We start from the raw sequence: 71,853 nt of genomic DNA, 5'->3' as shown, positions 1-71,853 counted from the left end.
GAAAATGAAGCCCTGGGAGGACACCTCTCTGGGAGCTCACAGAAACTTTTAACTCATGGGCCGGAGGGGTCCCATATCCCAGGACCCCAGCGAGAAAGCATTTCCGATTTCTCTGCCTCAGGCATGATGGATAGAGAAAAGATATCCAATTCTTCTCTCATGCTGACAGTTCAGTATTGTTTGGATTAGTACATTCCTCCATATCTGATGAGGCAAGACTTAGGATATGGTCCTAAGACAATTAAAAAGGGCCTAGATTCAGCTGTATTCTTGAATTCCAAAGGCCTATAGGCCTATGATTTTTTTTCCTCTTTGTGCCAAATCAGTTCTGCTTATCGACTGCTATTTTAATGAAACCTCCTGGTACCAGCTCTGGAAGGATATTTTTATTAGATACGACTGGGCGGATTCTCATGTTGAAAGCATTTGGTGTAAAACGTGGTCCTCAGATATCTTTCCAAATATTTCCTTTGAAATCGGAAAATTACCAAAGAACTTGAGATAAGAAGATGAAAAGAGGAATTAAAAAGCAAGAATGACGTGTTTGTCTTTCCCCCACAATCCTGCATGGGTGGGGCTTTGGGCATTTGCAAATCAAGGCGAGCAGATCAAAGCCTGAACTGTTCTGTGCTGACTTGGTCATACGGCCTTCCCTTCTCCTGTAACTTAGGGGCTGGAATCCTATGGAGAAGACAACAACAGGTCTGACTCACATATAGTCCACACTATCAATTCATGGTGTCCCCTGCATGACGGTGCCGAAATCTCCGCATCAAGGAGAACACTGTGACCAGTGTTTATAGAAATCAGCCCTCCCCTTCTCTACTGGAAAGCTCAAAATCATTCACTTATCCTAACTCTGAATATGGTATACACTGAGACTTAAAGCTTTGGTTCTGGAGTCACTGCCTGAATTCGGATACAGATCTTACTTGACTTAAGATGGGGTTACATCCTGTAAAGTTGAAAATATCTTAAGTTGGAAATTAATTTGATACACCTAACCTATTGAACATCATAGGTTAGCCTCACCTACCTTAAACGTGCTCAGAACACTTAGGTTAGCTTACAGTTGAGCAAATCATTTAACATAAAGCCTGTTTTATAACGAAGTGTTGAATATCTCATGAACTTTATTGAATACTGTACCAAAGGTGAGAAACAGAATGGCTGTGTGGGTACAGAACGGTTGTGAGTGTCTCAGTTGTTTACCTTCGTGATTGTGTGGCTGACTCGGAGCTCTGGCTCACCGCCACTGCCCAGTGTCACGACAGAGTATTGTCCCACATGTTGTTAGCCCAGGAAAAGATCAAAATACGAAGTATGGTTTCTACTGAATGCATGTTGCTGTCACACCATTGTAAAGTAAAAAAAAAAAAAAAAAAAAAAGTCCTAAGTTGAAACTATTGTAAGTCAGGGAACCTCTGTACTGGCTTTACCACTTTATAGTTGGGTGACTTTGGCCAAGTTACTTTACTGCCATCTCTCAGTATCCTTATTGTTAAATGAGGCTAAGCAGTAGTACTCATATCATAGGGTTGTTATAAGGAGATAATTTATCTAGCACTTTTTTTTTTTTTTTTTTACCATGCCTACCATATAGGAAATGCTCAAGTCCAAGAGAGGACTCAGATCATCCAAGGGTGGCCTTATTTTCTAGACAAGACTGCTTCAGAGTTGAATTTCAGAAGTCCTGAAACAGGGGCCAAAATAGGGAGTCCAATTTAACTCTAGAATTCAGAGATGCTTAACCAGAGAGCCGGGACAATTCCCCATTCCTGCTGAAATTCTATCTCAAGACGTGCCGCCACGTCGACATTATTCACACCACTTGGTAGATGGAAAACTGAAGGTCTGAGAAATCAGTGTTGGTCGGAGGACTTCAGAAGCAATTCAGGGAAGAGATACTGGTGTATTTTAGCAAGAGAAAAAAATGTACTTGCATTGGATTTATTCATTGGGCTTGCAAGAATTTGTGGTTCATTCCCACCAACAGAAAGATCAAAGGGACCTCCACGCATTTGATTTAGAAGTATGGCTTTTACTTGTCCTTGTGATGTTCCTGGGTAGGTACACAATCTAAGACATTCTTTGAAAATGAAAACTACTCGGAGGTGCAGCTATTTCATGAGTCCCATGGGCCCTTACCCCTAGGTGGGCTCCCAGTGCTGGCTGTTCATGCCTATGGTTGCTTCACAGATTTTAGATTCCCATCTTTCCCTTACTTGTCCTACACTGGATGTCTTCCTCTCAAACCCCTTCCTGGGCTAAGTCCTCAAGACATGAGAAATGTTCCATGTCCTGGCCTGGTGCCACTACCAGGCCCTTTCTGGGCTCACTATTCTGTTTCACTCCATTCATTCTTCTTGACCTGACCCATTACTTGGCTCTGTGATCTCTTTTTCTTGTTGTCAGCTCATCTCTTGGATCTCAGCACAGGTGGTCCTTATCTCCTACAACTCTAGACTAAATTTCTGATTTTTATGGTCTGGACAAGATTTTTCATAGAAGTCTCCCTGCCCAGTGACCCTCGGTATTTTCCTCTTCTCACTGGCAGGGTCGATCAGAGTGGTCAACCTCAGGCAAGATACCAAGGAAGTCCCCCTTCTACTGAAACACATGAATAATGGGAAATTTGTTTAATCTCTCATGCCAAGTCCAGTTCTTTGGCCATGTGAAGTTCCGGAGTTGTGGGCAGTTTTGTCTTTGGCCAGCAATGTCTTTCCTGGCCACAGTGTAGGGTGTCATAACTGTGTGTCACATACGTTTTGTCCCATTTGGATGTATGCTCTTCCTTCTAGAATTCTAGTCACTTGTCTGGAGCCCACCATTAAGCGGGGAGTAAAGATTTTCTCTTTGCTGCTGGACTGCAGAGATTTGGTACTCCAAAAGAAGATAGGGAATTTCTTGGTACTTCTAGAAAACTGGGATGTTACCGCACAGAAACAATGCCTATACAAGAGAAAGAAAGAAATGTTTCTTGATCATCTATGGCATACCAAGCTCTGAGATGATTTCTGTACAGTCTGTATAATCTAGAGTCTTTCTTGATTCCTAAATTCTGGATTTGACAAACTTACTCACCTCCTTTATCTATGCCTTGTGGAAATCCAAAGAGTTCTGCAAGATTTCTGTGGTTTTCAAGAGATTTTGGTCTCATAGCAGAGCAAAAAGATTTTTTTTTTTTAATTAGGAGCAAACAAATACAAAAGGCAGTTTTTATTTAAAAAAAGAAAAAAAAAGTTGTAGGGACGCCTGGGTGGCTCTGTCAGTTGAGTGTCTGACTTTGGCTCATGTCAGGATTTCACAGTTCGTGGGTTTGAGCCCCGCGTCAAGCTCTGTGCTCACAACTCTGAGCCTGGAGCCTGCTTCGGGTTCTGTCTCTCTCTCTCTCTCTGCCCCTCCCCTGCTTGTGCTCTGTCTCTTTCTCAAAAATAAACATTAAAAAAATAGTTAAAAATAATAATAAATAGAGGATCATAAAGATGTTTTTTCTCCAGTGCAAATACATTTTTGGTTCTAATTCTCATTAAAAGAAAAAAAAAAAGCCCTGAGGGTGGACATTCTTAATCCCAGATTACACATTAAAAAATTGAATAACATATTAGGGATTATAACTATGTTTTCTTTCTCAAGTAGCAAATAGCTGGCAGATTCATTATTCAAATCCAGGTCTGTATGCCTCCAACACCATGTTCTTCCCACTAATTTCTAGTGGAATCGGGCTTTCAGATTGAAAGGCCAGTTTAATTGTATAACTGACATAGGTTTTATAATGTCATCTTTATATCACTGCTATCCATGAAGTCCTTTTCTGGGACGTAGTTTAATTTGTACAAGACAGCTAGAATTTCCACCCCTTTAGTCTAAATTTTGACCCTGAAATTTTGACAGTGCAGGAGTGATGGGACAATAACCAAGCAATATATTAAAGTTTTTTTTCCAAAAATCGAGTGAGTCGATATCGACGCAAGGGTTTGCAAGAAGCCTCATCTCCTGGAAATAGATGATCTGGTATCTTAGTTGAAAATTGCTCGATTCTAGAACTTATTAGGAATCTGCTTGAAATTCTGTACTGTCCCAATTTTATCTTCAGAATTGAATTAATTAGCCAAAAAACATTTGCATGTGTAATTTGTTTTTTCTTCAGAAGCTCGGTGATAACAAGCTATTCTTTTACATCATTAAGATGGAAACATATTATATTTTCATGCAAAGCAGAATCTGTTATTTTTGAAGTGCCTAATCCCTTTGTCTTTAAAATATTCAAAAAGTAAGTGTGTGTCAGACAGTGGGTGCCCTGGGCCTTTGGAATCAAGCTTCAGCCCCTGTGGCTATGGATAGTTTCATCTGCAACATAAGGAAGTTGTTCCAGACACAGAATTCACAGGAGTTACAACTTCATTAATGTGCTCACAGAAAGCCAGTTCCTAATTTGGAAGGGTGTTGGGGCAAAATAATTGAAGAGAGAAAACCTGGAAATTGTAACTGGCATTGGCATTTATGGTACCATTTAAAACCAAAATTGTATAGAGTTGGTGTCTGTCTTTCGACCTTGGAGGCTTGAGAACTCCTAGCCATTTGTGCAAACATATCCACCTTGATTAATCTCCTTGTCTGTGAAGTTATAGTCCATGAAACAGCCTCTTCTGACACTTTTTATTAAAGGAGATTATCATGAAAATACATTTTAAAGATGTTATTGATTTTCAAATGACAAAGAGAAGTTTATCTAATTATGAAATATATATTCCCAACTGTTTGATAAATGTAAGAAAATATGACTTTATTGACTCTTCCTAGGAAACTGGTGATTTTCTGACTTGAATTTACAGAGACACGTACCACTGGTTTTTATTTTAAAAGTCAGAAGCAACCTCAAACGGTATTTTATAAGAAGATATTCTTCAACTGGTCAATTGTCTTTCTTCTAGAGCTCTGACTGTATTCTACTTATCACCTACTTTTTCTCCTCCATGTCAATATAATGAAGAAAAAAAATAGACAAAAACATACCCACCTATACTATTCTACTTTTTAAAGTCCTGAGTGAAGTTACCATAATGCTGAGAGAGCTCAAAATCATCATGTTAGGAAGTGCGTGGGATTTAAAGAATGACTTGTGTTGGAAATCTGTCTCTCGTACCCCCTAGTGACGTTATCGTGGGGAACTTACTTCTGTGGTCTGAGCCTCTGTTTTCTCTCCTATAAAAGTAGACATAAAAACTTCTTTTGGATGTAACATATAAAGCTTCTGGTGAGGGATCTATACATAGAAGGCCTCTACATAGAAGGCACGTGTATCTACATAGAAGGCATCCATATATGATGATTTTTGTGTTTATCTTGGGAAGACAACCATAAGGGTACCTGCTGTGTTTGTATACTTTAAGAAGTTTTACATGACAGGCATACCTGGGCAGATCAGTCAGTTGAGGTTCCAACTCTTGATTTCAGCTCAGGTCATGATCCCAGGGTCGTGGGACTGAGCCTCACATCAGGCTCCATGCTGAGTGTGGAGCCTACTTAAGATTCTCTCTCCCCTTGCCCCTTTCCCATGCATATTCTCTCTCTCTCTCTCTTTCTCTCTCAAGATATTTTTTAAATTTATTTTTTATTTTGAAAGAGAGAGAGAGAGGAAGAGGAAAAGGGGCAGAGGGAGAGAGAGAGAGAGAGAGAGAGAGAGAGAGAGAGAGAGAGAGAGAGAATCCCAAGCAGGCTGCTCACCGTCAGTGCAGAGCCTGATGTGGGGCTCCTCAAACCCATGAACCATGAGATCATGACCTGAGCCGAAACCAAGAGTCGGATGCTTAACTGAATGAGTCACCTATGTGCCCCATCTCTAAAAATAATTATTAAAAAAAATTTTTTTAAGTAATTTTACATGAGAAAGATGTTACATGTGTCCTGATCATCTCCTGGGGGGAGAGTTGGGATTGATTGGCATATGTAAATTGATTGGCAGGGAAATCATTTGTCTTACTAGGTTTCTCTGGTGCTGTGGGTATTAGGTTCCTTGTCACTAGGGATAATCACGTGGGGTCTGGGCATCCACACTAGCGGGTGTTGCAGAGAGGTGTCAGGATGGGTGGAAGAACCAACCGGATGACCCATAACTCCTTTCTTTGCCTGATGTTTTAAAATTCCCTGATTAATCAGACCCTTTATCTAGAGGGATCACATCTCACATGAGATCCCCAAGGTCATGTGTGTTGCTCTTTCAAAGCCTTGTAGACTTGGCCTCCATGGGTAGAGCTCATTTGGTCTCTCTTGAGTCTCCTCCTAGATTTGACTGGATCCTACAGGTCTCCCAGTCCAGAGAGCCTCCACTTAAAGTTTTCTTTTTCCATTTTCTTTCCCCTCCATACTTCCCTCCCCAGACCCTGTCTCTGCTACACCCCTCTTTTCTCTCATCTCCAGATTTCTAGTTGCCATCAGGACCAGAAATATCTACTTTGGTTGGTTTCTGTTCACTTAAGTTCACTTCATCTTTAAGAAAAGTTAACCCTGAGAAAATGTGAACACTACCTTTGGGATCTATTCTGGAAGTTGCTTCTTTGACTGGCTAGCTTCATTTAAGAAGTGGTACGTGGGAAACCCAAGTGGGCTTTGCATCCAGACCCAAATTCAAATCCTGTCTTCCTAACCATGTGATCCTAGGTGAGTCCCTTCACATTTTAGGATTACCCCTTTCCTCATCTCAAAAAAATTTATGTTGTTTTTCAAGGGTGGTGCAGACTGGAAGAACTTGACATAAATGTCATGCCCTGTGATATATGTTCAGGACATGGCTGCTCCTGACAGTTTCATCTTCGTCCACCTGCCTCAGCACCACCTTTCTGAATGGCTGGTAGTCTTCAAAATTATTTTTTTACCTCTTCTCACTTCCTGCTGCTTGAGAAACTTACAAGAAGCTGCTTGAGAAACTTACAAGACCTGTGACATGAAAAACTTGTATCAAATTCTACCTCTTCCAGGAAGCCTTCCCTAATAAACACAGTTATGAAGGATAGCAATATTCTCATTAAGTGACATTAAAGTAATATCCGTTCTGCTTTCCTTTGCAAAACAGGAAAGGAAACCCTTTCCTATGGGATGAAGGGTAAGGAAGAACTAAATCCCTATTTATCAAATGCCTTCCAAACATGTATACCCTTACTGCTGCCTGAATTTGCTGCAGGAAGCCTTACTGGTTTGTGAGTGGGTGGGTGGGTGTGGTTTTGGATGAGGCCGCCTAAATTGGTCTGTCCTCCATGTGGTGGACATTGTGAACAGGAAAGCAGTGACATGGAAGAAAGAGTGTTTGGAGTCAGACAGAAACAGGTGGTTTATCTGTGACCGGAGCCATTATCTACACCAGGTATTAGCAAACTTTTCCTGTAAATGGCCAGACGGTAAATATTTTAGGCTTTGTGGGCTGAATGGTCTTGGTTACAACCACTCCCCTCTGACATTGTGGCTCGAAACCAGCCATAGACAATACATAAATCAATGAACGATTATGGTTGTGTTCCAAGAAAACTTTATTTGCAAAAACAGAAGGTGGACTAGATTCGGGCCACAGGCAGTAGTTTGCCTACCTGTGGTCTAATTCTCCAAGCCTCAATGTACTCATCTTCAGCATGAGGGAAAAAAAAGATTCAGGAAGATAAAATAGGCTAATATAAGTGAAGCATCTGTGCATACAGCCTGACCTGTGAAAGATCTCAAAAAAATTACTTCTTTCTGTCTCTTATTTTCTCCCAAATGCTTCCGTACAGTGAGGAGTTAGGAAAAAATGCACATAAAGGTCCTTCCCAGCCCTGTGATTTTATGAAATTGCCCGTCAAAAAAAGAGCAAGAAAGAGCGCATGCCAGAGAGAGAAATTGTATGCGTGTTCTTTTTCTCTGCAAAGTCTGACCACAAGAAGCATTAAATCAATCAGATGACAAAGCAGAATATGAAAAATTGAGTTGGTTTGGTCCCAAGTATGCAGGAGGCCTGTGCTGTTGGGATCAGAAGCAGGAAAAAAAAAAAAAAAAAAAAAAAAGAAAAGAAAGGAAAATTCTTCTACACATTATGTGCATTGGCTATTCTGTGACTCCCACATAATTTATCATAGCAAAACTTTGAGTGCAATAAACATTTCCCCTAGTTTTGTAGCCGCTCTGATCAAGAACAAAACCATTAACATAAATGCAGATAAATACAAGGCGAATAATGATATTCCCAATTGCTTCGGTGTCAACAAGCTCAGCCCATCAATCTTGCTTGACTGGGTAAGAAGGAACCCAGAGAATTTATAACTGTAGATTTCTTTCTAAAGCATTTCCACCTCACAGAGGAGGGGAAGGACAAACTCTCCAGAAGGTCCCAGGAAACCCAGTGAACACTCTCCAGGGCCATCCATCTCAGGTACACTTTTGGTCACTGCTGCCCTAGTCACCTGCCTTTCTGGGGCTGGGACTCCCCCCAGTGGAACATTTCTTCTGGCAAAGCCAGTGGCTGCTTTTGTAATTGTGCAGAGCCCTCTCTCTCCAGCCCTGGAGAAGGGTGTGTTCCAGGGAGCTACTGGTGTGCCCACCCTGCCTATTGTGGGTGAAAGGAAGAGGATGTGTCCTGGGTCTCTGCCCTTGGTCCTGATGCGGACAATGATTCACGTTTGGCGGACCAGTTCAGTTCCAGAGTTACTCAGCCTCCGGCTCTGCTTCCCTCTCTGTATTCACTTCCTTGACTTTACTTCCAAGTTCGAGTTTATACAGCGACCTCCCTGTGCTTCTTCCCTCAATGCCGTCCTCTCACTCTGCTAACTCCCCTCAAATCATCTCATTTACTCTCATGGCAACAGACACTGCCCACATTCCGATGACTCCCACATCTGCATCTCCTGCCCAGGCGTCCATAAAGTGCAGAGTCTTCTAGGTAGCTCCTAGTTGCTATCACCCAACTGCCCGTTAGACACGTCAAATTGAACAAAGCCGCGGCTCGTAACTCTGCCTCCCTTCTGTTGGGTCTTTCTAGGTAGCACTGTTCTCTACCCTGTAGCCCAGATCAGAAACTGGACAATGTTGGGGCTTCCCTGTTTCTGAGCCCTAATGTCTCGACATGACTTATAGGGAAGAACTTCCTAAAGTTCTCCCCAAAGCATTTCCTCCTGCTCTACTGGATCATACACCCAGTGAAGGGAAGGATGCTCATCATTGTCTCTGACTGGAGAAATACCTTATTTTGGTCTCTTTGCCTCTGCCTCCCCTCTTCCTTTGTCCCTGTTTTCCACACTTAACTATTTGGGGTTTTCTATATGCTGTGATAGTATAACATAAGTAACGCTTCCAACTTACACAGATGTCCACAGTACACAGGAGCTGCTATGCGGACAGTTATAACTAAAAGTATATAACTAAAAGTTATAACCACAAGCAGGGATGTGTGCTTAACAGTTTGATACAACAACTCAGGCCTGGGGAGAGAGAGGTCTCGACTTGGGAATAGAAACTTCTGTTTTCAGTGTCTATGCGTCAGGCTAGATGATGTGAGCATACTCAAATCAAGTCTCCTAAAATCCCTTCAAGGAAAAGATTATTGTCACCAGTATTACAAGGGAGAAAAAGCCTTTGCAACATGTTGTTTTAGAGGATCTCTTAGTTAGGATGTGACAATCCGGGACTAAAATTGAAGGCTTCCTGTGTATAATAATCCTACTCTCTATCCCCAACACCCACTTATCTGAGGAGGGAAGTACAAGGACTGTTCTAATAGACCCATGGAGAAGAAATGTGGTAAGACTGGATATAGACAGAATACACTTTCCTAGAATACAGGCAAAGGAGACCAGAGACTTTCTCGTCTGTTTTTTTCACTCATCCACCCCTAGAACCAACAATGGTCTGTCCCAAGGGAGCCATTCAATAGATGTTTATCGACTGAATGAATTAATTCACAAAATCGTACAAACTTAGTCTGGGAAGTACATTTCCCTAAAGAGAGCATCACCGTATGACCTTGTCTTCCCTTGTGTCTGCCCTCCTCCTGGATTCGGACAGCTGTATGGGCAGGACTTGCCCCCCCCCCCCCCCATGGGCTTTTGTAGCCTGGGATGAGGGCAGCTAATGCAACACTCAGCAATGTTTGTTGAATGAATCCTGGGTAACTGAGTCCTTTACCATTTTTCTCCTCACTCAGCACATTGTGTCAGTTTTCCACGTTCCTGTACATAACCTATTTTACCTTCCCAGCGACACTGTAGAGTGTGCTCTGGGATCCTGTTTCTGCCAGAAATGATGCCTCCCTCTCAGCCTCCGTCTTATCTATCATGGCATTCAGGGCTGGAATACAAGCCCGATGCAGAAATAATACTTCTTTCTCTTCTTGCTACTTTTGCATACCATCTTATTCTCCATCTGCCTCATGAATTATTTCTCTTGCAGTTGCAGAATGGCAACAGCAATATGCAGAAAAACATTTTTAAAATTCCTCTACCTCTGCCTCTTTGCCTTGGAAAACATTTCACCTTGCAGATATCCGTGCCTCTCGGTGCCAATGTCAAAAGTGTAGAGTTAGTAGAAAGAACAAGACTTCCATGGGTCAGACAATCGAGATCTGATCCTGGGTCTGTCTCTGATCACCTGTGGGAATTTTTAAAGACCACTGCCTTTATTGGAGCCTGAGGTTCTTTATCAGAAAAATAGAGCTAATAACCACCACCATTCAGCGAGCTGGTGTTAAGCCCTTAGTGGAAAGACTGGCACTAAGTAAGTGGTCTCCACATATTAGTTGCCTTTCCCTGGGTTCCCGCACCTTTATAACCTCATATACACCAATGCACATATGTCTCCTGGTCGAATGAACCGGCCACTGGAGGTGAATTTCAAACCACTACTCAGGGTGATTGCATTGGTCTGACTGTCACCTCCCCTGTCTGAGTGGCCCCAGCCAGCCTGCCAGGTGCTCTGGCCTTTGGCTGGTGACATTTGGACCTGTCTGCCTGAATGTCAATCTTCTCATAGGTGCCGGGCCCACAGATGCCAATCACCGCTCGCTGTGACTGATTGGCATGCCGTACTGTGTGCCTGCGGAGTTTCTCCAGACAGCAGGGGAAGGGTTGAGTTGACCCAACATCATCTGTCTGGCTGGATGCTCATTTTTCTTCTCCTGCCTGTCTAGCTCCTGCTCATTGCTTAAGATGTGTCTCGGGGCGCTTTGCCCTGGTGTGCTCCTTCCACCCACCCTGCCTCCTCAAGGCGACTCTAAATGTCAGTCCCGGCCTTAACTTCTGTCCCAGGGATGCGTGCATGCCATCCATTCATCCATTCGTTCCCTTTCTCTTTTTTCCCCTTTCAACAATTGTCAAGTACCTACCATGTGCCTTGCTCTCGGGGATTTTTAGGCACAATTCCCCATGATCAGTGTCTTTCTACTTCAGAGAGAGGATAGCACGACCAGAGTGTCCACGGATGTCTAATGCGATCTTGTGCAGTCTGCCCCAGTGGTGGGGGATGGCTGAGGGCTTGGAGCCGGGTGGGTCGTGGGCTGGCCATGGCTACGGGTTTGTCCAGACCAGTTACCTAGTTTTGTCTCCAGGTTTCTAACCACTCCTGCATCTTCCCCTCCTCTGTGACAGCTCATATATATTCTTGCTTCTGTGGTTCTTGCTGCTTCTGCAGCCAGGCATCGGCAGGTGCTCTGCCAAATACTGATCCAGGCTCTCGTTGCTCAGCCTTTCACACCAGAACTGCATTTCATTCAACCCGGGAGTGTCCAGCCATTAGAGGTAGCACCAGGAGGCCTTCTTCCTCTCCCTGAGCTCGTAGCCTTCTCCAAGGAGATGTGGAATGTTGGACGGAGGCAATGCTTTGCCAGGTAGAATTCAACAGTATTATATTCCAGCTGTGTTTTGCCCAGTGTCTTATGCCTTCAAACTGCCTCCAAGGGACTTCTTTCCTCCCTGTCGCTGCTGTAAGGAAGTAGTCAACCTTCCTCTCCCTTCTTTGCCTAGGAATTGTGATTCCTTATGCTGAATGTTCCAGGGGCTTTTTCAGGATTCTTCCCATGAGACATCAGAAACCTTTTGCAAAAGGGACCTCTGCAGCCCCTCCTTAGACATCCCAGGAGTCCAGAGATGCTTATGCAAATGAGGTTCCCTCTGTGGTCCACTTCTCTGTGCTATTGGGGAGCTTTTCTCCACACTAATCAACATCTCATCTTAATTGCTTTTGTTTATGGTTCAATAAGTGCATCTCTTTTTTGGCAACACCAGCTCACAGCAATATCTTAAATTACCCAAGCCTGCCCGCTTTCATTTATGAACTCTGGCTTGTGTCTGATGAGCACTTAGATTTTTAACCATTTATTTCCTCTGCATGACAGGGAATGAGGAACATAAAGCTGATGGGAACAGTAAAGAAGGGGGAACACCGGAGACTAGGGAACCATAAAAGTAGCATACAGTGTGCGAGGCCAATATAAAAGCAATGAGTTTTTAATATACAGCATGTGTAATACATTCATATTCCTAATAAAGTCAATTATTGTTGAATCTGTTATTTCTCAATTTTCCACCTCGGCTCAGACAAAAACAAATCTGGAGCCATTCAGAAGAAAAAAAATTATACCACAGTAATTGCAAAGGCAGCAACTGTCAAAAAATTGTCTAATAAGGACCTGTTTCACACATTTACCCTTCCAGGAACTGGGGGTAATGTTGGGAACAGAGCTCATCATGAATATAATCGAAGGCAAAACTGAAGCTTTGCCCTTGATTTGAGCAATTATCTTACTCTTTGCTCCTTCGCCATCCACCGACTGTATTCTAGCTGTTGTTCTGCAGGCAGAAGCAAGATGGAACGTGCAGAATCGGTGGGGACACATGTGCTTCAGTGACATCTCAGTTTATTAATGGCCTGGGGAATCTGTCCCTGCCACTCCATCTTTCTGTGCTTTGGTTTCCTTTTTTGTTTCATGAGGGCATTGTTCCCAAACCTGACTGATCATCCAAATAATTTGTCTTAAGTTTATTTTTAATTGTAGCAAACCATTGCTAGTTTAAAAAACCTTAGCGTATTAGTATTACTATTTTTATTTATAGGAGAATATTAGTTATCTATTGATGCATAACAATATCACCACAAATCTAATGGCTTTAAAAAAAATGCCTTTATTACCTTTACGATATCAGTTTCTGTGGGTAAGGAGTTTACACACAGCTTGGTTGAGTCCCCAGCCTCACAAGGCAACAATGGAGGGGTTCGACAGGGCAGTGGTCTCTGCTGAGGCTGGCCTGGGGAAGGCTACGGTTCCAAACTCATGTGATTGTTGGCAGAATTCAGTTTCTTTCAGCCCATTGGACTGGAGACCTCAGTTTCTTGCTGGCTGTGGGTGAGAGGCCAGCACTCTCAGTTCCCAGATAGTTGTTGGCTGGAGATTTGCCCCTGTTCCTTTTTACATGGGTCTCCTCAACACAACCATCTGCTCCATCAAAGTCAGCAAGGGAGAGACTCTACAAGACTGACACGACAGTCTTAAATAGTACTATCATGGAGGTGGCATCCTGTATTTGCTGTATTCTAGTGGTTAGAAGCAAGTCACAGTTTCCACTTACACTCAGGAGAAGGGGGTTACACAGTCATGTGACTACCGGGAACCTGGGTCGTGGAGTCCACCTTCGAGTCTGCCTACCACAAAGAGTAGCACGTGAGAGTTCTTTAAAAAGCAAAAAGTAAAGAAAGCTGTAGGGTCCAGTTCTCCTTTTTTCCATCGATTTTGACCGTTTGTACTTTAAGGTTTTGGTTGGTTGTCTCAGTCTCCCAAGGCTGCCCTAACAGATTATCATAAACCAGGTGGCCATGAAACAACAGCAGTTTACTCTTTCACAGTTCTGGGGGCTGTGAGTATGAAACCAAGGTGTCAGCAGGGCCTGACTCCCTCTGAGGCTCTAGGGAAGAATACTTCCTTGCCTCTTCCTAGCTTCTGGTGGCTCTTGACAATCTCTGTTCCTTGGTCTTTGGCTGTTCCACTCCAGTCTCTGCCTGTGTTGTCACATGAACTTCTTCCCTGTGTTTTCTTGTCCCCTTCTTACAAGCAAACCAGTCCTTGGATTTAGGACCTATCCATTTCTAGTATCACCTCATCTTAATTACCTCTGCAGAGACCCTACTTCCAAATAAGGCCACTCTAGGAGGTCTTGGGTAGACATGACATTTTCCTGGTACACTATTCATGCCGCCGCAGTGGTTAATTTTTTCTTTGCCACCCTAACACTCAATCCTATCTGTAAACCACTCTTACTCCCTCCCCACTGTGGAGGAGGATTTGCTCTCTTAGAAGTGGTAAAAGGCAGAGGCTAAGGACTACTCTTCTCTTACTAGTCGTGAGATCCCGGCAAGGTACCTAGTCTCTCTCTGCCTCAAATTCCTGTGAAACGGTCATCATCATAAGAATGGTATTTAACTTGTAGGGTTGTTAGAGGATTAATTGAAATAATATATGTAGAGCAATTAGCACAGTGCCTGGCACATGGTAAGCACTCTGCAAAGGTCAACAGTCATTACTTACCTCTCACTTCACCTTCCTTCTCTACCACCTGCTTTTCTGAATTTCTAAACATCACGTTTAGTGTTTGCTTTGTTACTTTAAATTTCATTTAAATTAATGGATTAATTATTTATTATAATTAGCCATAAGTATGATATAAATTATATAAAATATATAACATGTAGATAAAATGTATAATGATAATCAATGAGGAATTAATAAATTTATGAGAATTAAAATTAACTTATTAATTAAATGATTTTAAATTATATATTTATGCTTAAAACTCTTTATGGATTCATCTGCTCAGTTTGCACAGTCTAGATCCTTCCATCTTAAGTAAAGGAATTAACAACACCCTTCCTCCTCCTGCAACTTCTGTCTCTTGCCTCCTGCTGTGTCAACTATAACTTTATTCTCCCTTCTCAATTTTTATATTTGTTTTATGATATTTAATTCTGTTTTTGTTTTCTATGTTTTGTTGAGGCTAATTTTAATAATAGCTTTTACATCAAAACTCAACATTCTTTATAAATGTTTTTAAGTTTATTTGTTTATTTTGAGAGAGACAGTGGGGAAGGGGTGGAGAGAGAAGTAGAGTGAGAGAATCCCAAGCAGGCTCTACACTGCCAGCGCAGAGCCTGACATGGGGCTCTAACCCACAAACTATGAGATTGCGACCTGAGCCAAAACCAAGAGTCGGACGTTTAAATGACTGAGCCACCAGGCACCCCTCTATATTTTAATACTGTGAGAATAATAATGACAGCTGCTATTTGCATGTTTATTAGAAGGGAATTACCATGCCAAATAGATTACATATATTAGCTTATTTTGCCTCTATATCAGCCCTATGAGGTAGGTGACATTGATAGATGAGAGAACTAAGACACAGAGAGGTTAAGTAACTTTTCTAAGGTCACAGAACTAGTAAGTGGCAGAGGCAAGAGTTTGATCCCAGGCTGTCACCTCAGACCTCTTGCTCAGGGCCAGTATGTTCTGTGGCCTCTCAGTACCCCTCGTGGCATCACCATGATCCCGTGGGCCAGCTGGGCGCAGGAAGGGAGCGCAAGACTGTGCCTGTAAACTCACACCACTTGAAGGGATGTGGGAAAACGTAACTTTCTTTCTCTGCTTATACCAAGTGAATTCCTCAAAATGACATCCTGCATTTTAGTTTTTCACAGTCATCCCAGGCTTTTTGTGTACAATTGGACCTTGAACAACATGGGTTTGAACTGCGCGGGTTGGGTCCACTTCTATGCAGACATTTTTTATTAAGTGCCGAACAGTACTAGATATATATTCTCTCTTCCTTAAGGTTTTCTTAATAACCTTTCCTTTCCTCTAACTTACTTTATTAAGAATACAGTATATAATACATATAACATACAGAGTATGTGTTAATGGACTGTTTATATTATTGGTAGGGCTTCCGGTCAACAGTAAGCTATTAGAGATTATGCTTTGGGGGAGTCAAAAGTTTTATGGGGACTTTCATCTGCATGGTGCGTTGTTGGCGCTCCTAATCCCCATGTTGTTCAACTGTATGTTCTTGTTTTTCCGGGGGTTCCTTTAGTTTTTCTTATTGACAGAGAAAACTCTGCCTTCGTGTTCCCATTAAGGACTTGCAGCTTCTTTGTTATACCAATGAAAGGACAGAATCTACTTCCCTCTTGCAGATGTTGTTTCCGGCACCTGCCAACTTCCTGTTTCCATTTGCACTGATTGCTTTTTGCTGTGCACTTGTCATTCTGAGATTTCATTTTATTCCCCTCTGGGATTAGTTTCTATTTTTCCTTGGATTTCCTGGACTCTTTCTATTTTTCTTGGATTTCTTTTTCATTTGGCTGAAGTATATTCTCAATTTCATTCTTGTTTTGTAGAAAATATTCTTTGCAGAAATGTTAGTATCTTTGTATGTATGTTGTCTGGGTGTATAATTGAAATCCGTTTTCCCTCGAAGGGTGAGAACTGATGTGAATCTGATTACTGTCCCATTGAAGATAACTCTTTTCTTCTCTTTGAGCTTTCAGGATTTTCTCTTTATCTTTGCTAGTTTGGATACTCACAGGGATGTGATGTGAGACTTTATGGTTTTTTTGTCTTCTTGGCAATAGTCCAAAGGAATCTATCATTCGGAAGACCCAAGTTCTTTTGTTCCTATGATGATTTCTTTGGGACAGTTTATTCTTTGAATTATAAGTTCTTGGGTTCCCCTCAGTTCTGGAACGGGGCTCAGGAGTTTTGTGATCCTTCACAAAATTCCCCCGAAGCTTTATTAGTCAGTAATGTCTGTGAACCACCCAACAAGATGGCCCTTGGGATCACTTTCTGTCCTGGTGCTTTTACCTGATAGCGTGGCCAGTGTGTTTTTTTGTGATGTTGCCACACGGTGTTGTGCTCCTGTATTTCAGTGCTTTTACTAGTGTGGTCAGGGTGGAGATGTGAAGTTAGGCCACCCCTGTCTACTTCGCAGCATTCTTGCAAAGGTCACATGCAATCTTGTTTGTAGAACTGCTTTGAAAACTCTCCAGGGTCATTGACATGTCTGAAGCTGATTCATTCAAGGTACTATGGCTTTTGGCTAGGCTCTGTGAATTTCAACAGAAAGCATCTCTTGTGGTGGTGACCTAGTGGAGAAAATATTTGTCCTTGGGTTCCATTTCTGCTGAATTTTTCTTTCATATTACCTGCTTCTTGGTTCCTGAAGGAAGGTAGATGTCTCAAGATACAGCCGTCTGTTTTAATTTCTCCTCTTGCCTCTTTTCTTCCTATTTGCTGACTTAAGTATCAAATCAGGCTTGGTGTTCCTGGTTTATAAATAGCAATGCCTCCTCAAACTGCTCTATAAATCATTATTATTAATAACAGGGATAATAATGATAATACTAAATAGCACTCAGGTAAAATCTTCTGTTACAAAATGCTTTCAGAAATAGTACCTCTGGGCTGCTGGTTTATATGGGAAACACAAAAACTGATTAAAAATGATGACTGTTCTATCCAAAATGTGTTTGCTTTTCTGGGTTGAATTCATTTGTTTGATTGAAAATTTCAAAAAGAAGGTGTATGCTGGAGAGGGCTGAGGTTGTGGAAGTAAGCACAATGCAGAGCACTGAAATAGTTCATTGATAACCCAAATATTTGGAAGTATGTGGGTGACAGATCTAGCTTATGCTGGAAAAGTAAAGTCATGTAGACATAGCAGATCCAATGCCTAAAATAGAATAATCACAGCCACATTTCTAGAAACACTTGTGGAATCATGACAGCCCAAGGTAAGGGGCTATCTCTAGAGAAAGATGGTGGATTTAGGCATTATTTAGCATCTCAGTGCCTCCATTTTCTTATCTTTAAATAGGAGTTTAAAACTGATCTCCCCAGGTTGCTGTCAGCACCTACCAGTCGCTAGCACATAGGATTAACATTCCCAAATCGAAGGTGCTGTTGTTGTAACTGAAATTGCTGTCATGTTGTACTGAAATTTAATCTTGTACGGGAGGCACTGCAAATAAAAATCATTTCATTTTTGTGTACATTTTTAATTTGAGTATAATATATTTGCATAAAAGTACACACAGATAATATGTAAACAATTGGGTGGATATTCACATGGCAAACGCACCTATATAACCAGAACTTGGAACTGGAACACCAGAACTCACCCAATGGATACCCATGTTCCCTCGATTAGTACCTGCCATGAACTCCTACCAAAGTATAAGGCATATCATAACTTTGGACACCATACAGTCATTTTGCCTGGTTTTGAACTTATCACCAACGGAATTATACAGCATACACTCTGGCTCTTCTGTTTGGTGAGCGTATGCGCAGTCTGGTTTGTGCATTCACCCATGTTGATCATTCTGTTGGAGATCTTTCTGTCTCACAGCCACGTGGTATGGTGTTTCATGGGTGTTGGGTAACTTCCAAGTGGCCACCATGGAGAGTGCTGCTGTGAGTGTTCCAGGACATTCCTTCTGGTGAACATAAGAGGGTAACGGTCTTCATGCTAATAATCTAGCAGGCTGGGGTGGTTTTCCTCAACCTCTTCCTCTTTATCCAGTTGATCTCCGAGGCCCAGGCATCCATCTCCCCAGTCTCTGAGGTCTGACCCTGCCACCCATTGCCTCAATTACTGCAATAACTGTGTTTCCTTCCAGTGTTTTCCCATCTCTCCCAGCTGAACTTCCGCACTGCCAGAATAGTCTTCCTGAAATGCACAACCGATTGTGTCACTGTCCTCAAAATTTTCATCCTCAATACAATTGAAACAAAGCAAAGCAAAACAACACAACTCTGAGCTCCTTGTAGAATCAGGATCCACTTTGAATGAGCTCCTGCCTGCATCTCCCTCTTCATCACCTTCATCTCTGTGTACTGGTGCCATATTGGATTAGCTCCTTTGCCGCTCCAGTGCTATCTCAGGCTGGCAAGGCCTTTCTTCCTTTCTGCCAATGTTGAATTTCTTCTCATGGTCGAAGACTAATGCAGTGCCATCGTGTTCCAACAACGCTTCCTGCCCCAGTCTCCATGAAGAGACACGTTCTAGTCTGACATCCTAGAACTCATCCTGTCCATCTGATCAATCCAGCCCTGATCTATTGAGGGCTGGGCTTACAGCTTTTTCCATCAGTCAGTTCCTTTTGTTTCCTTGTTCAGATAGTGTGGCTATTCCCTGGGCTCTCTAAGGAATTGTCCTCATCCTCATTAAAGAAGAGAACCACCCTGGAACAGGCTCTTGTCAAACAAGTTCCTCATGATTGGGGCAAGAGGACCCAATTTCCTGTTTATATTAATTATTAGAGAATTACGGTTTCATGGTAAGTTAAAAGTAACTTTTCTTTGTGTAATTACCTCATTTGCAAGGCAAGTGAGAAAACTTTACTTCCTCTCAGTAAGAAACCATTTCGTTTTCAATAAGACCCTAGAATATCCCTTGGAGTCTGGCAGGTCCCCGGACCTGGGATTTGGTTTCTGCAGCAGGGAATCTGAAAGGGATGGAGGGATGCAGAATCGGTGATGGAAGTTCCTTCTACTTCCAGGCCATCTGATGGGACTGACATTCTCTCCTCTTCAAAATCATTCCTTTTCTCACTTCGGCAGCACATATACTAAAATAGGAATGACACAGAGAAGATTAGCACGGCCCCTGTGTGAGGATAACACGCAAATTCCTGAGCATTCCATATTTTTAATCTACTCCTGAAGCCAAGACTACTCTGTATGTTAGCTAATTTGAGAATTAAAAAAAAAAAAAAAAAAAGAATCACTCCTGCCCCTTACCCTGGGCCCTACAGCCCTGAGACAGTGCTGCTTTCTCCCTGACATGGAACAATGGCCTGTATATGCGGGTGTCACCTTCATTTGTCTTCTCTGTCCATACTATCCCAGAAGGCTTCTCACCCCCAGCACGTGGCACACCCAGCACATAGAAGGGCCTCAATAAACACTTGCTGATTGACTGAATGAATGTTTTTATTTCTGAATGTGCAATTAAAAGTCACTTGCCCTGGGGAGATTACTTCAATGTTTATTATTCTTTTTTGGAAATTGAAAGGGGAAATTTTAGTTGATTCCATAAATTGATATTTATTAATGTCTAATGCATATCTGCAGAAACTAAAGACATTCAAACTGGCAGCGTATTTTAGGCTGACTGGAACCTATACCCTACCATTGCTTTGTGTTGAATTTCTTCAATTAATTAATTTATTTTAATTTAATTTTTTTTCTTTTGAGAGAGACAGACCAAGCATGCACACATGAAAGTGGGGAAGGGGCAGGAGGAGGATCCTTTTTTTAAATTTATTTTTTGAGAGAGAGAGAGAGAGAGAGAGAGAGAGAGAGAGAGCGCGCACACGCCAGTTGGGGAGGAGCACAGAGAGAGAGGGAGAGAGAGAACCCCAAGCAAGCTCTGTGGCGCCAGCTCAGAGCCCATGATCTCACGAACCTTGAGATCATAACCTGAGGCGAAATCAAGAGTCTGTCACTTAACTGACTGAGACACCCAGGAGCGGAGAGAGAGAGAGAGAGAGAGGGAGAGGGAGAGAGAGAATGAATCTTAAGCAGACGCTATGCCTGGCACTGAGCCCGATCTCAAGACCATTAGATCATGACCTGAGTTGAAATCAAGTGTTGGTCACTTAACTGGACTGAGCCACCCAGGTGCCCCAACTTTGTATTCAATTTCAAGTGCAAGTTGTGACTCCCACCTCTGTGTCAGGGGTGACGGTGGACACTGTGCACTTGTCTGTTTTCATCCTCATTCTTTGCATGTATAGTTCAAGGAAAATGCCAGTTTTTAACAAATATACGTTCAGACAAACAAACCTTTCTCCCAAGGAACTAAGTTGAATGGACCTCAAAGATATGAGGAAAAGTTTCATTATATGAAGCAATGACATTTAGTGGGGCCTTAATCCGTAGCCCCTCATATTAAGGTAACATTAAATCATCTCGTCAAACAAATATTTTTTCGACACCTGTGCTGGACACTGGGAGCACAGTGTCGAACATGGATTTATTTCTTCTTTCTCATGAAACTTCTGTGTCTCCTGAGGGGAAGCCAGACCAAACAGGAAAAAGGCAAGTAAACAAGCAAATGACTTAAAATGGTTCCAGAATGTGACAATAATAAGGCCACATTTCATTGATTTTTAAGACACATTTCTTTTCACCTTTTAATATTGTTGAAATTGTGATGTCTTAAAATGGGAATGTGTGTTTAATATATTGTTTTTCCCCCTGAGAAGTTATTAAATTGATGCTTTGACTTCCGATCGATGGTGTCTCAGAATGGACGAAATATGGTAATGATAAAAGCTCACATTTATTGAACACTAACTATGAGTCAGGTGCAGAGCGGGACATGCTGCAGCATTGTCTCTTTTATTCTGGATAACAACCAGATCAGTCATGTAGAAGCCCCTGTGCTTTACAGGTGAGAGAAATGCCTCTCAGGGCCGTGAGGCACCTGGCTTAATGGCGAACACCTGCAGGGGCCAGTATTTGAACCGGGCATACCTGACTCTGCTGTCTTAGTTGCCAGTGTTATTCCCTCCCCCTGCCGCCGATCCCTTTTGGAAATACTTGGTGCAAAGCGATCAGTGCTATTAGGATTTCCCCAAGTACTCCTAGGTTGTCTATGTGGTTTCTGTATAACGAGGAGGTACCCCTGAAAGGTAATTTGTGTGTAAATGGGCTCCCCAGAAACACACTGCAGAGACTACACCCGCAGAGCTCGTGTCCACTAGTGAATCTTGGGACAAGGACTGGGGCCCATCTTGATCACTATTCTTGCAGTCCTTGACCTGCTCTGGTGAGCACTTAGAGAAAGGTACAAAGCAACCTTTGTATTACCTGGGAGTCCCTTTAGAAAGATGTTCTGCTATGAAGAGAGAAAACTCTCGATTTTACTGTGGGGAGGGGAGGGTCTGCAGTGCGAGGATGCTAGAGATACTTTCTAAACCAAGCCAACCCCAGAGAGGTTAAGCGGCTTGCTTGGCATGCCTGAGGCTGCTTGGAGAATCAGAAGCAAGGCCCTGACCTTTCAGACCCACGAGGGGTTTATGTCGCTCACTGGTTCACCTCTTTGTCCTCTGTCCTTTCTCCTTCTTCCCCCATTTCCTTCTCTCTCTCTCCCTCCTTGCCTTTCACTTCCTTTTTATTTAAAGAAGGCCATGCTAGATTGAAAATGTATGAAATAACTGTGGTGGCCAAAGCAGTGAAGAGTGACAGCTAAAATAGAAAGTTCTGGAACTTGAAAAAGTATGAAGGACCACTAAGATTAGTTGAGGATTGATTTATGTGGCTAAATAGTTAATATGCTCAAAGAGGTTTTAAAATATGAGGCTTGTGATTAATATTTATAGCTCTAAGTGATGAGAAATGACCAGAAAAGAAGCCTGTTGGGTTGACTTAAAGATTCGAAAAATCTCCTGAGATCATACAGACTCAGGAAGGGGGAAGGCGGCGGTGCTATCGTGTTGGAAGAAGCTGGCTAATGCATGAGGAATCCAAAACAGGAGCTCTGGGAGAGGCTGTGTATGCACTGGAGGCAGGAGGGACTTGGAGGCAATTTCCACCTTCATTGAATTCATCTCACACAGACTGGCCTGATTTGGTTTATACTGAGCTTGTAAATCGAAGACTGCACAAAAAACCAGCGCATGAACTAGTAACCTATTTAGAAAATTCGTGAAAGAATTGGAAACGGAACGCTTTGAATCCATCCAGTTAGCCACCGGAAAGAAACACTGAGGGAGAGAAGGACTTCTGGAAAAATGGGTGCTTATCTGCCCTGCCTGCCTGTGGCTGTTGCCACGGAGAGTCAGCTCACTGGCTGTCCCAAGAGAAGAAATGTTTGTGGCTACAAATCTGCACTCTGTAGTTTAGTGTTCCCGGAGATGTCCTCTCCCTTTGGCGTGCGAGCAGTTTCTATATATTTGGCTAAGCTGAATTCTTCTAACTAGAATATAGCACGCTGTCTTGGAAATTTCTCACTGCTAAATGAATGTTTAAGAGCCTGTCATTAGCTGATAAACATAGATCCAGAAGAAGAAACTCATTTTAAGAAACTCTGGCATTCTGGCCTTAAAAAGAATAAATTACAGTATGATTAGTCACTTCAAAAAGGGTTTCTTCATTTAAAAAAAAAAAGCTTCACCAATGAGTATCTTTGAAAAAAAAAAAAAGAAACCCAAATAAAAAAAAAGAGAGAACTTTCCAACTTTATATTCTTACAAATATATTCAGTCTATAAATGTAGGTTACTTCACCTAAATATATACACAATGAACTTTGCACTACTTTGAGCTCATTCATGCATTCGTTCATTCAATCACATAAGAGATATTCATTCAGGCAGATCGCATGAGGAAGACAGAAATAAAATAGTGTCTTAATCTTCAAGTAGAAGGAATTGTCACTTCCTGGTTTTGGTGATATTGACTACGTTTTATGAAAATAAAGTGTTTGCTGTAAAAGATTTAGTAAATACAAAAGGAATCACAAGGAAGGAAGAAATAGGCCTGAAATCTCCATACTCAGAAGGATTCACTGTGGGAATGTTTATCCATTTCCTTCCTGTTACTTCTGGGAGTGGTGCACGCACGTGTACAGGGCTGGCTGAAAACAGGGTTTGAGGTGGGGCGGGGGGTGGAGACACCGAACCAAATGAAAGCGGGGCGAGAGCTTTGCAACTTCTAATGAGTTTGGACTTTTCCCTTTGGTGATGGGACAGATGGATGAATTAATGGCAAGGGAGTGGTGCACTTTAAATGCCTGGAATCTCTTTTCTCCTGCCTCCTATAGGAAAGAGGAGCTCTACCTGGCTGGAAGGGTGTGTCAAAGAAGATACAAACAATATTTGGTGTCCCTAGCCAGGCCCTGTGCTAAGTGCTTGACATGGATTTCACTTCCTCCCCTAACAACGCTTTGGGTGGGAGATCCCACCGTGCCCCTTTGGCAGAGGATTCAGCTACTGATGCTTCAGGAAAATCCATATGCAGGAGGTCAGCCAGCTAGCTCACAATTGATGCGATTAGGATTTGAACCCAAACCATCTGGCTACAAGAGTCCCACTGCAATTATCTATTGTTGTCTAACAAACCAAGCTGAAATTTAGCAGCCAAAAGCCCCACCCATTTTATCGCAGTTGGAAATCCAGGCAGGGCTCAACTTGGCTGGGTGTTTCTTCTCCTTGTGGCACTGGCTAAGGTCACCTACTGATATTCACCTGGTGGCTGGGCTTTTTGGGGGGAGGGAGGTCCGAAATGACTTCACTCACTTACTTTGTGCCTTGTCCGGGATCGCTGGGAGGGCGGGTGTAGCTGGGACTATTGACTGAAGCAATGGCCTCTTCAGGATGGTGGTCATCTCAGGGTATCTTGACTACTTACATGGCAGTTCAGGGCTCCCCAAGGCACTCGCAAATAGAAGCTGCCTTCGGGGTGCCTGGGTGGCTCAGTCGGTTAAGCCTCCAACTGCAGCTCAGGTGATGATCTCGCAGTTCGTGGGTTTCAGCCCTGCATCAGGCTCTGCACTTTGAGTGCAGAGCCTGCTTGGGATTCTCTCTTTCTCCGTCTCTTTCTGCACCCCCCCCCACTTGTGTTCTCAATCTCTCTCTCAAAATGCATACATAAACTTAAAAAAAAATAAAAATAAAAAGCTTCCGGTGTCTTAAAGCTTGGAAAGTGGTACAGGCCACTGCTGACATTCTTCTATTGACCAAACAGTCACAATCCACCTGGAATCAAGGGGATGGACACAGATCACCGCTCTTCAACACCATCTGTGGCCATCCTTAATCTCCACACATCTCAATACTTAATCACTGAGGAGACAGTGAGAGCCTGTCTGAATTGCTGGATTGTCTAGCTGGCTGATTGATTAATCTGTTAATCAAACGCACATTGGACAACTATCATGTGTCCGACACCAGGATATAACAAAACAACAGACGAGGTGTCCACCCTCAGGCACTTAGACTCGAACAAAGTGGCTAATCGTCACTGAGTAACAAACAGGGAAGATCGTGGGGCATCAGGTGCCAGGATGGACATGAGCCAGCTGAGGACTTCTAGGGGGGTGACTCTGGACAGCTTCTCCAGGGAGGCCTTGCTGACAGGTGGGGTTTCACCTACCAGTTGACAGAGGAACAGAGGGCTCATCCTCTAGAAAGAAGAAATAGCAAGTCCCCAAACTCTCAAGTAGGAAAGGACTTCGTGAATCTATGGAACCAAGAAGAAACTAATATGCCAGAAGGATGGTGGAAAAGGTGGGGTGTGGTCCCAGCAAACAGAGCCGTGGGTAGGAGCCAGACCACCCAAAGCTTCATAGACCAGAGAAATTTCATTTTATCTCCCTGGCAAGCAGAAGCCACTGGGTTTTGGGCAGGGGGTGTAGCGTGATCTAACAATGTTCACCTTTTCAGTGCATAGCTACAAAGTGCTGTGTGACTTTGAGCTGGACATTAACCTCTCTGGGCCTATTTTCACACTAGTAGTAAATGGGTTTGAGTGAATTGCAATGATCTTTTCAGCTTCGGTATCTTGACTCTGCATGTCCCTTGTTTACATTCGCACCTGGGATTGGCCCATCTTCACTTTGCAAGGAAATAAGCTACCTCTCGGACATCCTCCCCAGTCCTTCCTTCACGAATGTCCCTGCCTGAGCCCATGTGTCAACACCAGCCCGACCAAGACATTTTATCCACAATTGTGCAGATTAGAGGAGGAGGCAGAGATTAGAAACGGCAGGGTTTGCACATTCCGACGGTTCTTAACTTGATTTAAACTTTTGACCTGTAATGCTTCCCAGCTGTTTTGGAGTCACACATCCCATCTTGATTAGACTCGCCCCCAAAAGTGATCCAAACAGAGGGGGTTGTTTCAGGGACCCATCACCCTGCCTGGCCCTGGGGTTTGCAATTCCTGGCTGAAGGTGGTCATGGCCCCCAAGCCTTTTGCTTAACACAGCCCAGCAGCAAGGGCTCACTCTCTTCCCCTCTCACTCTGTGCACACGGGGGCCACCTTTTTAACAATCTGTTTTTACAATGTGGAGAAAGAGGTGGGAGCAGGGGACGAGCCAGAGTCCCTGCCCCCCCACACTTAATGTACCCCAGGTGGCGGGAGTTAACTGGGAAAGCTTGGGGCTCGGGTTCCAAAGTACACATTGAAATAAATGAAAACCAACTGGAGTTGCAATGGGCAGAGGCACAAGAAGAAATTTCATCTTCGAGGTTATTTTTTCTTTCTTTCTTTTTTTTTTTTTTTTGTTCAGAATGCTAATCACGGGGTGAACTCAGAAGGAATGTGCTTTCTCAAGATGAATTTCCTAACATGGTAGAAAATGGACAGAATCCAGGAAGCAGCTCTGCCTATTGCCTGGGGATGGATGTCTGCGTGCTGGCCACGAAGGGTGACCTCTCCATCCATCACCGGGGATGGAGCCTGCGGCCCACGGGATTCGGGGAGAGAGCTAAAAGTCCTCAAGTTTCTCCTGATTCTCTAGGAGCCAGAAATTCAGAGCCCTGGGTCCCACATTTGGTTTCTCTGAAAATAAGCTTTCAGGTGATTCTTTTTGTACGTGATGAGAAAATGCCCCAGGAACTCATATTTTTGTTCTGCGTGTTTCCTAGCATCTACTCAACTAAAGCACAACAACGTATTTATGTAAATTTGTGCAAATCAGCTGACAAAGACTTCCTATTATTTATTTCATGGACTCCATTCACTGGGCCACCCTGGAAATTTACGGCCGTACAATTGTTTGGAGACAGTGTATGTGGCAGGTTATGGAAACCAAACCTCCAGTCAGAACAAACCACCTTCACCATTTGGAAGCGTTGACAGGTCCCCGCTCACCTGGGCTCTCCTACTGAGCCTGGTTCCTGAGGGCCTTCCTTCAGCTCCTGACTCAGCCAACTTTCTCATCTTGGTTACCACAGACTCTCTTCTTGCATGGTTGATTCCAGTCCCCCTGATTCTGTGGCTCTTCCCCAAACGTACCAGACAAGTTCTTAATCCCTTTGCATGCTCTGTTCCCTCTGGCTGCGAGAGTCTCCTCATGTGCCCTCAAGTCCCTCACTCCATCCGCCCTTGAAAGCACATGCTCCCTGGAAAGCCTTCTCAGTGGTTTCACGTACAATTATTTCCTGTTATTTCTCACTGCGAATATGACATTAGGCCCATTGTAAGAGGATCCCATTTTGTGAGCCTTTTGAGGCTAGGCGCCCTGGTTCATTTCTGTTTCTCACAGTCCTTGCCCAATGCCTGCACAAAGTAAATGCAAAATAAATGTTTTCTGATTGAATTGGAGCACTTAATAAATATAAAACTTTATATAAAGATCCAGTTTACAAATAACAGTAATTTCTAATGAACTCTACAAGCATTTTTTGAGCGTCTGCACATCCAGGCATTGGGTGACAGCTTCTGCTATCAGGGCACAGCGTGGGTTGGTGTTTTATGTTGCCATAACACAGGTGCAGACATCACCATAGCTGGGATCCACCGGTTCCTCTCTTCTCCGTGACATTTTCCTCAGCTCCTTCCTGACTCCTGAGCATGCCCAGTGAGCCACACTGGGGAAAGATTTCACAGGGCTGGGACTGTCAGCCCCAGGGGCAAGGTGACCAGTGTTTTATTACATGATTACCAGGGACAAGGTCCCATGCCTCAGTCACTTCATTCTTAAACCTCATACCGTTCCAGAAAGAATCCAAAGAAGGAGACTGTTATAAGTTCCGTTTTACATATGAAGAAATGGAAGCTTAGAGAAGTTGTCATTGGCCTAAGATCATTCATCTACTGATTATATGTCTAGAAATCTCTAAAGACCCAGAACTCGACTTTGAAGCCTAGACTTCTTTCACTGATCCCTGACGACCTTGTGTTTACTACCCCCACCCCTGCCTCAAACAAAGTTCCTTATAATAAACAAATATATTTAATTGACCCTACAGGTGCATAACTATGTATATCTTGTTGGTGAAAGGGCATCATCAGGTTCAACTCTATTTTTTATGCCATACTTCTTTTTTATGACGCACTCTGGGACTTCCAGATGCATTCAAAACTTCCCTAGGTGTTCATTCATAAGGCAGATTCTACCTGCAGAGGAGGGTTCAGGGGTCACAGAAGTGTTGGCATCAGACTCTGGTCCTCCAATGAAAAGCTTCTGCAAGGAAAACTGGACGTGGCTTGATGCTGAGGCTATGAGACACTCACCATCAAGAGGGAAGCCAAGGAATCAGCCAATGTGTGCAGGACTCTTGGGACATCATATCCATCACCCCTCTGTTCTATCTACTGTGTGGGTGGAGGGAGGTTTTATTTTATAGTATTTTATTTTATTATTATTTTTTTTACTTTTCATTTGGATGTGACCCATCTTGTCAGCCCATTCTTTTATGCCCATGCATACAAATTAATTCTGTGGGTAATTCTGATAGAAAATTTGATGAGTTGGCCAGAGAAACTTCAGCAAGAGAAATTAAATTAAAAGTAGTAATTTTAAGAGAGGAGAAAAATAAAATGACAGTTTTGATCATTTCAGGCCCAGGGCATTGGATGGGGACGACATTTCAGCATTCTAATTCATTTCCTCATTTTCATTCTTTATTTAAATTGCCACTGCATCTGGAAGGAGGCTTTTCAGCCCATCCTGAACTTGCAGGAAGTGGAGGAGGTTTTGCTGCCCGGGTTTGTTCACTAGATGGCGTGGCTCAGACTACTTCTCTGCGTTGCCCGGATTCAGCTGGCTCAGGAAGCCATCACTGGACTCCTGTCAAATTTCTGTTAATTTCATTTGGGACAAACAGCATGCCCCTAAGAGTATAAGAAGTTGGGGGATTCTTTGATTCTCGAAGCAGGAGTTATTGCTGGAGAAGTGCCTGCTACTGGATTAGGAAAGATTCATAGAGCCCGACGGTACCTTGTAGATCATCGTGTCCATCTGTGGTTTCCAGACTTATTCGTTAGAGTAAAACACTTTCCTCAGCAAAATGCTATGCAGAACCAAAAACGTAACACCGGAAATAGCATAGCTCCTGTGGTTGCTTTCTGGAACCCTTGGGATTCGAGAACTATTGATCTTATGCCTTCCCTCCCTCCCTCCCTTCTCTTCCTTCTTCTCTCCCTTTCATTTTCCAGAGTTGGAAACGGAGGATGAGGGAGGACAGGATGTTCATGGCAGATCTTGGCCCCAAACCAGTCACTGAATAATCTTTCTCTGAAGCCACTGCCTTGTTTATTTAAATCCTGCCGAGTTCCCATTAAAGGAGTCTCCAAAGAAAATGGTTCTAAATTCCCTGGGAGATACTGTTGTGGATGGAGACACACAGTTGTTGAATCAGTGTGTTGACACTGATCATAAATTCAAACAGGACAAGTGTGACAATGACGAGTCTGTGGATTCCGGGCCAGACACTGGACAAACTCTTTCATGCCTTATTTTATTTTTCTTCACAAGAAAAATGTGAGGTTTGTTTTTCTATTCCTACTTTACAGATGAAGAAAATTAGATTCAGAGGTTAAACTTTTTGTATCAACTAATGTATTAAGGTAGGGGTGAAGCTCTTATGACAAAGAGACCCTAAAACACAGTGTCTTAAGTACAGTAGAATTTACTACTTCCTCACATGACAGTTCACAGGAAAGTGACCCAGGGCAGCTGGGTGTGGCTGGGCTCATTCCAAACTATGGCTTCTGTCTCTGTATCTAATATGGCTTTACCAGATCCTTTCACCTCCGAAACATCAGAGAAACCATATAGCCAGTAAATGATGGGGCCCAGATTTGAACCAAGGCTTATGTGTTTTGAAAGGCTGGTGTTAACTGACCACTGGACAAACTTCCCACGTTACTGGGGCACCTGGGTGGCTCAGTCAGTTGAATGTCCCACTTCAGCTCAGGTCATGATCTCACAGTTTGTGGGTTTGAGCCCCGTGTCAGGCTCTTTACTGACAGCTTGGAACCTGGAGCCTGCTTTGGATTCTGTGTCTCCCTCTCTCTCTCTGCCCCTCCCCAGCTCATGCTCGCTCTCTCACTCTCTCTCTCTCTCTCTCTCTCTCTCTCTCTCTCTCTCTCAAAACTAAACTAAAAACAAAACAAAACAAAACTCCCAACTTCCTCCATTACTTCCATCCCCAATCATTACAGACCAAATATAACAACCAAGTGCCACCATCTAAGGAATCATGGTTGGTTGTGGTAGCCAGCCTGCAAGATGGCTTCCAATCATTCCTACCTGTGGTATCCATGCCCTTGCGTAGGTCCCTCTCACAAGAATGGGGCCAGCCTGTGTGGTCAACAGAATATCATGGATATCATCGACAATACCTTTTGAGGAGGCTAAGTCCCCAAAGATACTGAACTTTCTGCTTAGCTCTTTCTTGGATCCCTAGCTCTGGGGAAGCCAGCATCATGCTGGAGGACACTCTAGCAGCCTTATGGAGAGGTCCACATGATAAGGAACTGAGGCCTTCCAACAGCACCCAGCACCAGCTGGCCAGCCGTGTGAGTGCACCGCCTTGGAAGCAGATCCTGCGGTCTCAGACAAGCCCATGGAGAGCTGCACCCTGGCCCGATCCCGAGTGTAACGTCCTCAAACTTCCCGCACCAGAATCAATCAGTAAAGCTGCACCCAGATCCCTTGCCTCATGGAAAATATGTGAGATAATAAATGTTTATTTTTATTTTATGCCACTAAATTTCATGGTAATTTGTTATGCAGCTATAAATAGCTAATATATTAGTATAGATGGGAGGTTAAGAGGATGCATTTTTTTTCAAGCCCAAACTCCAACCACCTTCTCAGGAGAGCCTTAATTGATCCCATCAGGGAAGTAGCTACTTTTCTTTCCTCTGAGTCATGGTTTCCTTTACCCCATCTCATGTCAGTCAAAGCTGAACTACGTATGTTTACAAGTCAGTTGTCAGTTTCCTTCTCCAGACCGCTCTCGTTCCTCAGTGACAATGGCTTGTGTTCAGATTCTTCTTCCCTGTGGCCTAAGAGCGCCAGATTACATGTGTATTGAAGTGACTGCCTGAAACCTTCTACCTATCCTTCAGCTCATTTGTTTTATAATATTATGCACATATTTGCTTCAGATGTAGGCTCTAGAAACATTGTGTTGCCTTTTACATGAAGCCTCTCAGTTGCTTCTTTGTTACAGTAACAGGGTTTTAAAAATACTCTGTATAAATAAAAGATAAATCTCCTAAGGGCCAGAGATCATGCTGTTTTAGGAGCTTTTACAAATAGTTAGCACCTCCTTATTCTTGAAAATCAGGCCTGAAATCTCATCAAAACAAATGTCCCCTGGAGATCCCCAGGGCTGAGATTTTTTTTTTTTTTTTTTTTTTTTTAAATCACATTCCCTCTTTTCCCATTTAGAAGAGGAGAGAGGAGGCCTGTCATGAGCTTGCTTGGCTCAGGTCTCCCCTGTTCCCCTGACCTGGGGGTTTCTACCTTCTGATGGACCTACCTGCTGCATTTCTGAAGCCACCTCATTTCCAGTCATGCATACAGCCTTGTGGGTAACCTTTTTGCAAAAGCACCCAAGAAGTTTCATCTAAATTTCCTTCCACGGCGCTTAATTTAGAACTGTATCAGAGGGAAGTTGGAACACATTCTGCGTCCTTTTGAAACCTGGATATTGTTCTCGGTCTTCAGACTCTAGGAAGTTAGGGAAATTTGTGTAAGTTACACGGATTTGACTTTTGGTTTAACAAAGGAAGAAGTTGAAATGTTTTCAGTGTGATTGTGGCTTAACAAATGAAAAAGGAAAAACAGGGTATTTTGTGATGGTCTACGTTGTTCTCTTGTTGAAAATGGCATAGATGCAATTCCTCATGGGTATCCACATTCCCGTCTTTACTGGGCCTTTGGTCAGAGACTTGAGTCTAGATTGATCTACAACCTTCCTTCTCCAAGAGTTACGTGTTCATATTAAAGAACATTAAGGAGCAGATTTTCTTTTTTGCTTGTTTTTCATGATGACCTTAATTAACTCACATGGGACAGTGATTAAGATCATGGTTATGAAAACAGTCATGCATCAAATGCATCATCAGAGAGAGGGGTTGTAAATTTTATCCCCCAAAACTTCCCCCACCCCAAACACATCTCAGTTATAAACATTTTCCATGCTTACCCAGATTTAAGGCTCTATCGATCCACATCATTGATTGAATAACATTGTATTCTTTGTTTTTGCTGTTAATGAAAAAATCAGCTACGTGAATTCCTGTGTCACTTGTAAGATGCATTCGTATTTTTAAGACATAATGAAAAAGGAAAAGAAATATTTATCATATGCTTAAGGATGTTTGATAAGTTTCTTGAGAGGTAAAGTCTCTTGATTCCTGGAGGTGATCAGGCAGAAACATGAATGGAGGTTAACGCACTGGAAAAAGGGCTCTAAAGTCCTGTCAATATGCCTGTTTCCAACACGAGACGGAAAGGTCTTTGAGGAAAGGGATGATGTCATGGGCACTGCTGGGTCCCTAGCACCTCGGTCGATGCCCAGCACCCAGGGTCACTTGATAATTATTTGCCGAACGAATCAAACATCGGAGATCACAGGGCCTCCCTGGTCTCTTCCGAGTTCCACCCACGCTCTCATTTTCTCCCCACCTCAGAAGGCTGTTGCAAGCATCGAATGAGGTTACCATGCACCCAGAAAGTCCTGGTATAAGTTAAATTCTCAGCAAACAGATGTCTGCTCCTTCCGCTCCTCTTCACGCTCCCCCTCCTTCCATATTCTTTGCCTACTCAGGATCCTTCAACAGAAATTAAACTTTGCAGACGTATTCCCCAGGGCCTTCCCGAAGACATACTCTTTCTGGGAGAAACTGAGTTTATTGACTCTTCAGCCTTGAGAGAGCAGTACGGGGGGTGGGGGTAGGGGGTTTGGATAGGGGCTGGTAGAGGCCCTGCTCCATCAGGCTGGGCAGGGGGCAGCAGCCCATGCCACAGGATGCCCCTTTCTCCCCGCACAGACCAAGCTTCCAGGTCGGGGGAGAGCCGGCTTTCCCTCCCACAGCGGGGCTCATGTCACCTGCCCCCTGAATGAAGTCTAGGCTGCTGGGTATGGCACTCAAGGCCTAGTTCTTTGACCTAAGTTGTACTTCTGTCTTTGTCCTCGTACTGTATCTATCACAGGCCTGGAATGTGAGAGGGGCTGGGCACATTCACGTGGGAGATGTGAAGAAGGAATTTTTTTTCTCCCCATCCATTTTCTTATTGAAGGGTGCTAGAACCCGGGGGACTGTGGTTTGAAGTCCAGCCCCAACCTCGTGTGCTCTCCCTCTCTGCCCATGATCATCTTCTTCCAGAACGGCCTCCATTCATGTCGTCCATCATCACTTCCGGCCCATGTGGCTCACGGCCTGCCACCTCCTTCCTGCAGCCCAACATACCTGCCTTTGCAGAGTGAGAACTTCAGTAGCTTTGGTCTGCTTTTATTAAATGCATCCAGGTGGAGATGAACCTTGTATGCTGGGCTGGAAGTGAGGGTCATTTCCCCAAAATGCAGTAGAAGCCAAAGAAGAATTTAAAGTGGGGTTGACAATATCAGGCTTGCGTGTTCGATCACTCAGGCAGTGTTGTGGTGGGCAGATTCTGCAAGGGAGAGATGAGAGGCAGTGAAATAATTTAGGAGTTGAATCAGGCTTGGTTGGGTCTGTTGGTACTAAACCCATCCCTTACCTGTCTTTTTATTCCTGTTCCCTAGCTTCAGAGGGAAGCCGGGATACTCTGTGTCTTTGTTCCTTTCCTTCCTCCTCCTCCTTCGCTCTCACCCTCTCCCTCAGTCTCCCTCTGTTCCTGTCTCTCTGTCTCTCTCCTTTCTATATAGGCCTTCCATGATTTCAGCTTCCCCCACATGATTCCAGACTCGGGACTCCAGTGATGTTATCTCCCCCCTTTGCCCCTGAAATCTAAGGAAGGTAGCAACTTCCTGCTGCTGTGAATCTCTGTCACCTCTGTGGATTCTCAGCTCTTCTAACACTGGTATAACCAAATTCCTGCTTTTAGTTCCTCTTTTTCGGATACTTTCTGTGGTTTCTGTTTTTCTGTTTGGACCCCGAGATAGGCTATTGAAGTCATACATGTAAAATATGTGAAGGCCTAAATAAGAGTGGCTGGAGGAGAGGAGAAGGTTTAGAGATGGCCTTAATTAAAATTCTGCATAGAGTTGTAATTCCTTGTCTTCTTGACCTAAAGAGTATCCTTTGTGGGGCGCGCCTGGGTGGCTCAGTTGGTTGAGCATCTGACTTCAGCTCAGGTCATGATCCAGCAGTTCATGGGTTTGAGCCCCGCATAGGGCTCTGTGCTGACAGCTCAGAGCCTGGAGCCTGCTTTGGACTCTGTGTCTCCCTTGCTCTCTGCCCCCCCTACGCTCATTCTCTCTCTCTTTCTCTCTCTCCCCTCTCAGAAATAAATACACATTAACAACAATTAAAAGAAACGTTAAAAAACGAGTATCCTTTCCTATTATGACATTCCACCATTTGGGATACTGTCCCCTAGATCTCACATAGCATTGGTCTTTTAAGACCCCCTTGTTATGTAACTCTGCCACTAAAGAATGATGCTTGGTCAGGCATGGGTGCTTTAATTTATCACCAGTTTTCACGTTTCCATGAAATGAAACAGACAAGGAGAACAAAAGACTAAAACAGAAATGAGAAGAGAGACAAAGCATTAACCTACAAGTTAATAGACCAGGTATTTCTGGTTATTTGTTTGCTTTGGCTAAGTGTCTAACTACCTGGGTGATCTCAGGTGAGTCACTTTCCTTCTTTGGGGCTTACTTTCTCCATCTTAAAGAATATGATCCTAATGTGCCTTCCAGTCTTGGCCAAAATTCACCATACTCTCTACTGTCCTGAGAGCTTATCATGGGATCCATCCCATTGACTTGATGACTTCTCACGCTCAGTGACTGATCCGTGATATTAAAGCCCGCATAAATGCTAATAACCTTGTTTCCCTTTGAAAAGCTATGAGAGTACAGATGGATTTTCCAGGCCCCATCTGAGCTTTGCACCCAGCAAATCAAATATCACACATTTAAATGTCCTTGGCACTCAGTGTAGACAGAAGCCTTAGCCAGACATTGCAAGGAAGGTTGGTTCATTCACCACAAAGTAGTTCAAAGTCAGACCCTCTGTTTTTGAAATGAACCAACTTGCCTCTCACCGTCTGTTTTGTAGGACCTGGAATGGTACACACTCTTATTTCCATTTGCAGCCTAATCTGTTCCCAGAAATATGTACTAGAAACCAGGAGAGAAATGTCATCCTTTGGCTGGTTACCCTAAGATACCACAAGCTACCTTCTTTTTATTTTCTTATCTTTTCTGTATTTTAAATTATGATGCTTTTCTAGAAATATCTTTATTTAAACATATTTCTCTGTCTGGGAGAATGGAAAAATGCACTTCTTCCTTGACTGGCACTAAGATCCATGCTGGAGATGGTGTCTCCTTTTTGATTAAGCAGAATCTCTCATGGGGACCTTGGCGTCCTTGCTATGTAAATTGTATGGAGGTGTTTGTTTAGATGTTGATGGCAGCTTTCCAACCCATAACATACATGTGTAGTCTGTGGGTCTGTGGCAAACACTTTGCTTATGTTGGGGATTTCTGAGATTAAAGACACGTGGCCCCTTCCATTCAGGATTTCAAATCTGACAGGGAGAAACAGAATTGTGAATAATATATGCTATAATATTGGTGGATTTATAGTATTGGATACCTCTGTCATCTTGCAAGTTTTACCCTCATCCTCCAAAGCCAAAGAGTGGCCACTAGTGGCCAATTACTGAATGGCCGGTGTAGAACCACTGAGTGAGTTATAAGGCGTCAGGACTAGAATTAGATCTTAATTTGCTAAATCTTTTTTTCTTTTTTTCTTATTTAAGTGAGAGCTGCATGCACATGAGTAGGGGAGAGGGGCAGAGGGAGAGAGAGAGAGAGAGAGAGAGAGAGAGAGAGAGAGAGAGAGAGAATGAGAGAATCTTAAGCAGGCTGTATGCTTAGCACAGAGCCCAATACAGGACTCAATCCCACGACCCCGGAATCATGACCTGAGCCGAAACGAAGAGTCAGATACTCAACCGACTGAGCCATCTGGGTGCCCCCTAACTTCCCAAATCTTGGCAAAAAGAGTTATTCTAATCATTTTTCCAAAATCGGAGTTTATATACCTGCATGTTTGAAACAAAAGTTTCCAATATATTCAAAAGTATGACCTGTCAATTTGAAGGTGTGCCTCAAAAGTCATAAAAGTGGTACATGGATCTCGTGCCAACACTTTCTCTTAAAGGAACACACCCTAGGAAGCTATAGATGCTCTCAAATGTGTATTGTATGTTCATTACAGAATTATTTGCAGTAGCCACAGGAGAAAAATACCACCTGATTATAAAGTGTGAGTTCAGTCAATTATGGTAGGGTGATATGATAGAATGCCATGCAGTGGTGATGTAGAAAAGGACTTAATGGCAGGGCATTACATAATTTGATAACATAGCAGGTGATGAAATTCTGCAGGCAGTGAGATTAAATTTAAATATTTGCATGTGTTTGTGTATAGTGATAGATATAGATGTAGGCACACACACATATTGGAAGAAATGTAGAAGGGTATGCACACTACTTAACACTGGTTATTTCTTGATGAGGCTATGTGAAGTGACATTTTGTTTTGTGCATGTATGCTGTAATGTATGTGGATTGCTTTTAAAATCAGAAAATGTGTTGATTAAAAAAAAATGGGACTGGTTTCCAGATATGCTGAAGCCAGGACAATTAGTGGGGGCTAGCTGTCAGAGCCACTGGAGAGATTTTGAGTCTACAGGCTTCAAAAAGCCCCTTCCAGAATGAACTCCAACTTTGACATTTGGAAATGGGCCACTTGAAAATGGACATTCCAAGCACATCTGTGTATGTAAGACTGAGAGTAGTTGTAATAAACAGATCTCTGGATGACATGGGATAGTTGGTTGGGTTGGACAGACTGACAATGGAGAGTCTTAACCAGATGGAGTTCACGGGATGGGGGCTTATGTCAATGCTCCCATCTGCTTCAACTCCTTCTCAAGGCACTGCTGTCACAATAGGGGAGTAATTAGAATAACTTTGAAGCAAGACAACCAAGCAGTTGCTCTGACATAGTCTGACTCAAACTTCAATATTGAATCAGGATCATGGGTATGGGATGGCTCTCCTCTTACCTGATTCACGATGGGGATTTTACATTGGAGGCACAGAATGATAGTGGAACTTACTCCCTGAGACTAGTGATATACCTGAATGCATCTCAATAGTGCCCTACAAATCACTTTCTAGAGGGAAAAGTTGGAGGCTTCCTCTGCAAATAACTAAGACAACAAATTACCTATTGTTTGGGTATTTTGTGGCCCACAGTGTGCATCGATTAGATGTAGTTTCCTTGGCTCCCTTCCACCACACTCATGCCTTCTTTCCATTCCTTTTTAATTCCCAATAAGGAGGAAGGATTGGCTAGTCTGAATGAGTCCAGGAGAGCCACTGACGTTTTGCTGCTGGGTGTGGTGATCATATGTTAAGGCTCATCATTCCCATAACTATTCTTTTTCTTCTTCCTTCTCTACAAGTCTGGGCAGGGCCTATCCTCAGGGCCAGTTTTCTTCTTCACTCCCCAGGTTCCCTGAGTTTGCAGCTGGGCAGACAAGGGGATCAGAGCCCCTGTTTTAGTTCCACTACTGGCTTGCCATCCGGAGCAAGTATGCATTCCTCTGTGGCCTGCAGTTGTCCCATCTGTGAACCAGAGGGATAGGCTTGGTCATCCCCCAGTTGTCTTACAGCAGGATTTCTCAACCTTATTGACATTTTGTGCTGGATAATGTCTTTGTTGTGGCGGGCTTTCTGTGCATCACAGAATGTTTACCAGCACCCCCGGACAGTAACACTGCCCTCTCCCCTTATGACAACCCCAAATGTCTCCAGACATTGCCAGATGCCCCCAGAGGAGCAAGATTGCCCCTAGTTGAAAGCCACTGCATTTCTCCTAAGACTTTCTAGGTGCACTTTCACCCCCCCCCCCATTTGCAGTGTTGGAAAGTAGCATGTGGTTTTCCTGATACATGTGGGCAGGTATCTCTAGAAAAGCCACATCACTGAGAGTTCAATTTAAAACTCTTGCCCTGACACACAGCCACGTTGAGAGGTCTGGCTCACCTCCAGCAGACCTCAGACACCCTGAAGGGTGGGTGTTCCCCTTAGGGACCTTTAGCACAGCCCCTCCTCTGCTTCCAGAGGAGTCAGGGAGTGAGGCCTTGTTCTGCTTCCTGGCCCCTGAGAGCCCATGGGGATTTGGGGCTTGGCTCAGAGCCCGCACAGGGGAGAGGCTGGTGTGGAGGCGAGACCAGGGCAATGATGAGAGAATGCAGGAGTGGGGTTAGGCATTTCCTTAGCTTCATTGGAAACAGATGCCTAGCGGAGGTGGAGGGCTGGGGCCTGCTTCAGACCAGCGTGCTTGGCAGCTCTCCTCCCCATATCCCTCAACCCCCGCTGTCTTCCCCCCCACCCCCACAGGCACCACCAGGTGATTATTTAAGAGGAGGGCTCTGGTTTTAAGGGAAGCTATGTTCGTGTGACACAGGAATGAAATCTGTTTTCGTGAGAGCATGAGCATATGTGATAGGACTCTATACATGTGATCATAGATCACTGGGATTAAAGAACATCAGGGCAATAAGGTCCTTCACTGATCTGAGTTCAGCATCTCCATCTGGGGTCTGAAATCAAAAATAGAATCCAGGTCAGTTAGTTCCCATGGTCTTTACCCATAAACACCCAAACCTCAAGTCCTCTTTTAAGATGTAACTCATTAAAATATAACTGACTACACCTGCCATTTGTGGCCTGTGCCTATGGCAGACATTACTAACTGATCACAGAACTCTTTCTTCCTGGGTCTTAATCCTACCTCATGATCTTTTATCTACACCAGAGTCTAGGTAGCTAGTACCAATCAGAGATGACATATTTGTCAGTGATTTGGTCTGTCAGGGTCTTTTTAGAGATACAGTTGACCCTTGAACTACTCTGGTCCACTTATATGAGCATTTTTCCCCATAAATACAGCAGAGAGTACTGCAAATGTGTTTTCTTCTCATGATTTCCTTAATTATGTTTTTTTTTTTTTTTTTCCTCTGGGGCACCTGGGTGGCTCAGTCAGTTAAACGTTCGACTTCAGCTCAGGTCATGATCTCACAGTTCATGGGTTTGAGCTCCGTGTCGGGCTCTGTGCTGACAGCTCAGAGCCTGGAGTCTGCTTCTGATTCTGTGTCTCCCTCTCTCTCTGCCCTTCCCTGACTCCCTCTCTCTCTCTCTCTCAAAAATAAATAAACATTAAAAAAAATAATGTATTCTTACCACTAGTTTACTTTATTGTAAGAATATAGTATAAAATATCAGTTAATGAACTGTTCTGTTATCAATATGGCTTCTGGTCATAGCCAGCTATTAGTAGTTAAGTTTTGAAGGGGGGGCCTGAGTGGGTCAGTGGGTTAAGCCTCTGACTCTTGATTTCAGCTCAGGTCATGATCTTGTGGTTCATGGGTATGAGCCCTGTGCTGGGCTCTGGTCAGACTGTGTGGAAACTGCTTGGGATTCTCTCTCTCTCTCTCTCTCTCTCGCTCTCGCTCTCTCTCTCGCTCTCTCTCCCCCCCCCCCCCCGCTTGTGCATGCACACTCTGTTTCTTCCTCTCAAAATAAATAAATGAATACACCTTAAAAAATATATATAGTAGTTAGGTTTTGGAGAATCAAAAGTTATACACTGATTTTTGACTGCAGGAGGGTGTCAGAACCCCTAGCTCAGTGTTGTTCAAGGGTTGACTGTATGTGGAAGCAAGGACCTGTGGATATGTGTTCATTTGGGATTGTCTTTTTGAGAAATGATCAAAGGAAGTACGTCAGAAGTATTTGCTATTCCAGGGCTTCTCGAACTTCACTGTGTACATGAATTACCTAGGATATCTTTCTAAAATGCAGTTAAACCTGGGGAGAGTCCTGGGATTTCTGTAGCTCTAACAAGCCCCCAGGTGACGCCGATGCAGCTCGTCCACAGACCACACATTGAATAGCAAGCTGTTCGCCCAATGGGTTATTTTACCACTTAGGAAACCGATTCAAGAGGCTGAAGAGAGGAGTCAAGGCTGCTTCACCATCAACATGACAAGTTGCTTGGTGCAGGAATTCCGATAACCTTTTGCTCATCATTCTGTATTTCTACTGACTTTTTCTATCTCTCTACCCCTGCACCCATCTTGCGGTTACCAACCTGGTCAACTGGGGGCATCTCAGAACTGATGTCCACCTCCACTGTGGTGTGTTCAGACCCTGACCACAAGAAAGCACTGTTTGTCTTCACATTTCTGATCCTTCTGGAACACTCTTAAAGATCCTGCAGGAAGCCACACCCTGCTGAGAATTGAACCTTAACCTAGAGCAATGGAGTGGTTGGGTAGTCACTGAAAGGTCTATTTCCTTTGAGCAAACCTCATTTATTTATAGAAGTCCTGCTGTGCTTGTGGGGCGGCTCATCAGACCTTACATGTCCTGTGATGGCTTAAGAGAAAGGGGTGGGGCCTCATTTTTTGGTAAATCACCTCTGAGTTGAGAGAGAGTTTTTAAAATCCACCCTGAATAACAGAAAAGGGAAGAGTAGTGGGGAGGGGGCATTCCTTTCTTTTTATTCAGTAATTGAGACATCTCACCTTACACTGGCATAATTATATTGTCAAATGGAAGATGCTTCAAGTAATTAGCAACATAATTAGTCAAGCTTTTCTGCTCCTCATGTCCTCAACTAGAACAATCCTTGTATCCAGTGCCCTTTGCAGCACAGGACAGTCCTCGACAAGGAACACGTTCTTCTTCCTTTTCTTTTAATGAACAAAGAGAGAAAAGGACAACGTATGCAGGGTCTTTTAGGGATGCCTCAGAAAGGCTGCCTATTTGGTATTGGTTACCGAGTAAAAACTGAATTTGGGGGAAGATACCATTAAAAAGCACATAACGTGGCTTTGGTCAGGTTGTTGTTGCTGCCCTTGTTATTAATAATAGTAACACTTTCTTAGAACTTGGTTGTTCTTTCCTCGGGGTTTATGAACTTCCCTCTGACAATCTTTTCATCAAACACAAACACTTGGAAATTTTAGCTGATGTTGCAGAGCTTGTAAAGAAGTCTCTTGATGTACCAAACCCTCCCTGCCCAGAAAAGCAGAGATGTGAAGGAGGTCAAATGGGCTCTGGTCTCCTCCAAGGGATGAATCTGGGTTTTGTCCTTGCTCTTGTCCTTTGCACTTGACATATGGTAGGCATCCAGTAAATGGTGACTCCATGAGTGGTACCCAGGCCATATCAACTGGGTATAAAATGAGGCCAGGTGCTACTCACCATGTACTTGGCCAAAAGCTTCAGTGCCTTTATACACATTAGCTCATTGGCTTCTTGTAGCCTTCCCACAAGACAGGTAGCATCATACTCTATTGAGAAGAAAGCCAAGGCTCAGTGAGGGTATATTGCTAGTAAACTTGGATCATGGATTCTAACTGAAATGTCATTGGCCCCCAAGTCCACAATCTGATTATTACCCCAGTACACCAGAATGATGAAGACCATTTCTCACCCATTCCAACTCCCTTCCCCTCACCAGATTCCTCTCTACTACTCCATGACTCATTGGTGCTCTTGGATGTCAGTCTTGATGGGGCTTCCTGACTCTCTGGACTGTGGGGCCTCTGGGAGTAGTGGGGAGCTGGGGGGCTGCCGTACTTTCTAGTCGACCTCAGAAACACATATATTTAGATTTGAATCTAAACGCTACATATCTGAGACAAATTATGTCATCTTTCTGAGTTTCTGATTTTCAGTCTGTTAAATGGGAATGAATATACAGACAGACATGGATTGATGGGTGGTTGAAAGAATGGAGGAATCAATGGATTGGTTAATCCAGAACAAATAATTAATAAGAAGGTGATGGGTGAGAGGGTAGGCTGTGTTGGCATTAACGTGTATAAATGGGTAAGAGAGAGATTTCCTTTCCAGAGTTGAGATGCTGCTACATCTTAGGGTCGGGATGAAAGGACTCAGGAGTAAAAAGCAGCCAAGATACAAGGTTAGAACCCAGCTGGGGCCTTTGTAGTTCATTTTGTCTCAGGTCAACCTCTGCCAGGTTTGTGTCAGGGAGCATAAGCTAGATGCTGCATAAAATCAGAATTCCATGGTCAAAGGTCTTTAGGAAATTTAACCTGCTCTTGGAGATTCACACAGACAAGAGCATATTAAAGCCTTTGAGAAGTCTTGCAGAAACCCGTTCTATTATAAGTGTCATTACTGTTTAAAATCCAGTGATTCTGCAAACTTTGCTCACAGAGCCTGTGTTTCACGTATTGCTTGTTAACTTCAAGAGGAACTATGTCCTGTAGGGTGTGAACTTGACACACGATGGCCCAGATTACAGAGCACTCTCGGTGTTACATCCACTTGCATGCGTTGGTGGTCATGGAGAATCACACACATGCTTGGGAGGCAGCCTCCCGATGATCACGTGATAGAATTAGGACTGGTATTACTGTCTCCATTTCACAGGTGAGTGACTGGGACTCAGGCAGGTGGAGCGAGTTGTCTCAGTTCGCGTGGCTTACAATGGACAAGTTGGACTCCAGTCTAGGTCTCCCGGTGCCAAGTTGGTCCTCTTAGAACCACATGTACTCCCACCGGGCAGCTACGGAGGCCTTTGGGGTCTGCTTGGTTATCTCTGGATGCCAGATCTGTCGAAATAGGTCCAGGCAGCCGCATGCACTTCACTTTGTGTAATGCGGAAATGCTGAGTGCACTTCACAGCCCGACAAGCAGCTCTCCAGCAAAGGATAATGGAGCAGGAGAGAATGATCGCACTAACGAAGGCAATAATTACCCTATCCAGGACTTGTACAGCACTTGGCCATTTTATGAGCCCCTTCACGCTTGGCGTCCTTTCTGATCATCGCAGCAGCTACCCGATGCATAAGCGAGCCTGGCCATTTTTCCTCATCTGACACGGAAGAAAGCGGCAGTGCAGAGAGAGGTTAAGGATACAGTAAAAACTCACACAGCATGTCAGCAGCAAGACGGTGATCCAATGCTGCCTCCTCTCTCCCGACTATTTCTAACATTCGGATTGACATCCAATAGAGAACATGGCAGAAACAAAGCTTTCTCTTGCTCTCCCTTTCCTCCTTCCCACTCTGTTCTTTCCTCCTTCCTTCAAAATGAAAATTTCAAAATACAGAAATACTTAAAGAGAACCATCATCCTTTATCCTACCATCCAGAGATAACCACCGTGTATTTGCTTCTGGTAATTGTTTTCTGCACATCTTCTCTTATTTAATTTTCTCCAAAGCATAATTTTAAATGTTTGCAAAGAATTACACTTTATCTTAGTTTTACATAGCCCATCTTTTGTTGTTGGAAATGTAGAATGTTTTCACATTTTCTATAATTTAAATAATGTGCTAAATATCACTACACATAAATCTCTGTGCACTTGAAAAACTGTTATCCTTGAGGGGCACCTGGGTGGCTCAGTCGGTGGGGCATCTGACTCTTGGTTTCGGCTCAGGTCAGGATCTCATGGTTTGTGAGCTTGAGCCCTGCCTGGGGCTGTGCTGGCAGTGAGGAGCCTGCTTGGGATTCTGTCTCTCCCTCTCTCTCTGCCCCTTCCCTGCTTGTGCTCTCTCACTCTCAAAATAAATAAACTTAAAAAAAAAAACCCAAAAACTTTTGTCCTTGAGATGAATTTCCTGAAATTTTAGAGTCAAAAGGGTTCCAGATATTTTATACCTTTGCTAGATATTTCTAACTGCCACCTAGAAAAGTTTCACTAGTTCCACAGCTCCCTGAGCAACTGTTTTTCAACACTTAGTATTATAATTCTTTTTGACCTTTTAAAAATTCACAGGTATTGTTTTGATGTCTATTTCCTTAATTACCAGTTTGGATGATTTTTATTTAATTTTTTTTTTTTTGGCAAATTTCCTGCGCATGTCCTTTTCCTGTTATTTCTACTTTTGTTTTACCTGGGTTATGCTTTTATTATTAATTTCTTAGAAATGTTTATATATTAAGGGAACTAACATTTATGTTGCAAATGTTTTTCCCTAGGTTGAAGTCACAGAGAGTTGAACACAAGGAGCCATGTTTTTAAAGTTTATTTATTTTGAGAGAGAGAGAGTGAGAATGCATGCATGTGTGAGTGGGGGAGAGGCAGAGAGAGAGACAGAGACAGAGAGAGAGAGGGAGAGAATCTCCAGCAGGTTCTGTGCTGACTGCATGATGTGGGTCTTGATCTCATGTGAGATCATGACCTGAGCCGAAATCAAGAGTCCAATGTTTAGCCGACTGAGTCACCCAGGCGTCCCTGTGAGTCGTGTTTTTCATTGATGAGGGAACCTTTTTTGGGGGCAGGGGACAGACTTCAGTCCAGGGTGAAGAAACAGTTTCTAGTGATGATGAAAGTTATGCAAAGAAGGGATTGGTGGCTTTGTGACAACCCCATTTCATGAAGGGGTAAATCAAGACTCAGAGAGGTCCAGTAACTTGCCACAGGTCATGCAGCAGAAAGTCTCAGAAATGAGATTTGAACCCAACTTCTGTGTTCTGTCTACTGTGTGGCATCGTGGCATCCAAAGCAATGTTGCAGATATAAATGGGTCACAGTCCAGAGAAAACATCAGACAAGGAAAGAGGCAGGAGAATGGAGAAAACTAGTAAGAAATTGCGATTGGAGTCCTCAAATAAATGCATTCAAAGAAGCAAGGGCAAAGGTGCCCATTCAAAAAGAGATGGGGTTACATGGCCAAACCACTGTCCTCGTCCCCACCTTTCCTCACCCCCTGGGGACCCGACCTTGGGTACTTTTAAAGCCACTCTTGGCTTGCTCAGGCCCAGACTCATTCTCTTAAGAAGATAGACATGGTGTCACCCTTTGAGTGGTACCATTTCCAGTATTTCAAATTCTCTCTCTCTCTCTCTCATTTCTATTTCTTTTTATTTATTTTTCTTAAACCGCCGAGCCTGATAAATTAGGGCTATTAAGAGACTCTTTGTTATTCTGTCCTGGGTTACTATTTTAAGGGCTAAAAAACACTCATAAATATATGGATGCTCCGACTGTAAATGGATACGTTTTCGCCAGTGAAAAATTCATTTTCTCTAATATACGTTTTTAAAGTGTCCTGCTGAAATTCTGCACAATATCTCACCATGATCTTTCACTGTTCCTCCCATTTTTATCCAATAAAAGCAGATCCATCATCAATGCGGTGCCTTTTCTCTGCACCATAAATAACAGTTGGGGAAGGGGAGCCTCTCCCACAACGCAGCAGCATCGGATTTTAACCAGTTTTGGAATTTATTGTTAAGCCTTCTTGGGATGGGAGCCAAAAGTACTTGCATGCCCATCAATTACCTCACGGCCTTCCTGGTTTTGGACAAAGGCATCCAAAGCCCAAGCACGGAGAAATTTGCATCTGATTTTCGCCTGCCTTTCTGGATGGAAGATGGGATATAGTGGGTTGTTATACATCCCAGCACTTCTGGGTCAGCCCCAGTTTATGCTTATGGTCTCAGTGAAATTATCACGAATGACCTCTTCCACTCTCAGAAGTGTCTTTGTTTAGATGATAAATTATATGGTTGCTACAGATGTAGGCTTAGAAACACCGTGCCCCATATTGCCTCTCATATTTTCCCCACCCCCCATCAGATGCTCATTCTGTGTATTAAAACTAGTTCCCCATCCATCAACCCCTCATCGTAGTCAGGAGACCCATAGTCACAGGAAACATCTCTGGGCTGGAAAGAGTGAAGAAAGGAACATGGTGTTCAGTCCCACCATGTGCAAGGCTCTATGCTAGAGGCTTTCCAGAAAGGTCATGCTTTCATTGTGAGATCAATCCCACGAAGTACTATAATTCATCAGTTTCAAGATGTATGTGTTTTTCATTCATTAATAACTCAAAATTGGGCTGTGCCTTATAGCCGATGTCACCTTATCACTGCTGTTGGCCATGTAGCATCGTGACATACAGTGTTGCCTTTGCACGTACCAGCATCACAACTCCCAGGATGGGTGTCAGTGGCTGGGAAGAAAATCCTAGAAGCGGAGATCATTTTTTTGAGTCCCCAGGAATCAAATGGTTGTGCAGAAAGGGTGACAGAATTGCCAAATCAGAGGTATTTAGCAATACTCTGAAAGCAGGCATCAACAGGAGGCCAGCTCTGCATCACCGCAAAGGCAGAAGGAACATTCAGCAAACATGTCTCGGTTCTTTTTAAGGATTCTTTTAAGAACTGCTGCATCACCTATAATCCTGATGACACGGAGGGCAGTGCTGTTTGAAACATTACCTACCTGATGATTTTGAATCACAAAGTGACTCTGAATCTGAAGAAGGTTTAGGGATACTTTCACCCATTTGATCCACTCATAATTTTCCCTTTATACATAAGCCCAAGAGTGATAAAATACCTGCCAATTAAATAGAAAAGAGCATTTAAACTAGCAACAAAAAATAACTTTTAAGAGACTTAAAACATCAGGTCCAAGTGATTTGGAAGTATCCTTTCTTTCTCAGTGGTGTAGAAGACAACACGCATCCTACAATTGATGGTGCCTGATAGTGATTCAATACGTGGGCACTGGGGACAGGTGGGGCCATTTCACAGGTGAGCCTAGAAAGGATATGTGGTTTGCTTGGCATAAAATCACACAGTTAGCCAGTGGCGGTCCTGGAGGTGGGTTGGATTGACTCAAAAATTGATTTAAGTAACAGTCATGGAGTTGTGACAAAGTGCCAGACGGTGTCCGTTGAAACATATTTGGACCTTGTCTTCACAGAGCTTCCTGTCCTGGGAGGAGAGGGCCAGTGGAGGGACAAAGAGGTAGGTGCTTGTGATGCACCCTGAAGGCTCTGATGGTAGCAGGACAATCAACCTTGAAGTTGGGGCTCTGGGGCAGCATCCAAGAGGAAGGCTCCACCACAGCGGGGCCGGAAGAGGAAGAAGGGGTTGCTCCTAAGACAAGCTTAGTGCTCGGAGGAAGAGAGTTCCGCACAGGACCACAAGTACCCACACCTGGCGGTCCCATGCCCACCCTTTCTGCAAGGCACCACTCTGCCTCTGAGCAAGCGTCGTTGGTAGTGGTTGGTTTGGGCAGTACCCCGTGGTAGACATCAGCCGTCCCGTGCAGTAACAAGGTGTCCCTGGGCACTGATGCTGTGGACCTTGTTCCCATAATTCTCCCAGAAGTCGGAGGCAGGCAGTAAAAACCCCAATTTTAGGGTGAAAAGACACACCATTCCAAGTCCTAACCTGCTGTGCCTAACATCACGCGGGTGGTACATGATGGAGATTCCACGGGAACCCCAAAGGGCTCTCAAAGCGAGAGTTTGTGCCCCTATATCAAACCACACCGCCTACTTCCAGAACGAGAGAAGACTCGGGATCCCTTTATTCATTCCCTCCGTGCCCTGGCGGTGCGGGGCGGGGAGGCAGACAGAGGCCCCGCGCGGGCTGGCAGCGTCCAGGTCCCGCACAGCGAGGGCCAAGCCAGGACCCGGCCGTCAAGGGACAGGCAGCCTGCTCTCCACTCACTCTACCTTCCTTACTTTTATCCACATGTATTTAAGGATTGCCCAAGCAGAGCAAACCACAGCTTTAAAGCAATTACTTGGTGATGATCAGGAAGGGCTGAGGGGATTCTGTTTGCTTATTTGTGTGAACCTAAAACGCCTGCTTTCTTAATTAAGCCTTAACTCTGGGTTTTGCCTCAAGCTTTTCATTTTTTCCTCGTTAACAGGTCCCAGCTTTCCGCCCTCACTGCAGGCCTTGGGTTTTGCCCAGGGGCTTTCTCTCCCTCCTAAGAAGCATCTGCTCCTGCCCCACCACTGAGGATACCTCCCTTTTTATCCCCACTCCCCAGCTGCTTTTAATTTCATAATTACAGCCACGAGCAATATATAATCCTTGGCGACTCCAGAGCAAGGGCAGAAGGGGTTTTTCTCCCTGGCGCGCTTTCCTCCCGCCAGGTGCTTGCAAGGGGACAGACAGCCTTCCCCGATCAGCGCCGAGTCTGTGCGGGGCTCTCATGGTCCCACAACCTGTGCTTTTTGCTGTTTTACAGCTCCAGTGACTGGCAGAGCGTCCCATATACAGGAGACCCTTGATAAATGCTTCTTGAACAAATGAATGCTGGGATTCAGCTGAGTGCAAGGGTCTGGGTGGGGACTTGTCAACTGTCTTATCACATAATATTGTTAGCAATTGCTTTTCACATATGGAGACATTTAATGGCCACATAGTAGCTCATTATATTTTTGTTGGAATATCTATCTACCCAACTGCCTGGGGCTGGACATAATTTATACATTACTTCCTTCACAGTCTTGATAGAGTCATTTAACCCTGCTTGCTGGGACTACTTGACAAGTTTGGTTTGGGGTGCCTGGGTGGCTCAGTTGGTTAAGCATCCAACTCTTGCTTTCAGCTCAGGTCATGATCTCACGGTTTGTAAGTTCGAGCCCTATGTCGGGCTTTGTGCTGACAGCAAGGAGCCTGCTTGGGATTCTCTCCTCCTCTCTCTCTGCCCCTCCCTCGTCTGTTCATGCTCTTTCTCTCTCTCTCTCCCCTCCCCCCCCCAAAAGGAAAAAAACATGAATGAAGAAACATTTCAAAAAAATTAAAAAAATTGGTTCTGTCTGTAGCTCACCTCTCACCACTAATTAGGAACTTCGTAGCTATCTCAGGTGACTCCATTTATTTGTTCATTAACTCGCTCGTGAAATCTTTATTGAGCAGCTACTGGGCTCCCTGCTGGAGATAGAGTGCTGAGGCAGGCAAGCAGGGGATCCTCGCCTCCTGGGGCCTCGTAAGGTAGGGGGAGTGGGAAGCCAGCAACTCTGTGTGTTCTGATGGGGGTGGGTTTCTATGGGAACACCCACCCAAAGTAGAGGCACCTAAAACAGATTCATCATCAGAGAAAGCTTTCCCGAGGAAGGGACATCTGAGCGAGAGGATACATGCAGATTAGTCAACAAAAGGAAGGGAGAGAAAATGTCTGGGCCGTTACTGCATGATGAACTGCCCCAACACCTCAGTGGCTTCACACAACCACCATTTTCCTCTGTTTCCCCGTTCTGTGAGTCAAGAGTTTGGAGAAGGCTCGTTTGGGTGGTTGTTCTCCATGGGGTCCTGAGGCCGTTTGATAACACTCAGCTGGAAATTAGTCAGGTTTGGTGAGTCTGAGAGGGCTTCCCTTACGTGCTTAGTGCCTTGGTGGGGACAGCAGGGAGCCGGCCTCTCTATATGGTCTCAAGGACTGTCCATGTGTCCTGTCTTGTCTCTCTAGAAAAGTAGTTGGTCTTCTTACAAGGCACCTCAGGGCTCCACGAGAGAGGACTTGGCAAGGGCCAGTCTCTGAAGGCCGGGGGCCACGAGCTGGCAAGGTGTCGCTTCCCCTGAGCCCCACTGGTCAAGGTGGTCACAAAGGCTCCCCAGCTTCAGGGGAAGAGGACAAAGATCTCCCCCTCCACTTGCTGATGAAGAAGCATCCAAGAATATGTGGCCGTCTTTAATCTGTCATCTTGGTGAGCTGGAAGGAGGGTTCCAGCAGAGGGAGCCTGACCACCTGGGGGAAGCGAACAGGACCCCTGACTGCCGGACCTGAGCACACCAGGGCCACGGTCATGGGCGGGGATCCCCCACAGGCAGAAGTCCGGTGGAACAGACCTTGTTGCCACACGTCGGGGAGTCTGGACTTTATCCTGGACCAGTGGGAAGGCACTGAAGGATTTGGAGCAGGGGTGTGACATCAGATGGGCAGCTGAGAAAAATCTCACTGTGGGAAAAGGCTTGCAGAGGACCTGGTTGGAGCCAAGGACACCGGCAGGAAGGAAGGACTGCAGAACTCCGGTGAGAGGTAGGTGCTGTTGCCTCAAAAGAGGTGGGTGGGGGCAGGGCGGCCGGCCAGCTGTGCGCACCAGGGGGCATGGACGCACCTGAGGACTCGCCCCTCCCTCCTGTCGCTCTCCCTGGCTTCCCAGCCTCGCTGCGGTGCCCAGTGGGTCAGTCGGCCCCGTGCTCCGTCACCCCACGGTGTGGGAGGTGGGCACGCTGCCCCCTCACACGCGGTTGCGCAGACAGCTGTGACTCCGTCCCCGCGATTGCAGCAAGCGTCAGTCCGCTTCTCTTGGGTGAAAAATGGGGGCAATAATACTCCACGTGACAGACATCTAACGGTCTCTGAAGCTGTGACCTCAATAGTAGCTGGGAGGAAATGATAAGTGGCGACAGGGAAGGAAATCAGATTGTCTGTCGAAGAAGTTGATAAAACATTTCATTTCTCTTAACGAAGGGAGTTTGAGATGGACCTGATAGATTTCAAGCCTTTGGGGGCCCATTTAGGGATCCTTGAGTCCAGAACTGGGAGGCCTGAGGGTGTCCTTGTCCCCAGTGTGTTTCTTACATTCCTGAGAGGCAAGCGAGGAGCCCCACAGAACCCCGAGTTTATGGCAGGTGTGCTTGGATTTGAAGCCCTGCCCGCCTCCACACCCCTCAGTGCACCCTTCTGAGCTTCAACTTCCTTATTTTTATTTATTTCTTAAATATTTATTTATTTTTGAGAGACAGCATGAGTGGGGGAGGGGCAGAGAGCAAGGGAGAGAGAGAATCTGAAGCAGGCTCTGCACTGTTAGCACAGAGCCCAACATGGGGCTTGAACTCCCAAACCATGAGATCATGACCTAAGCCACAGTCAGACACTTGAGGGACTGAGCCACCCAGGCTCCCCTGCTTTCTTATTTTCAAAATGAGCGTGAGGAATCTCCCTGTCACACGGCTGGTGTGAACATCAAGACATAATGCAGATGAAGGCCTCACAAGCACTGGCCCACCGACCCTCACACCCATTCTGCCTGTTCGGTTAGGTCCTCCCCTTTTGAAACGCAAGGGACTGAGGCTCGCTGTGGCAAAGGGACTTCTTGGAGATCATCTAGGAGAAGACTTAACAATAGTCAGTGGGTGGGTTCTACGTGGAAGCAGGTGTGAACTTGGCTAACATAACTCTCCTGAAAATGTGCGGTAGTGAGCTCTCCACCATCAGAAGTGTTCAAGCAGAGGCTGGAGTCCCCTGGTCAGAACCTTGAGCTCCTGTGTGGGATCAGAGCAGAGGACCTTGAGACACAGCTTGGCTCTAAGAGTCTATGGGACCATAAAATGTTTCAGGAACAGGGGCTGACTCAGTTACTTATGGTCAGCCTTGTAACAGTGGATCCTCTGCTTGGTGGCCCAGCTTCAGATGAACTGGCCCCCTGAGGGATGGTTGGCCACGTCTCGGGACACAGCCTGGGCCAGCTGAGCTCCTCTAGAATACCTTGGACCCTGCACACTTGTCAGCTTCTGCCAGCTGCATGAGGCCTCAGGGATGGGGGCCGGGGGGTCTCTTCCCCCAGCAGGGAAACCCAGGGAGACCTGATCTACAGTCCTCCTGTGGAGAGGGATTGGCAAAAACTTTCTTCAAGTAATTCAGCGGGCCTGGCCCCAGGGCAAAATATCCCGCGTAAAGAAATGTGTTTGATTTTAAGTTGAGTGTATCTCTTTTCCAGTACGGTGGGCTATGTGGTCTTTGCCACAACTACTCTGTTGCTTTCCTGCAAAAACAGCCTTCTACAATCTGCGAATAAATAGGTGTAGCTGTGTTATACATAGTGTAGGCAATAGGTAAATAAGTGGATGTGGTTACTATTTTATTTACAAAAGAGGCACCCGGGCTGGATTTGACCTATAGGTGTTGGTTTGATGCCCCTTCATTTTTTAGCTAGTCATCAAGAAAAGTCCATCCCTTACACTATTTAAACTAAGGCCAGGTGCTCCTCGAAGGGTGGTCAGCGAAACAGCATCAGCTTCACCACAACGAGGTCCCCTTGGACTGTCGGAAATACAAAAGCTGAGTACCTCCTCCCCTTCTTCCCCCATAAACCTCCTACCTCCCCCATCAGAATCTGCCTTCTAACAGAATTTTCCAAATGATTGACCTACACATTTCAAGTTTGCAAAGTACTGTGTTAGGAGAGAGCGTGATCTTGGGGGTAGTGATGGACACTTGTGTTTAAATAGTGGGCATATTGCTGCTGCTGTCACGCTGATAGTAAAGTTGAGGGAAAAAAAGTTCAGTAAAACCTTGTTTTGCGGGCATAATTCGTTCCGGAAACATGCTTGTAATCCAAAGCACTTGCTTCTCCAAGCAAATGTCAGGAACCATTGGCTCAGTTGTGATCACGTGACCTACTCATGTTGCAAGACATTGCTCATCTATCAAGTTAAAATCTATTAGAAATGTCTGCTCGTCTTGCAGAGGACCCACAGAACAAGTTTCTTGCAATTCAAGGTTTTACTGTACCACAAAAGTTTAGAGTCTGCAGAGAATCAGTGAAGAGAGGATAACTGTAAACCTAATTGTGGCAACAGTTTTCATGATGGCTAATCTTCACACAGTCTTTGGCATTTTCCAAACTGATCTCACAAAATTTCATGAAATTCTCACAAACCTCTCTATGTGAAGATTACAGCTCTGCAGGAAGCGTGTCCTGGAATTGTACAGTGCACTGCCTGAGCCATTTGTCCACAGCAGCCCTGCCTGGAAGGCAGATCTGCTGTCTCAGGTTTTGTGATGTGGAAACTGAGACCAGAAGCAGACAGACACATGAAAATCACTAATCAGGGAAACGCAAACCCAAACCACAACGAGATACCTCCTTACACCTGTCAGAATGGATAGAATTCAGAAGACAAATAACAGATGTTGATCAGGATGTGGACAAAAAGGAACCCCCATGCACTGTCGGTGGGAATGTAAATTGGTGCAGCCACTGTGAAAAACAGTATGGAGGTCCTTCAAAAAATTAAAAATACCCCATGATCCAGTAATCCCACTATTAGGTATTTACCCAAAGAAAACAAAACACGAATTCAGAAAGATAGATGTACCCTAAGTTTATTGCAGCATTATTTACAATAGGTAAGATACTGGAGCCAGACAAGTGTCCATCAACAGGTGAATGGTAAAGATGCGGTATATATGTAAATGGAATATTACTCGGTCATAGAAAAGGATGAGACCTTGCCATTTGCAACAACATGGATGGACCTAGAGGGTATCATACTAAGTGAAAAGAGGGGAAGACAAGTGCCGTATGATTTCACATATATGTGGAATCTAAAAACACACAAAAAGCAGGAACAACCCATAAACATAGAAACAGACTGATGGTTGCCAGAGGTGAGGGGCCATTGGGCAACATGGGTGAAGAGGAGTGGGAGGTCTAGGTTTCCAGTCATGGAATGAATAAGTCAGGGGGATAAACGGTACAGCATATGGAATATAGTCAATGTTATTATAATAGCGATATATGGTAACAGATGGCAGCTGCACTTGTGAACCCAGCAAAATGATAGAGAAGTTGGAATTACTCTGGTCTACACCTGAAACTAATGCAACATTGTGTGTCTACGATACTTCAATTATAAAAAAATCACACAGGGACGCCTGGGTGGCTTAGTTGGTTGAGCGTCCCACTCTTGGTTTCAGTTCAGGTCATGATCTCACTGTTTTGTGAGCTCGAGCACCTACAGCGGGCTCTGGGCTGACAGTGCTGAGCCTGCCTGGGATTCTCGTTCTCTCTCTGCCCCTCCCCTGCCCACGATCTCTCTCTCTCTCTCTCTCTCTCTCTCTCTCTCTCAGAAATAAATAAAACATTAAAAAAAAATCACACGCACGCCAAGACACTGAGGCCAGAAGCTTTTGAGAAGAGGGAAACCCCAAGGTCTGTTGGGGAGAGTGATCCTGAACTTGTGTAAGGGAGGGAAAGAGGAGAACAACGTTTGTACACCATTTGCTACATCACAAGCGTTTTGGCATTTTGATCCTCCAAGTCCTGTGACGTGGATGGGTAGGACTGTGGCTCCCATCTTGGGCTTGCGAAGGTGAGGCAGAAAGGAGCAGTCAGGATTCCCAGCCAGGTGGGCCTGACTCCTCAGCCTGCCCTTCCCTTCGTCCTGTTCCGGATAGGTTGTCCTCCCGAGCCTCCCCAGGTGCCCGCCTTTTCCTCCCAGGTGCACTCCCCACTCGCTCACTTTGTGCCAGCAGGAAGGGTAGACGGTGAAGAGCTGTCTGGTGTCCCGGGTTGGGGTCTTTTGATCTCCCTGAGCTGCCGGCTGCCTTGGACAGGTGGCTCCATAGAACACCTAAGGGGTCTTTGGAGCCCGGTGCGTGGGACTCTGGCTCACTAGTGTCACTCAGGAGCCGAGTGACCCCGACGAGGGGCTTCGGCTTTCTCAACCTGCTTTGTCTCTGAAGGGCGGAGCCATTGTAGGCGAAAGGCCTCAGGAGAGCAGGTGTTGGGTGGATGTGGGTGGTTTCTCTCTTGCTTCCCGAGCCGGTGGCCATGCTTGCCATCTCGTGTCTCCCTCCGGAACGGGCAGACTGCCACGGCTTTTAGAGACCGCTGCTGAGTCCTCTTGCTGTCCACGTCAGTGCTCAGAGTGGGTTACACCGCGCGTCTAAGAAAATCGGCCTTCCGTGCCTTTGCAACTTTACAAGGTAGGGGATGGTCTCCCCAGACGGTGCAAGGAGGTGCAAGGAGTAAGTGCAGTTCCCCGTTGACCAGTGGCCTGGCCCTGCTGGAGAAGCCCGCGTGTGGCCCAGGACAGCAGGCAACGGGAGTTTGGAGCCCCGCGCCGAGGGCCCAGCTCGCCGCGCTGCGTGAGGGTGGATACCTCGCTGCTCTTCTGGTATCCTTGACCCCAAGCAGCCAAGACGAGGAGCCCCCAGATGAGGGTCTGGGGCTGGCTTGTCCCCACATACCACACACCTGGGCCCGTGCTGGTCCCGTCACACGGTGTGCCTGTTGACCTTCACCACCACCCTCAAGTCCCCCTGGTGCCGTCACAGTCAAATTCCAGAAGGTCCATCCTGTGTGTTGGGTCACACCGTGGCTCCTGGATGAGTCTTTCTCGGTAGGAAAAGCTGTGTAGCTTTGGGATTTGCAGACGTGGCTCGATGGTGAAGGGGCGGCTAATGTAGAGCTTTGGTCATGATACCAACGTGTGGGTGCTGGTGACCCGTGGCTGACGCGTGTGGCAAAGCGGGTGTCCGACACCTGGACTGTTTGCTTAGGGTTTTGCTGAGCTTCCTGCCAAAGGTGAGGCTATAAGGACTCAGAGTGACAATACCGTTATTCGGGATCTCGACGTTCTTTATGATCCTTCCAAAGCTCACTGGTGTTTTACGCCATTAAAATATAGTTGATTCATATTTGAGCATCCATGCACATACATAGCCTGTATTCACCAAATCCCACGTGTCTCTTCCATTTCTGCCCCCTGCTGCTCTCCAGTGTCCTCTGGATTTCTTTTTACCTGCCCTTCGTCCTTCCCCGTCTGGTCCCCATACCCCCAGTTAAAAGGAGGCCCAGATTGCTCCCCACAGTCTGTATAAACCTCAAGGCCAGGATGAATGGAGATGAAATGGTGTCCAGCTTATCCCCTGCAGGCGTGACCCTCACTGATTCTGATTGCACTCTGGAGTGTTCCTCCTGAGATAAGCTGGCCTCAGGCTCACTCTCTGCTTCTCCTTGCTTTGCATTCTGTCCACGCGGTGGTCTTTTGGAGCCGCTCCTTGCTACTTTATAAGGCTACTTGCCTGGCAGGTCCGCTGAGAGATGCCGCTGCCTGAGCTGGGGGTTTGCTCCTCAGATCTCTCCTTAGGTTAAATTTCCTTTTGGTCACAAGAGGCAGGAACCTGAGCTCCAGAATCCCTCCCTGAGTAACCTCAGGTGAGTCTCTCAACCTCCCTGACCCTCTGCTTTTTGTCTGTAAAGATGGGGGTGATAACAGTACCTACCTTCAGGGAATTATTATGAGGATTGGCTGAGATGGTGATTTTTTTGTTTTATAAGATGGTGACTCTTAAATAAAAAGTGTCCAAAAGCTTTAGCGTAATTTTAAGCTTTAATAACTTCAGAGGCATAGATGCTATAAGCTTAGGAAACACATCATTCAAAAGTTGATGTATTTCCATTTTTTTAAGATACTAATTTTATGAATTTATATGTGTTTAATTTTAATTTTTTGTTTCGGTCAGTATTTGCCATGTTCAGCCAGAGGGGCTGGAAAGAAAAAAAAAAAAAAACTTAGAGACTTTTTTTTTTTAAATGTACAGAAGTGAATGAATGCAAAAGAAATTTAGACAAATTTGCAAGTGAGTGTGTATTTATATATTTATATCTGAAGTTATTAAAGCTTAAATGGTACTTAAGTGCTGCACAGAGAGAGGCTCTCCTTTCATTATTCCTACATAGTCCTCATTCTCCCCATCATCGTTTGGTCAAAGTAGTCATAGAGGAAGTTCTCTGATATTCATTATGGGAGGCCAGGAAATCAAGCCTGGTTTCTGTCACTCCTTTGGTACTGGTCTGGGGCCAGAGGCCTCCCTGCCCATGTTCCACCTGCCCTCCATGGAGCTTGCTCCTATGGGCTTGTATCCCTTACCAAGTTTCTTCTCCTCACCTCAAACTAGCTCCCCTACCAAGAGCAGGTGAAACATGCCGGACCCCAGACTCTGGCAGGAAATGGGGTGAGAGCAGAGCTACAGAAAACTTGTGCCCATAGTCCATTTTGAACCTAAATGTTCCTTCCCTCCATCCATAGCCTTCCCCTGAATCCCACTCTGCCCTTGACCCTACTTACCACTTAAAGGGCACATCATCTTGGACTGAATGTTGTCACCTTCTTTCTTATGGCCTCTACATCCCGAGCTCAGCCCTGCCCATCTTCTCACACCTGCTTATTCTGAGGTGGTGTTCTGGAACTTCCACTCCAAGGTAGAGCCCCCCTCAAAGCATTAGCCTCTCCTTGGGAACCTTGACCCTCACAATCCCCCTGATGGAATGTCCCCCGCCCCCACCAAAGACCTCCAGTCAGCAGGACATCTTACACGTCCCAGAATTTGGTGTCCACAGAACATCAGGTTTGGAAGATGCAGGAAGTTGAGGAGAAATTTTTCTGCTTATAGCAACTGAGTTTGTCATGATCTCATCTGTGTGAAATGGGTGGGAAATGAATGAGTTTGTTCTTGAATGTTGAATGTCCGGAGTCTCTGGAATCCAGGAGAGGATACAGGGGTCTGAATCTTCAAGAAGAAGTTCAGGTGGCGTTAGATCTGGGCATCCCAGTGTAGAAGTGCTGATGGGGTGGGGGGTACTCTCTGGCAGGCTGTGCGGCACGGTTGGAGAAGGAATGAGGTTGGAGCCCAGGAGAAATAACTGATGTGCTTGCCTGGCAAAGATTCTAGAAGCACAGCATCTGGGGTCACAGATGCCAGAAGGGGACAGAGATTCAGTGAAGGGGCAAAGAGTGGACGATGCTTGAGAGATGGCAGGAGGGACAGGGACTAATGGGGTGGCTCTCTAGGAGACCATGGAGACCCTGGGAGAGCGGTTTCAGGGAACGGGGGTGACAGCAGGACATTGAGGAGTGGGGAAGTAGCATGGTAGCCATGGCCCACTGTTGCGGCAAGATGGGTCATAGCAGGGCACAGTAAAGCGTGAAGGTGCTGGTGAGATGGGAAAGTGTTGGAGCAGTGGATGCAAGGATGGCGAGAGGGGTAATTTGTGGTGGTTTGACCTCCACACACCTTTGGAAGATTCAATGGAAGCCACAAGAGACCCACTCTTCTGCAAACTTGACCCACGTGCAGGGGCTACATACAGCTCATGGAACAGAGTTCACGGATCCTCTGAAGCCTATCCAGGACCCCCCTCCCCCACCCCAGAAGCCAAAGGGGTCAGGGCAGGTGCTAGGGAGCCCTCACCTCTTTCTCTGCTTACCCAATGCCCTCTGCCCCGTCTTTTTCACAAGGACTGTCCCCATTTTACAGGTGGGGAAACTAAGGCACAGGGGCTGGGGTTACGGGTTGCTCTGCTTCACTGCCTTGAGCAGAGGCAGAAAGGCAACCCAGGCCTGGTGAGTAGTCTGGTCTAATTAGCCTCTAATTGAGTTTCCTCTCCTTCCTCTCGGGCGTCACGGTGACATTAAATTACAGGATTCAAACATATAATTTCCTAAACTTAAATGTGATTTATCTTAATAGGACTTTGCACCGGGTCACTTTATCATGCACAGTGTCAGAGACCAGATCTGTTATTCACAGGGACTATTACTGAATCAGAGAATCTAGAGCCAGGAGCGACCTTGAGAGGTCAGCTCATGCTCAGCTCAGCTGCCCCCGAATCTGCACAGTCCCTCGCCCTGTGCTGGCTGCCTGTGGATGGATGGCTGGGCTTAACCGTGGGCAGAAAGGAGAGGCCCTGCATTCAGAAGCCCCGCATCATGCTTCGGGGCCAGCTTAAAGCCCTGTTGCTTTAGGGGCTATGAGTATAAGGCTCACTTGGACATGTGAGGTGGTTCTGTCTCTGATTGCCTGGATTCTGGTTTGGCCAATAACCAAGCTGGGCTGTTCTTTAGAAAAATGCTTTAGAGTCTAGTATCTTTGAGCAGGAAGATGGTGGGTATCTTACCTAATTCATTAATTCGTCAGTTCATTTATTCAGTCATTTACTAGTCTACAGGGGTCCAGACTTGCTGGACAGATGCAGAAAGAAGTGAGTTGCCCAAGGTCACACTGGTGCATGCATAGTAACAGAGCTTGGGTTCCAACTAGGATCTTCCCAGGACCAGGTCTTCTGGTCCTACCACCAGCTGTCAACCAGCTGACATGTGCTCTTTGAAGGTGGCAGCCTGTGTGTGGAGGGGTAGGCGGCTGATGTTTATCTCCATGATGAATGGGATTCCAGTCGGCAACTTGATCTTCAGCCTTTGCAACTTTGGGGAGACAGAGGGTGATCAAAAGAATGTATTTTTCTAATGAAAGACTCCTTTGGAAATCCAATACACCACTCTGTCAGCCTCATGAGCCAGGGGAGGAGGGATGAAAAAGATCTGTTGTGAGCAAGCCTGCCATTGACAAGTTGATCTAAATGTGCGCAAGCTGTACAGCCTCTCCCAGCACCAGGCAGAATCCACGTATGTGCTGAAGAAATCCACATGCAAAGATAGGGACACAGCATGGCGGCTCTGGCTCTGGAGCCAAGCCACTGGCGCCGAAACCCTGAATGCCAGTTTGACCGTGGATTTCTGCGTGACCCGGCCAGGTGGAGACTTAAATACTTACGTGTCTCGGTTTCCAGTTCTGTGCAATGGGGGTGGTTGGACTTAACTCATCAGGTGGTTGAGAGGGTAGGAGGAGATCAGGAATAGAAAACACTTAGCATGGGGCCAGGCAAATGCACTATGAATCCTCCATAATGCCGGCTTTTATCACAAATACTGTACTTTGTTTTTCCGAGTCCAGAGTGGACAGAACTGGTTGTACCATGGTCCTGGGACAGCATTTGCTTTGCTGTGGGGTACTCACAGACATGTCCTTCTGAGCAGAGCTGGGGGTGAGAGTGGAGACTATGCACCTTTCCTCCCAGATAGCCCCTTCGTCTTACAACTCAAGTTACTAGCTCATACGATGAGGGAAGCAAACCCCTGTGTTTTATTTTTCCTATTCCAGGTCTCATGGTGAGGTAGGTTCTTGTGAGTCAGGAGCTGTGTGGATCCCAGGGACATGGAAGGTGGCTTAGACCTGCGCATTAAGCTCTGGACTCAGCTGAGGCGAATGCTCCTTTTCCACCCGTGTGGGCAAACTGCTGGGAGCAGGGGAGGATGTGGATGGTACCTGGGGCTGAGGGGCACCCCTCTGAGGGCAGGTCTATAGGTTCTGGTTGGAGCAAGGGGCTTCAGAGAGGAGGTAACATTTGAGTTGATCCTTGAAGGATGAGGAGGAGGTTCTGAGGTTTTAATTCAGTTTGACAACCATGGGAAAATCCCTGGGGAAATTGCATGGACGGTGGCTCAGATGTGAGCAGGATCTTCGCAGGCTCAGGGAAGGCAGGGACTCAAAGTACTGTGTGTGCACGCACGTGTACAGCTTGGCTAATGCAGCAAGATGAGGAGGAAGCCTGGGTGGGGCTGGGGCTTGGGCGAGGTGGCATTAAGCATGTGCCAGGCTTGGTATTTACTGCCTCTAATCAACAAGTCACTGCAGAAGAGGCAGCTGGCTAATCCACTCTGGGGTCTGGAGGGCTTCCAGAGTGTGTGATGTTTAAGCTGGGAGCTGAAGTCTTGGGGAATGGCTGCCCCACGTGGAAAGAAGAGTGGGGACAGAACCCCGGGGATTGCAGGAGGCAGGGAGGAGGACAGACAGACAGCCAGCCTTGACTCTTTCAGTTGCGTGTCAAGGATTGTGCTGGAAGTGGGGAACGATGGGAGATAATGTGTGGCCAGAAGTTGGGGCCACACCACTCGGTGCCTTGTAAGCCCTGAAGTCGCTGGGATGCCAGGCTAGTCACTGGGGCCGATGTGATTGGGATTCAGGCCTGAAGGCCCCTGTCTCAGCTGACCTGCTGCCTAAGCCCGGGGCCCAAGGTGTCCTCTTTTCACATCTCAGCAGCACATTGCTATTTGGTTGGTTGACCCTTGACTGGGCGTCTATTTACCTGGACACACAGGATGCCAGCCATTGCCAGCCACAGGATTTTCAAATGCTGGTGGACCACCCCCCTCCCCTTGCTGGGCCTAATGCAGATTTGTGGCTCGTTCCCTGGAATTCATTCTGCACTACAAGACTATGATATTACCCAATGTTTATGGATGGCTGGGTCTAAAATATCCATTCTAAAGCCCACTGAAGGATGAAATTCCTTGTTACTTTCATAGATTCTCTTGTCTTATTTTTTCCCCCTGTGGAGGAACATAAAGCATTTGTATTTTTAGCTCAAGCCTGGTCATTTTTCTAATCACACCTGAGTTAGAAGGAAGGGCATTTGGGCGAGTGGGGAGGTGGGTGGTTCGATGAGGACAGTTGCAGCCTGGAAGGGGTCCTGTAAAGTCACCCCCTCCCGGCTAAAGTCTCTATTTGTCATATTTCAGCCACGTCTGGAAGTTGAGGGCTGCAGCCCACAATGTCTCAGCAACTATTATTGTTAATATTGACTGTTATTGTTAATAACAATATCGACTGTCCCCAGGGCTCAGGACTCAAATATTAGGCAGAGGCTACTGTGCAGTGCAGCCTAGACACCCAGTCAAGAAGGAAATAAGGCCAGCTGGTTCATCCAGCTGAAGCCTTGAATCCTTGTTCCGCTCTCTCTCTCCGTGGTCAGCATGCCTGTATTCTTGGGGATTTTGTAAAACGTCCCAACGCTCCATGGTTCTGAACTGAACTGCTTTTAACTGGCTGCTCAGCAGGTCTTGCCTTCTTGTTTGCCAAACAAGCTTTTCCTGCTGGTCTCAGGTAGAATTTTCTGCCCCCTGTCTTTGATCCCCCAGCACGGCACCTGCCCCTTGTTCACCTGCCGGATGCTGTCATCGCCTTCTGTCTTATCAGCTTTGGGATCTTCCATTTGTGGTATTATCTGCCACCCAAAACACATGCTGAATGAATGAGCACATGAATGAATTGGCTTGGAAGCATTGCCATGAATAGCTCTGAGCCTCCTGCACGGTCCAGACTGTAGCCGGCCCACGGCGACTGGCGCCCCTTGCCCCCGGGTGCATCCCTGTGGGGTGAAGTCAGAATTCCACCTACGTCCTTTCAGTAAGGCCGTCATTGGTAATGACATGCATGTGCCCTCCTGTGTGTGGTGGGGTGTGGAACCGTGTGCAGCAGGGTAGTGAGACACAGTTCTCGCAGAGGTGTGTTGCATGCTTCGGACCATATGCAGGAAGGATGGAACCCTGGGTGTGACTCCGGAGGAGGCCACAGCTGGAGGGTGTAGGGTCCTTTGAGCTGGATGGTTACAGCAGACCTGGGTGCACGTGCTCTTCCTCCAGAAGCCTTCTGTTGCCTTAGTCTGGTGCCAAAGAGCCAGTGGAAGCCCATCTGCTCTGGGGGATGGGGCGCTGACCACAGTCAGCACTCTGCCTGCCTGCTCCTGCAGCTTCTGGGTATCCTGGAGGGATGGCCATCCTCCTCAGTCAGGCCCACTTGCCCGTTCCCTGTCTCCTCCTCCATTGTGGTCCAGACAGCAGCCCAGAGCACCTGTGAATTGCTAACCCTCCTGGACCCCCCAGGCATCCCCGCACTGTGGGGTGCTTAAGAAGCAGGCACATGTGGCTGAGCGTCCCCGAGCTAGTGATGCAGACGTCAGTCTGTCACTTAACCTCTCCGGGCTTTCCAGCTTCTGCCTTAGCATGGGAATAGTGTACCCCCTTCCTAGGCTTGTTTTGAGGATTAAACACCTATGTACTAGGAGCACAGAGTAGGTACTTTGCACCGCCATTGCTTTCCCTTCCTTTCCATTACAGAACACCCAGAACTCAGACGCTGCTCATCCAGCTCCAGCTAATTGTAGTACCAACACTTAGAGAACATCAGCACTGTGCCCTTGAGTTTGCCACACTGCATCCTCTGGCTGTGTTATAATGCCCATTTCACAGGTGAAGAGACAGAGGCTCAGAGAGGTGATGTTACTTGCCCACATTCCTAAGCTAGTAAGCTGGGTTTCAACCCTGGCAGTTTGACCCCAATGTGCTTGCTTCTGGACACCTCCCTGCAGGGCCCAGGACCTCCTCAGCTGGCTCAGCGGCAGGGGTGATCGAGGCCTGTTCCTGCACCTCCCAGTCCTGTTACGGGATGCTGTTATCAGCTGAAAGGTCGTGCTGGGAGAAACACACAGGTGTGTACGATAACCATTGTAGGAGAACGGGAATCCTTCTTGACCCCTCATCCTGACAAAGGTCACTCTCTCCCCAGGCTTGCATTTACTTTGGTGGAATCTATGTGGGCACCTGGGATACAGGCCTCCCCGGGACGCAGCAGGCAGGCAGGGGCGGTCGTTGGTCACATCAAACACATCTCATGCTTGCAGGGGAAGTGACACTGGTCCTTCAGGGAAAGGATCCAGGGCTCTTCCGAGGGAAATCCCAAGGTGTTCAGGATCAAAGTCTGGGAGGCCCTCCCTGCATTTTCCAAAGATGGGATGCCAGGCAGGAGTGTGGTATCTATTTCAGGTCCCTGGATAACCAGGTGTGTTCCGGGCCACCACGCTTCGTCTTTCCCAAAAGCTGCGAGGGAGGGTTTAGAGATGAACAAGCTGCTTGGGGGGGGGGGGGGGGGGAGGGGTGTTGATGATTTTGCTCTGAGCTGCACAGGTAGTAAGTACAGGGGTCTAGATTCAAACCTCGGTCTGCCTGGTTCCAGCTGGATAACTTCTTAGTGGGCACGTTGTGTGTGCTGAGATTGAAGCGGTCACTGCGGGCTAGGGATAGAGCTCAGCAGTAGTTCCCACCAGTGATCACGCATGGGGGGTCTGAGGTGTGCCGTCCCTCCCTGTCTCACTGAAGCCTCCCCCCGACCCTGGGCAGGGGGTGCTATCATCCCATCCGTTTTACAAAGCAGGAGACTGAGGCCAGCGTGGAATGAGACAGGCTGGCTGGTCAGTGAGTAATGGGTGGTGGGGTTCAGGCGAGCAGTCCCTGCTGGGAGGGCTCCCCCACGGTGTCCTGGCAGGTTGCAGGGCGAGGCAAATGCAGGCGGCAACTGCCCTCTGCGAGTTGGATGGGGTCGCGAGTTGGATGGGACCCGGGACTTGGCTGGTGTGTGGGAGCGGAATGTACTTCCTACAAAGGGCACAGTGATGGGGAGGAAGTGCCAGCTGCAGCTCCGGGTACCAGTTATCCAAGGCCTCAGTCTGGGACACAGGGTGGGGCTGCCTTGGGAAGGAGGAAGGCGCTGTGTTCTTAGGAGGAGGCCTGGGGTCAGGGCCCACCCGCAGGAAGTGAAGCCAAGTGTGGATAAGTAGGAAAGTCGACCCTCTGTGAGCAGCCAGCTCTTCTTCTGTGGGCTGGGCCGAGCCTCTCTGTTGGGTCCTTCAGCCCAGCAGTGGGGAGGGGTGGCGGGCAGTGCCGCCCACCATCTCTCTATGGAGAGTTCGATGTCTTCCCCTCTCCTGCAGAGCAGGTGGCTGCCAACTTCTTTGTAGACGCAGCCCTCACTTCACTGTTAGGCACTGCATGAACTTAGCACCATTAGTGCTTCTAGGTAAGCGCCCCACGGGAGGAGGGAAGGGGCAGGATGAGCTAGCCCTTCCCCTTCCCTGTGGATGCAGGGCTGAGCACTGCTCAGATTTCCTGCTGTGAACAAGAAAGCCTCTGCCTGCCTTTTCATAAAAGGCTCTGGATTTTCCCAGCACATTACAGCATGACCCAGTGTCTCTGTCATTAGGAAGAGAAATGCACCCGAAATAAAAACATTGAGGGTTAAACGAGAAGGAGAGACGCAGGGAAGAAGAAGGGAAGTGAGTGGCGGATATTGATGGAGCCAGAGCACCTGCTGCCCACGCCATAGGGGCTGCTCAACACCCAGGGTTCCACATTGAATCTATTTCTGAGCCACGTCTCTGTCCTCATTCACTACAAATAATTGCTCTGTGCCCAACCCACACATGGCCCTGCCGTGGTCAGCAAGGGAGGTTGGCATTAGGTGAGTCGGGGGTCTGTATGACAGGCTCTGTGGAAGAGGTACCATTGAACCTCATTGGCTTTTCTTTTGTAAAAGTGGTTTTCCCTTCCCTCTAGGGCATGCCCTGTTGCCTGATTCAGGCTCCTGTCTATCACCACTCTAGGATTTTCCTCCACTGACCTGCCCACCCTTCTACTTCTTGAGTCTTGAATCAATCTCTCTCTCTCTCTCTCTCTCTCTCTCTCTCAAAATCATTTCCAGTACAACCTGCAAAAGCACTCAACAACAGATACCACCACCTCCCAGCCTTGGGTCCACCTGCCTCCCTTTGAGACTCCTCTCTGATGCTTCCTTAACTTCCTGGTCAATAACTGTATAAGAACTATCTGCAATTATTTGCCCTGTTGTGTTACATTTTACCATTGCTTTTGCCACCCCAAGTCTGTGGAAAGGATTTTCTAAAAATACCAGGAACCTCCTAAGTGTCACATCCTAATGACCCCTCACTTCCCATCCTATTTGACAAGATTCTGTTGACCATTACTTTCTGCTGAAGACTCCTCTTCCTTTGGATTTGGTGACACCTCTCTGTTCCAGTCATTTTACTTCTCTGCTCATCACTTGGATGTTGATGGTCTCCAAGATTTCTTCCTCACTCCTCTTGTCTCGCCGTCTAAGTTCTGCTTGAGTCATCTCGTGAAGTCTCGTGGCTTCACCCACCATCTACTTACCTGCTGATGACCCCAGAACCTTACTCTGGAGCTCCACATGGAACTTCACAATGATGTGCGGCTGCAAAGAAGCAGGAGTAAGGTCTTGGTGAGCCAGGATTAGGGACCATCCATTGCGATGCTTCAGGAAGATAGATTGACACAGGAATTCAATGAGTTGCTCAGAGTGTAGGCAAAACAATAGCCTTGTGATTCGGTTTAGATAGGAAGCAGGATTAAATTAGAACCTCGTGGCCATACAATTTTATTTGCCTACTTCCTAGCCTATTGTGGGAGCTTCATAAATGTCAGCTGAATCTGGTGTTGATTAGTTAGTTATAAATATGGCCCTTTTCCCCCTCCTCCTAGAGGAAGGGATGAGAGCACAGCTCTAACTGTCCTAAGATTTTGAAAAAGGTTGATGAGCAAAATATTATATATTAAGTGATGAGGTGAAGAAATGGATGAGGTAATTAGCAGAGAGGAATTGAGGTCATGGGATCTGTAAGTGTGTTATGTTGGAACTTTACAGTTAGTTGGGGAAAAAAATCTGTTTAATATAGAATCCCATTTGTTTCCAACAAAGTCAAGAACATTTCTTGCAGCTTATTAGCACAATTGGCGGAGTCTAACGATTCCAAGGTTTGTGAAGGTCGCAGAACCAGGCCGAAAAGGCACAATCATTGTGGAAATGCCCCCAGGTTTTAACATGTTCAAAAAATGTTTCATTGTGGTAAAGTACATATAAAATTTACTATCTTAACCATTTTTAAATGTAAACTTCGGGGCGCCTGGGTGGCGCAGTCGGTTAAGCGTCCGACTTCAGCCAGGTCACGATCTCACGGTCCGTGAGTTCGAGCCCCGCGTCGGGCTCTGGGCTGATGGCTCGGAGCCTGGAGCCTGTTTCCGATTCTGTGTCTCCCTCTCTCTCTGCCCCTCCCCCGTTCATGCTCTGTCTCTGTCTGTCCCATAAATAAATAAAAAAGTTGAAAAAAATTAAAAAAAAATGTAAACTTCATTGGATTAAGTGCGTTCAAGTTGTGTAACAAACACTACCATCCATCTCCAGAAATCTTTCATCTTGCAAAGCTGGAATTCTGTATCCACCAACTTCCCGCGCTTCCTTCCCCCAGCCCCTGGCATCCGCCAGTCTACCTTCTGTGCCTATGAATCTGACCACTCTAGGTAACTCCCGAGAAGTGGAATCAGGCAGTATTTGTCTTTTTACGATTGGCGTTTTCACTTAGCATAATGCCCTCAAGGTTTATCTGTGCTGTAGCACGTGTTGGAATCTCTTTCCTCTTTAGGCTGATTAATAGTCCATGATACATGTATACCTGGCACCCAGGAGTTTACTGATGAGCTTCAAGCAGGGATTGGTTTGAGGCTTCTTTTGTGTTCTAAATGGGAGTGCCACCTCTTCAAGGAGTTTTACAGGAGGGAACATGTGGGTTTGAGTAGATTTCCCCCTCAAAAAACCCACACCCATCTTTATAGCCTTTATGTTGCCTGAGTTGATTTTCAATTCTTTTTCCCTTTTGGTTCAGGAAAGTCTTCTCTTTTAATTATGCTAAAGGGAACAAAGGAAGGGATGGGTGCTGAACTCACTAAGGTCTTGGGTTCAAAGCAGGATACATGCCCAGGGTCTGCTGTGATGGGAAACAATTTCAGTTACCCCAAGGGAAAAATGGAAAAATGGAGTCAGAGCATGGGGCCAAGGCCCCCAACATCCCACCCACCCACAGGGACGACTCTGGTAGTTATAGCTTGGTCTTCCTTTCACGTGCAGAGTGCTGGACACTGCTCCACTCAGGGCATGTAGGTGGGAAGGGAAACGCAAAGCAAACCTTACCTTGGGATCCCTTTTCCACCTAGATCAGAACCATGCCTTTGATAGATTGCTGTTTGGAAGAGAATGTGTTGTGTCCCAATTTCTATTTTATGATGCCTCTTTGTTCTTACAGTGCTACTTTTCTACAAAGGAATATTTGTAGAAATTCTGGATGCAGTAGGGGGCTTTGAAATGAGAAAAATGGAGATTCTGTAAGCCTATTTGGAAACCAAGATTCTGCCCAAAAGTTAAATTTATTTTGAAAGAATCTAGACTGATTTTCCTTGCCACTGGTATAATCTCTCATTCTCTGTTCTCCCCTTATCTCCCTCCCGCTCCTTCTCTGTAACTCTCTTCCTCCTTCCCCCCTGCCCTCTCTCAGGCACATACTCACATATGTGCCCCATAGGGAAAATGACTTCTGCTCTTTTGCCCTTGTCCATTGAAAACGTGACCTGTGCCTGCTGGCTATCTGGAAACCTTTCAGGCTTGCCTCCCAGTAGCCCCTGTGAGTAGTTGAATTACCATTTCTCACCCTAACCTCAAAGAGGGTTGGTTAACAAAGCCTAAGGTGCAGAAGAGGCCAAGAAAGCCAGCTCAGAGGCAGGTAGAGCCATGAGGATTGCAGCAGCAATATAAACGGGTATTTTTTTTTTCCTCCGAAGAAGGATTTTTAAAGGTTATCAAGTTATTCCCTTTCAAATAGAGGGCAGAAATACCGGAGACTACAGTTGTTGAAGGGAACTTGACTGAAAGTTTTAAGTTGGTCAGGAGGTTTGGGAGAGGAAGACTTTCTCTGAAAGGGCATAATCTGAACTCAGAAAAATAAGGTTTTTGGTTCAAACTCCAACCCTCCTTCAGGACCTTTCAGTGAACTTGAGCAAATCGTGTCCTGTCTCTGGGCTTTAGCAGAACAACGTTCCATTGGGTTTCAGGGAAGTCTGAATTTATCAAGGTGCTATCGCTCTTTAGCTGTGGAGCCTCTGGGATGGTGTTTAGCCATCTCTTTCTCTCTCTCTTTATCTCTCTCTTTATCTCAAAGTGGAGATTGCGAGAGCCTCCCTCACTCTGGGGAGACTTTTGGAAGACAGCTCTTAGTTCACTCAAGGCAGGTGAATGTCATTCCAGAAAATGCCCACGATGATGATAGGGATGACTAGTGCTTGCTGAATATCAGGGCGCCCTCCCAGTGCTTTGCAGAGCGCAACGGGCTCTTGTAAAAGGAGGCTTCTAACAATACGTATTTGGGCTAGGCCTCCTTTAGCATAATGGGCTGTGCCATTTTGAAACTGGAGAAAACCTGTTCTGTTCTGATTTCTTCGAGAGAGTGTTTATTTACCCAACCTGTGTTGTTATATTTTCTTGTAGCGTACGTCCTTCTCCTGCATTTCAAGGTAGAAGAGCCATTACACCTAATGAGAGCTCCTTTCTAGCCGGCGTGCCACTTAGAATGTTCAAGAGTGTGTTAGAATTTTAACCTTTCAATGCATCTTTGTAATGGCATGTCACCCTTAAAAAATGAGATGTCAGCTTCCTGCTGAAAGGAACAGACACTGATTTTCAACCCGAAAACCACCACTCGTCCTTCTCTAGGAGCCTCATTTAGGTTGAGGATGTTATAAAATACCATGAGATGGAAAGGCAGTATAAATGCTGCTTGTGGTATGTGTCCATTCTCATGGGATCCGTGTTGCGAATGAGGCAAATACCTCGTGGGGTGACACATTCTCATTTAAGCGGTGCTCTAGGATCCTGCATCACATCGCCTTGAAATGCATTTCTAGCAACCCTATTTTTAAAGAGGCTTCAATATCACCTAAGTGAATTAATGTTGCCAGGAAAGGCATTTTGAGAATTGATGCATTAGAAATAATTGTCTTCTCGGTGCTCACAAACGTGATGGATTCCTCCTGTTCTTTTATCCCCATTGCTGTGGAAGCGGTCCTTCTACCTCTTGTCATTATCATTTACCATCCTGGAACTTTCTCTTGTCCAAATGGAGCCTCTCACTGCTCCCTAAACACACTAGGCTCTTCACCTGAATGGTGAAACCCTACCCATCTTTCAAGACCTGGTTCGGAAGTGCCTTCATCTCTAACTTTTCCCAGATTCCCTCACATAGGGCTTCTTGCCCCCTCGTCCTCAGACATCCTCTGGTACTTTCTTTATCACTCGACAGTGGCACTTCCCACACTGAATGGCAGTTAGCAGTTAGCTTGTCTGTTTCCAGGACTGTGAGCTCAAGGGTAGCTTGGGGTTGGGGGCACATTTTATTCATCTTTTGTCAGTATCTGCCTGATAGTGTCCGGGAAATATTTGACACTCATTTGAACTCTGATGGGGAAACAAATGAAAAAAAAAAAAAAAAAAAAAAGAAAAAGAGTGATCTCTAAGAGATGCCAAAGCTGGTTTAGGGTGAGAGAAGCCAGGGGAGATTTCTGCTAAAAAATAAATTAGATAAAAGAAGATAAAAGAAGATAAAAGAAGATAAAATAAAATAAAAAAAAAACAATAAAACAATACAATGAGAAAGGACTTTTCCTTCTTTACAGTATATACCCCGCCCCTTTTACAGCAGAGCATGTTGCCTGTCCGAGGGCAGCACTCATGATACAGAGCTGGGTCTATGCCTCAGCACTGCAGCACGTCTCCTTACTCATGCAGGGTAGTTTTCTTTCCACAGCATGACCTCTGAGGCGTGGTCTTGAAGGAAGTGATGAACATGAAGTAGTAGCTACTGAAGGACATGGCAAAAGTAAAGAGTAAAGCAGTTAAAGAGTAAAGCAGGCTGCAGGTTGCCTCCCTTTATGCATCCAGCTCCCTCCATCCTCCATAGCTGTGGCAGACTGGGTCCTAAGAACGTGTGTGCTTGACTGGGACTAGAAAAGGGGGTGTCAGCCGTGCGACTGTGCCATAATGATAGTAATGGAGCTGACAGTATGGGTTGCTCCTCCGCCTCCCATCTCCCTTCCCTATGGCTCAGAGGCCCCACTCAGTACCCACGGCGGTGTGTTGCTGGAGGCCCGTTGGAATTATCCATAATGATTGAAATCCTGTATGGAGGTTCTACCCCCTTGCTACGAGTCCATGTAAACATGGACATGGGTCATCATTCTGGCCAATGACACAGGCAGGACCAGTCTTCTGGTAGTGTCCTCACTATCAAAAAGAGACCCATGTTGGGTTGCCAGATTTGGCAAATAAAAATACGGCACACCTAGTTACATCTGAATGTCAGATAAATGACAGGTTTTTTTTTTCTTTTTTTTTTAGTGAAAGTATGTTCCATGCAATATTTAGATGCCCATGAGACATTCGTGAGGTATCTTCCTCCAAAATCATCCACGGTCTCAGGATGTTTGCTTATGAGATGTATGATCTCGGAGCAGAGTCACAGACAACATATGCAAACTTCCTGGGGCTCAGACATTTTGGAAAATGACAGAGTCCTGTTCATGAAACAGGCTTGGTTCAGTGCCCCTTCTATCTTGAAGAGCTGTTTGGTCTTCAAGAACCATAGTGTGTGTGTGTGTGTGTGTGTGTGTTGGTTTGTTTTTTCTAATAGCATTCTCCTCTTTTTCCAGCCTCCAGTAAAGTTGGCCATGTTAATAGATGTCATAGATTTTTATTTTACCTTCGGGTAGGGCTGTGAGCAACTTTTTGGAGCTACGTAGAAACATTTGTAGAACATCTGGGATGGCAAGTTGGCTTGAAGGGTGGTGAGTGGTCAGTTACTTAATCACTGCCTTGCCTAGAAAATTAACTGTCACTCAGCTTCCTCATCTGTAATATTATTACTGACCTCACAGCCTTGTCATGAGAATTAAGAAGAGGGGAAACATGCAAATCAGTGCAGCCACTTCGGAAGACAGTGAGACAGTTTCTTACAAAACTAAGAATACTCTTACCATATGATCAACAATTGCACTCTTGGTATTTACCCAAAGGAGTAAAGAACTTAGATCCATCCAAAACCTGCACACAGATGTTTACAGTTACTTTATTCATAATTGCCAAAACTCAGAAGCAACCAAGATGTTCTTCAATACATGAATGGATAAGTAAACTGTCATATATCTAGACAGTGGGCTACTATTCAGTGCTAAAAAGAAATGAGCTATGAGTCCATGAAAAGGCATGGAGGATCCTTAAATGCATGTTCTGAAGTAAAGGAAGGGGATCTGAAAAGGCTACATGCTGTAGGATTCCAACAAAGGACATTCTGGGAGAGGCAAAACTAGGAACAGTGAAAAGATGAGTGGTTCCAATGGGTAGGAAGGGAGGGGATGAGTAGGCAGAGCATAGTGGATTTTTAGGGCAATGACACAACTCTGTATGATGCTATAATGGTAGATACATGTCATCACACATTTGATCAACCCCCAGGATATAAAATGCCAAGAGTAAACCCTAATGTAAACTATGGACTTTGGGTGATGATGATGTGTCATTGTAGATCTGTCAGTTATAACAAGTGGACCACTGTGGTGGGGGATGTTAATAGTGGGGGAGGTTAGTCATATATGGGGCCACAGGATATATGGGAAATCTCTGTACCTTCCTCTTAATTTTGCCATGAACTTAAAACTTCTCAAAAAACCCAAGTCTGTTTTTTTATTTATT

At 45.5% G+C, this 71,853-nt stretch overlaps 1 long non-coding RNA gene and 1 other non-coding gene across 4 annotated transcripts; one reads left to right on the top strand and one right to left on the bottom strand.

Annotated features, from left to right (window-relative positions):
- Nucleotides 1–19,605: 19,605 nt before the first annotated feature.
- LOC121010072 (U6 spliceosomal RNA) lies at nt 19,606–19,711 on the top strand. Its single transcript, XR_005780993.1, has one exon. It is a non-coding gene; the product is annotated as a U6 spliceosomal RNA (small nuclear RNA).
- Nucleotides 19,712–27,001: 7,290 nt separating this feature from the next.
- Nucleotides 27,002–46,695, bottom strand: LOC121045399 (uncharacterized). 3 transcript variants are annotated; one of them, XR_005797735.1, is made up of 5 exons: nt 46,178–46,689; nt 33,446–33,647; nt 32,179–32,240; nt 31,510–31,700; nt 27,002–27,292 (listed from the first exon to the last, which is right to left on the bottom strand). It is a non-coding gene; the product is annotated as an uncharacterized LOC121045399 (long non-coding RNA). The 3 variants fall into 3 exon arrangements; XR_005797737.1 differs by lacking the exon at nt 31,510–31,700 and having other exon boundaries at nt 46,178–46,679; XR_005797736.1 differs by lacking the exon at nt 31,510–31,700 and having other exon boundaries at nt 32,179–33,647; nt 46,178–46,695.
- Nucleotides 46,696–71,853: the final 25,158 nt, after the last annotated feature.

This window comes from Herpailurus yagouaroundi, unplaced genomic scaffold (assembly GCF_014898765.1).
Source record: "Herpailurus yagouaroundi ecotype Mexico unplaced genomic scaffold, PumYag 190, whole genome shotgun sequence".
Taxonomy (NCBI): Eukaryota; Metazoa; Chordata; class Mammalia; order Carnivora; family Felidae; genus Herpailurus; species Herpailurus yagouaroundi.
Note: the sequence above shows the minus strand (reverse complement) of the source record. Positions and strands in the feature narration are given on the sequence as shown.